The 72089-nt window shown below is 41.8% G+C and overlaps 1 protein-coding gene and 2 long non-coding RNA genes across 3 annotated transcripts; 2 read left to right on the plus strand and 1 right to left on the minus strand.

Annotated features, from left to right (window-relative positions):
- Positions 1-26714: 26714 nt before the first annotated feature.
- On the minus strand, positions 26715-44045 carry LOC144672015 (NACHT, LRR and PYD domains-containing protein 3-like). Its single transcript, XM_078533955.1, has 11 exons — positions 43818-44045; positions 40463-40559; positions 38820-38986; positions 38020-38191; positions 37849-37914; positions 34062-35799; positions 28818-28904; positions 28528-28698; positions 28236-28406; positions 27929-28096; positions 26715-27757 (listed from the first exon to the last, which is right to left on the minus strand). The coding sequence occupies exons 2-11, from the start codon at positions 40533-40535 to the stop codon at positions 27670-27672; spliced, it is 2901 nt and encodes a 966-aa protein (XP_078390081.1). The 5' UTR covers positions 40536-40559; positions 43818-44045; the 3' UTR covers positions 26715-27669.
- LOC144672023 (uncharacterized) lies at positions 37739-38414 on the plus strand. The gene is made up of 2 exons (XR_013574058.1): positions 37739-37941; positions 38042-38414. It is a non-coding gene; the product is annotated as an uncharacterized LOC144672023 (long non-coding RNA).
- A 115-nt stretch (positions 44046-44160) lies between the features above and the next one.
- LOC144672024 (uncharacterized) lies at positions 44161-55353 on the plus strand. The gene is made up of 3 exons (XR_013574059.1): positions 44161-45128; positions 45258-45420; positions 54937-55353. It is a non-coding gene; the product is annotated as an uncharacterized LOC144672024 (long non-coding RNA).
- The last annotated feature ends 16736 nt before the right edge of the window (positions 55354-72089 follow it).

Raw genomic sequence — 72089 nt, forward strand, 5'->3', positions numbered from 1 at the left:
CTAGTTGATTATATTTACTGGACAAAAGTTAAAAGACAGCTGCTCCAAATGCACAACAACAGTTGCAGAACTAGGATCAGTGCTGATACCTTGGTTCTGCTCTACTTTGGTAGACTTTGCAAGGCCAGAGTTGGTCAATTAGTTTTGCCCCTTGTTTGCTTCTACATTCTGTCCCACTGGAAATTGTCAGATATTGGTTAATCAATTCAATGTCACGGTGAGTTTACTTCAACGCTTTTGATCCTATGTATCTGCAAGGACTATCTAATTCGCACCTCTTTAAAAAGCTAAACGTGTCATCTTTATTAAAAATCCCTCTCTGCACCTGGGCCAGAAAACAGAAGGTTCCAGCTTGTGGCAATGCACGAATGGAAATCGTATTTAATCTCGGGTGATAACAAATTTTAAATACACATTTCACGCAGATGGGGAAACGATATTTAACTGACAGATTTCCTTCATCTAAATGTACGTTTAATTCTCCCCGACTCATCCACATTGACCTAATCCAGGGGAGGTACAGCATGAGTTAGAGACACAACATAAAGCTCGTGTTATACTCTCCCATCAAGAATGTCCAAGAACATGTGCAGCACGGTATAGATGGAAAAGCCTGCACACTGCTCCATCAAATTAACTCGAATGGAAACGCAGCAAAATTGGATACAACATCAGGCTCATTCTGCAGATTTCCATCAATGACTCTCATGGCAGCTGCAAACCTTTATAGACACAGAAATGCACATATGCCGCGCCATCTAACACTCGTATATTTGGAGTAAATTTCTCCTACACACTCTCATCAAGGAAACATGCGCAGGAATCATACGACACTAGTTCCAAGAAGTTTAAGGTTTATATATAAAGGCCCCTCTAAATCGCAAAAGTCGACAGAGCAACAGTAACATAAAAAGTAAAATCGCCCTGTGCACATGGACACTTGGTTGAGGAAGTTTACTACCAATACTACAGCCGACAGCTGGGTAAGCAGGGGCCGGAGCGGGGGTGAGTGGGCGAGAGATAGAGGATAGAGGGAGAGTGAGAGTGAGAGAGACAGTGCACTAGTGTCACAGAGTACAAAGCCACGATAGGACAGGCAGTTTTGAAACAGAGAGAAGTGTTACAGAGACAAAAGCGGAAAATGACGAAAAAACTCTGCAGGTCCAACAGCATTGGGGGAAAGAGGAAAACAGTTAGCGTTTCGAGTGCGTATGAGTCGTTTTCAGAGCTAAATAAAAGTAAAGATGTGATTACATTTATACTGTTTAAGTAGGGTGGGGAAGGCGAAACTGGATACAAGGCCAATGGTCGGTGGAGGCAAAGGAGAGATTGCCAGAGATGCCATTGGAAAAAGGACAAATCGGTGTTCATGACAGTGGTACTGCGTAGAGAGGTGGCATTAATGTCAGAAAGCAGAATGTGATAATAGCAGGACAAGGGTAAGCAGTCTGGAAAGAATAACTTGAACAAGTGACGGATGGCACTTGTGGGGTAGGGTCGGGGGACGGGACAGTGGTGGGTAAAAAGGTACAAGGTGGGGATAAAACAGTGAATAAAAATGAAAATAAATAAAAATAAAAATAAGTGGATCAAATGTTTTTTTAAAATAAAAATGAAAATGAATGTTGAAACAAGCGTATTAAAAAGTGGATCCAAATGGAGGAGAGAGTTCATGGTCTGAAGCTGTTGAACTCAATTTTATGTCCAGAAGGCTTTCAAGTGCTTAATCCGAAAATGAGGTGTTGTTCCTGCAGTTTGCGTTGGGCTTCACTGGAACATTGCAGTGGGCCAAGGACGGACACGTGGGCATGACGGCAGGATGGGGTGTTGAAATGGCAGGTGACAGAAAGGTCTGGCTCATGCTTGCTGGCAGATCGAAGGGGTTCCGCAAAGTGGTCACCCAGTTTGTGTTTGGTCTCTCCAATATACAGGAGGCAACATTGGGAGCAGCGAAGGCAGTAGACAAAATTTAAAAGGCGAAGGTTAAGCTCTGCTTTACCTGAAAGGAGAGTATGCGCCCTTGGACATTGAGGAAGGAGGAGGTAATGGGGCATGTTGCACCTTTTGTGATAGCTGGGTACGGTGCCGTGGCAGACGGCTGAGGTATTGGGGGTGAAGGTCGAGTGGACCAGGGTATCCTGGAGGGAATGGTCCCTACGGAATGCAGACAAGCGGGGTGGTGGGGGGATGAGTGGTGCAGGGAAGATGTGTTTGGTGGTGACATCAGGCTGAATTTGCGGAAATGGTGGAGGGTGATCATTTGAATGCAGAGGCTGGTGGGGTGAAAGTGAGGAAAACGGGGATCCTATCATGGTTCTGGGAGGGAGGGGAAGGTGTGAGTGCAGAGGCGGCGGAGATGATTCAGACATGGTTGAGGGCACTGTCAGCCACATTGTATGGGAACACTCGTATAAGGAAAGAGGTAGACAGTTCAGAGGCGCTGTTTTGGGAAGTGGCTTCCTTGGAACAGATGCGACGGAGGCGAAGGAACTGAGATAACGAGATGGAACCCTTACAGGAAGCGGGGTGTTAGGAGCTATAACCCGAGGAGTTGTTACAGAGTCCGTCTTCACAATGATACGCAGGCAGGACTAGTTGTTACAAGGTCGTCTCATACTGTATCAGTAGCCTTACGTGAGAGTGAGTCAAACATAATGAGCCAGTGTTTAGTTCTGGCGCTGGATTGTCAAGTCTTATAATCATCTAATGTATTTTACAATTGGAAGACAGGAATATTTAATCACATGTTTCAACTGTTCCCTGAATTTCGTCTAAGTCAAGACATAATTGCAAATGTTTGTGCAACAACTCAGCAGCTGGAGAAAACCAACGGACAAACTATCCAAATCCCACATTCTGTTCCATATAGTAATACTTATAAAGATTGACCGTAACAGGATAACATTCGCAGAGATATAAAGTCAAGACATTTGATTTCCTTCAGCTTTTCATTTTTGGGTCAATTCGATGCCTTCTTCTGTTGTGAAAATGGAGTCTCCTGAGGGCTCTGTTGCTCCCAGAAATGTGATGGTTAAAATTTTGCGCAGCAGAATCAGTAAAACTGGGACCCCAGAGCGAGAACGTAGTGAAGGAATTCGATTGTTACCCAAGCCAGTGAATTTGGGAATATTGGATGTTATCTCACAAAATCAGGGGAGAGGAGATTCAGAAGTAAATAGTAACCCGTCAGCATAAAGTACCAGAAAATGTTATCTAAGCAATTGAACACTGTCATTATTCCTAGAAACACAGTAGCAGTTTACTCAGTGCAGTATTTAGCTTTCATGATCTGAATCAATGCATACGCAAAATATGCAACACCTGCCCCTTCACTTCCTCTCTCCTCACCGTCCAAGTGTCCAAGCAATCCTTTCAAATGAAGCAGCATTTCACTTGCATTTCCCCAACTTAGTCTGCTCCATTCCTTGCTCCCAATGCGGTTTCGTCTACATTGAAGAGACCAAACGCAGACTGGGCGACCGCTTTGCAGAACACCTTCGGTCTGTCCGCAAGAATGACCCAGACCTCCCTGTCGCTTGTCATTTTAACACTCCACCCTGCTCTTTTGCCCACATGTCTACCATTGGCTTGCTGCATTGTTCCAGTGAAGCTCAACGCAAACTGGAGGAACAGCACCTCATCTTCCGACTAGGCACTTTACAGCCTTCCGGACTGAATATTGAGTTCAACAACTTTAGATCTTGAACTCCCTCCTCCATCCCCACCCCCTTTCCGTTTCTTCACCCTCCCTTTTGTTTTTTCCAATAATTTATATAGATTTTTTCTTTTCCCACCTATTTCCATTATTTTTAAATCTATACCTTTTATGCCCTTTTAGTCTTATTTCACCCCACCCCCATTAGAGCTATCTGTACCTTGCATGTCCTGCTATCCATTCTTAATTAGCATATTCTTTTAGATAATATCACCACCTTCAACACCGCCCACCCCCCAACATTCACACACACACACACACACACACACACACACCTTAAACCAGTTTATATTTTTACTCTCCTATTTTTAATTAGTTCTGTTGAAGCGTCATGAGGACTCGAAACGTCAACTTTGCTCTTCTCCACCGATGCTGCCAGACCTGCTGAGTTTTTCCAGGCATTTCTGTTTTTGTTTTACTTATAATAACGGACTGGAGTTCATCCCGGAATATCTGTGTGGCTGAAACTGCTGCGATAGATATGGAAGGGCCTACCTGGAGCAGCAGCAAGAGAGTCTATTCAGTCTATTATTCAGCGTGTAATTTATACTTTGGATGGTCGGTAATTGATTCACATTGATTCTGATTCTTAGAGATGAAATTTGCAAGGAGTCAAATCCTGTTGATAAGTCTTTCATTTAGTGGTCGTTCGGTAAACTGTGTAGTTTGATTTATGGAGCTCTATCTGAATCACAAAACTGCACATAATTCAGGGAGGAGGGTTTCTGGTCATTTTCATGCAGAATACAATTGCACTCCACTGGAAAACGCATGTTCCACAAAGAAAGTGGTGACTGGAATTAACGTTGTCAGTTCGCAGTGTTTCAGAAAGAGTTCCCACAGATATTCGTTCTATCATGCACGTACAATTACAGTACCTGTGAGGATATTGTGGAGGACGGCAGGTTTAAATTAGTAAAATGGTGGAGGGATATCAGGGAAACGGAAGCAGCCTAAATGTATACACATCACGACATAAACAACAAGAAAAAAAAATGCGAGTTTATTGATGGCAATGGATTAAATAGTGCTCTCCAACAGGAGCCCAAAAATATAGTTCTGACAAAGAAATAAAGCATCCAATTTTTCACCATAAATGTTAAAGTTCCTTATTTTTAAGAGAGGAGAAGGGAGAGACTTGGCAGGAAGTAACCAGGGTGAGAGAGACGGTTGTGGGATTAATAGGCATCAGGGTTTGAAACAATTACGATAAAACATTTTCATTTTATGATAGTGCTCATGGAGTTGTGGTAAATATTGTAATGTACATCATAGATTTGGCGCTCATCGAACTCCAGTCAGGTAACTAGGGATTTAGCAGAGCACATTACAAGGAGCAGGTTAATATAGTGTAATTTAGTGCCAGACTACTGAGGCAGAGACGGTGCCCAGCACTCAGACAACTTGAGTTCAGATAACAGCTTGATCATGTTAATACTGCCTTAAAGACAGCATAGAATTAGAATGGCTGCAGTGCAGAAAGAGGCCATTCAGTCAGACACATCCGTGTTAGCCCTTAGCTGGTGCAACTCACCTCGGCCAAATTCCGCACAGTTGCCATGCAGCGCTTCAGATAGTTGTCCAATTACTTTTGAAAGCCAAGGTTTAATATGCTTCAATTTGCCGCATAAAAAATATGTCTCTTCAGCATGCTTTGGGAATGGGAACACTTTCTTCCAGTCCACTCTTCGGAACTGACATTATTTTGAAAATCTATATCAAACCTGCTCTTAAATTCTGTTCTACGAGCAGAGCAGTCCCAGATCATATTCTCTATCCACACAACTGAAGTTCCACATGCCTGGAAACATTCTGGTGAATATTTTCTGCAGCCTACCATAAGCTTTCACACCCTTCTTAAACCGTGTTATGCAGAACTTGGCGAACCATTCCAGTTGAGGACGCAGCAGTCTTTCATTTTTATTGGCTCTTCATAACGTTTTGCTCTTTAACTTTTGTACTCTGCGCCATTATTTGTAAAGTCCAGAATCCCGTATGCTTTATTAACAGTTTTATCAACCTGCTTTGTCAATTTAAATAATTTGCGAACGCATACCTCCCAAACCTGAACTTCCCAAACGTCTCCAATGTACCAAAACAAAATAACAAAGTAAAATATTAATTTTGTGAAAATTTTACCGTAACAGTCAAACAAAAATCAATATAAACTAACCATGAATTAACAGGCAAATTGTATTCGTTAGAAGCTATAAATTCCACTTAAAATAGGCAACAGCGCAAAGATAAATCCCACAGGTTTGCTTGCCGTTTTTCCAGCATATATCGCACCATGTGCATTCCCAAACTCCTTCACAACTCCATCCTCCTCCAGCAGATTTCGTCCTGCAGGACTTGGTCATCAAGTCACCTTTAACAACAGCCTTATTACATCTGAGGTCCACGTTATGATTATCACCAAAACAGATGTATTTCTGAAGACCCTCCATTGCTTGGTACCCACAGACTTGATGGTATTGTTGGCCCCGAATCACCTTCAGCTGGCCAGTCAATACCACTCAAATAAAACGTATGGTCGGCTAAGGTGGAAAACAGATTCAGAGACTCTGAGTCATTCGGACAGTGATATTTGGGGACAATAATGTTAACAGGTGCTGTCGGCCCAGACAGTAGAAATGGACTGTTTTAGTGGTAACCACTGAACCTATTAGGAGGAACGAGATTTGTGGAATGTTTATGACCAAGAATTCGCCAGAGGGTGACTTGCTACGAGAAGTCCATTCGATTGCTCTCAGAAAAGTGAGTGAAGGAACTATGTTTAAAATAACACTGGAAGATTAATCTTGGTGGGGCAGGGAGAATAGATCATGTTAAAGCCAGGACAAAGTTGAGACTTTAAAGACAAGATGAGGGGTCCAGTTGTTCCAAAAAGTTAATGAGGAACAGAGTTTCTGTAGTTTAGTTATTCGTCAGCTACTAAGTAATCTTCAGACAATGTCAATATTAATATGTTTGCCGCGGTAAAATATCGAGTTAATCGTGTTTACCACTATTTAGGGAAGCAAATTACTGCTAAATTCACTTCTTGGCTTCTAAGTAAATATCGTAAGTTATTTGGTCATCAATTTGACCAAAAGATGAAAGCATACACTTACCCTGTCAAAATGATCGATAGTATTCACAAAACTCTATCCAATTACAATGCATGTATGTGTATACACGTGTTTGCGTGTATTGTTATGCAAATGTTAGCATTTCAGTGCAATAGTGAGAAAGTGCTGCATTGCGGCAGGTGTTCGCTTTTCGGATGAGAAAATAATCGGAGGAACTGGATGGCCCCTCATGTCGACATAAACATTTCATAGCACTATTACGAAGTTGAGCCAGAGGAGATAAATCAATGTCCTGACAAATATTTATCTCCCAATCAACATCACAAAAAATAAGATTAGTCGGTCATTATGAAAAACATTGTTTGTAGGAGATTGCTATGCGTCAACTGATGCTGCATTTCCGATGGCAACTACGTTTAAAAATCACTTCATTAGCAGTATTTAAGGGAGAGAGCGGCGTAAGGGAAAAGTCGCTGGATAAGTCACACAGAGAGTCAGGCTACTGCTCTGGGGACGTCATTGCGAATACCATCATAGCAGCTGGCGGAATTTGAATTCACTTAATGAATTTGACAAATAAAGTTCGTCCTAACAATGCTATCATCGATTGCCTTAAAAGCTTATATGGCTCACGGATGTATTTTAGACTCATAGAGTCATAGAGGTCTACAGCACAGGAAAAGGCCCTTCGGCCCATCGAGTCTACGCCGGTCAAACAAGAACCTAACTATCCTAATCGCATTTTCCAGGACTAGGCCCATAGCGTTGTATGCCATGGCATCGCAAGTGCACATCCATATACTTCTTAAATGTTATGAGGGTTTCTGCCTCTCCCACGCTTTCGGGCAGTGAGTTCCAGATTCTCACGACCATCTGGGTGAAAAAATTATTCCTCACATCCCCGCTAATTCTTTGCCCCTTACCATAAACTTGTGTCCCCTGGTTACTGGTCCCTCCACCAGCGGTAAAAATTCCTTCCTGTCTACCCTACCTATGCCCCTCATAATTTTATACTCCTCAATCATGTACCCCCTCAATCTCCTCTGCTCCAAGGAAAATAACCCCAGTCTATCCAATCTCTCCTCATAACTAAAACTTCCAGCCCAGGCAACATCCTGTAAATCTCCTTTGCACTCTCTCTACTGCAATCACATCATTCCTATCATGTGGATCTCAGAACAGCAGGCAACACTCTAGCTGTGGCCTCTTCAGCGTCTTCTACTGGTCCAGCATAACCTCCCTGCCCTTATATTCTATGCCTTGGCTAATAAAGGCAGGTACCCCAGATGCTTTCTTAACCAACTTATCTACCTGTCCCGCTACATTAAGGGACCGGTGGATATGCACACCGAGGGGCCTCTGATCTTTGATACTTCTTAGGGTCCTAACATTCATCATGTATTCCTGTGCCTTGTTTGCCCTGCCCAAGTGCAACACCTCAAGCTTATCTGGATTAAATTCCATTTGCCACTGATCAGCTCATCTGCCCAGCCAGTCTATATCCTCCTCTACTCAAAGCTACCCTTCTCATTATTTACCACCCCACCTACTTTTTTGTCATCCGCAAACTTATTGATCAACCCTCCTACATTTAAGTCTAAGTCGTTTATATATACCACAAACAGCAAGGGACCCAACAATGATCCATGTGGAACCCCACTGGATACAGGCATCCAGTCAGAAAAACACCCTTGACCATCACATTCTGCTTCTTGCCACTCAGCCAATTCTAGATCCAATTTGTCATATGGCCTTGGGTTCCATGGGCTCTTACCTTCGTTATCAGTCTCCCATGTGGGCTTGTCAAAAGTCTTGCCTATGTCCAAGTAGACTGCATCAAATGCACTGCCCTCACTGGTCGCCTTTCCGAAAAATTCAATCAAGTTGGTCAGACATGATCTACCCTTAACAAAACCATGCTGTCTATCCTTGATTAATCCCTGCCCTCCAAATCGAGATTAATTCTTCCCCTCAGAATTGCTTCCCCACCACTGAGTTTAGACTAACTGGCCTATAGTTCCCTGGTTTATCCCTTCTTCCGTTCTTGAATAACCGTACCACATTGGCTGTCCTCCAGTTCTCTGGCACCTCTCCTGTGGCCGGAGAGGTATTGAAAGTTATTACCAGTGCCCCTGCAGTTTCCTCCCTTGCCTCACTCAACAGCCTGGGATATATTTCACCTGGGTCTGGAGATTCTTTAAGTCTGCCAGACCAATTAGAACCTCTTCCCTTTCTATGCAAATTTCTTCAATAAAATCACAGTCCTTCTGCCTGATTACGATTCCCACGTCGCCCCTCTCAGTTGTGAACACCGACACAAAGTATTCATTTAGAACCCTACCTACGCCTACCGGATCCACTATGGTCCTTAATGGGCCCTACTCTTTCAATAGTTACCCTCTTACTCTTAATGTGCTTGTAAAATAAGTTCGGATTTTCCTTTACCTGCCAATGTTTTTCCATGCCCCCTTTTCGCTCCCTTAATTTCCTTTTTTAAGTTCCCACCCCCCACCCCACCTCCGCCCCCCCCCCCCCCCCCCCCCCCCCCCCCCCACCCCCGCCACCCCCCACCCCATATATCCAATACTCCCCTAGGGCTTCCGCTGTTGTCAGCCCTTGGTATCTGCCATACGCCTCCTTTTGTGTCTTTATCCAATCAAGTATTTCACTCGACATCCAGGGTTCCGTGGATTTGTTGGTCCCACCTTTTGTCTTTACTGGAAAATGTTGGCCCTGTACTCTCCCTGTTTCCTTATTGAATGAGACCCACTGCTCTGGCGCAGATTTATCTAAGGTAAGGGCTTCCACTCCACTCTGGCCAAATCACATCTGATCTTATTAAAATCGGCCTTCCCCGCGCTATAGAAATCTGTTTTCTGGCCCATCCTTGTCCTGTTCCATAACAACCTTGAAGATTTAGAGAAGGAAATCTGCTGCCCTTACCTGGTCTATCCTATATGTGACTCCAGACCCAAAGCAATGAATTTGACTTTTAACTGCCCTCTGAAAATGACTAGCAAGCCATTCAATTCAAGGGCAACCACGGCTCGGCAACAAATGTTGGCCCTTCCAGCATCGCCCATATCCCATGAAAGAATAAATGAATAAAAGAGCTTTGAGAAATCTCATGTAATGACGGATGCTTCGAACTGCAAGTATTTCTTCACCTTTTATTCACAGTTCTCTTTTCTAGGAAAATGAGTCCTTGCCTAATCAGCTTTTACTTAAAGAAGAACTCGCAATTCGACTTCTCATGCATTCAGATCTTTCTATGTCATCCTCCAGCGCTACAAATTTCTTGCTATGGTATCGATCATCAGAAACCTGTTCAGCACTCCAAGTATAGTCTAAACAGGTTTCCAAAACATCCTTTAAATACTCGAATATAAACTAGGATAGTAGTTGTTCAAAGGGGAAAAATATGGGAAAGAGTTACTAGAGCGTGTTCAATGGATTTTACTACAACAGTGTGGTTCCATTCCAACTAGTAGGGAGACACTGCTAGACGTGATTCTTGGGAATTGAGTGGATGAAGTATCTCTAGGGGAAGCAATGGCCAAAATTTTCGGACTTTCGTAGATTAAGGATAGCGCCAGAGGACTGGAGAAGTGCAAATGTTAAACCCTTGTTCAAAGAACGGCGTAACGGTGATCCCAGCAAATTCAGAACAGTGAATTTAACATCTGTGGTGGTGTGGTGGGAAAGCTTCTAGAAATGATAATTCAGGATAAAATTAATAGTAATTTGGACCAATGTGAATTCTTAAGCACCCTGCCAGTACAGGATTGTTAAGGGAAAATCGTGATTAGTTAACTTGCTTGACTTTTTTCTTGAGTTAACAGAAAAGGTTGATGAGGATAACACTGTTGATCCGGTGTACATGGACTTCCAAATGATATTTGATAAAGCGCAGCACAAGACAATTGTGAGAAACGTTAGAGCTTATGAAATAAAAGGGACAGTGGCAATATGGTTAAGAAATTGGCTGAGAGTAACAGCACACAAAAATTGCTTTTTTTTCAGACTAGAGGGCAGCTTATATTGGTCTGAATTTTATGCTCAGGATTGTAGGCGCGGGGTGAGCAGGCATTAACACGGATGGGCTCCCCGCTGGATTCCCACCCATCCTACATGCTCAGCAATTTGCATTGGGGAGGGCTGGTCCTGGGGCCGGCCGCTGGTCCTTGCCCCAGTTGAGGCCCTTAAGTGACCAATTATTGAAAATTTAAAGGCAGCTTCCCGTCGAGCCTCAATTTTTCGGCTGGCGGGAGGAGTTCCCGGGTGCAGGGGAAGCCCAAAAATAATCAAATTTAGGCATCGGGCGAGGAGGCTGGGGGCCATGTCTCCATCAGAAGCCCGATTTTAACTCGGGCTCCCAACCCATCTAACATTCAGTAACCACTGGAGCTCCGTCATCCCACACCCCGGGTTCTCCACCGATACCCTTTTCTCTCTCTGTCCACCTTCCTAGGACACCACTACCCACCCCGCCCCGATACCATCAATATTTACATGTCCCTGGAATCTCAGGACGTAGGTCTCCCGTATTGCATGCAGTCCCAGTCCTGCCCACTGCAGCTTCTGGCACTGCAGTGACTAGAGCGGTGGGGGGAAACTCCGCCAATTAACACTCACTGGTGCTTGAAATGGCTGTGGCGCAGGCAGTGTCGGCGCGGAGGTGTTTACCGCCCACTCTTCAGATGGCGGGATGGGAAAACCTGCCATCCCAAAAATCATGGCCAAAGGAGTCGCCCGGTGATCGGTGTTAGGACTTGCTCTCCTCCTGTTATATACAAATCAACTAGATCTTGGTGTAACAATACACGTTTTGAAAATATTGGCATGATGCAAAACATGAAAGCACTGTGAATTATCAGGTCGATAGTGTAAAATTTCAAAGGCATATTGATAGTTTAGTAGATTGGGCGGACCAGTGGATCATGATATGTAATGCAGTGAACTGTGAAGTTATTCATTTTAGTCGAAACACGATGGGGAGCCGAAACAAATTAAAAGCATATATGTGCATAAAACATTTAAGGCAGCAAGATAGGTTGAAAGGGCTGTTAAAATCAAACCACATTATAGAATTTTTCTTCTAAATACAAACATAGAATACGAAAACAATTATTTATTTTGAACTTATATAAAACTCTGGTTCGGATTCAACTGCAATATTGCATCCAGCTCGGAGCTCCACACTTTAGGGAGGATGTGAAGGCGTTGGAGAGGGTGCAGAAAAATATCACGAGATTTTTTTTCCAGGGATGAGGAACTTCAATTACCCAGATAGATTGGACAACTTAACAATGTTTTCCTTGGAGAATAGAAAGCTGGGAGGAAAATGATAGATGTATTCAAATCACGAGGATATAGGCAAAATCTGTTCTCATTGGTGGAATGATGAAAAACCAGAGGCCGCAGATTTAAGGTGATTGGCAAAAGAAGCAATGGTGACATGAGGAAAAAGTTTTTTTTTTTCGACAGAGCCATTGTTTAGATCGTGGGAGGCACTGTCTGCGAGTGTGGTGGAGCCAGGTTCAATCGAAGCATTGAAGACGAAATTGGGCTACTATCCAAAGGCAAAATAAAGAAGATGAATGACAACGGAGAGAAGAGGGAGTGGCGCTATGTGTATTCCTCTTTCAGAGAGCCAGCATAGAAACCACGGCCGAATAACCTCCATTTTACTACAATAATTCTATGGTAATCCGAATTTGTTTCGTTTCTTTTTGCCCTTCTGCCCTCTGTTTCTGCTTCAAAATAATGTCACAATTGTTTTGGGTTAGCAAGGATTTTCATTCTGAAATCCTCGCTTATTACTTGTTATATTTTCGGTTTCTAGACGTTTTTATTTTTAAATATTTGAGTAAAGATTCTTTTTTCTATCGCCAGCGTTAAGCTAAATGGAATATACTCACTGGGTGTTTCAAAACTCCTCGTTTAAATATAGGTAATGTATTATGTAATATATGAGGTTTCCGCAGGCCCACTGATACCATTCCCTTATATAATTATTGTTATATGTGTTTAATTGTGCCGTTGCTTTATCCGAGAATGGATGAAAAAATGAAACGATGCAGTACACCCCGTTCAATTTTTTGTGGGCTGAACTCGTTTCTCAGCTATTTCCTATTTTCTATCATGCACGCCCTGATGGCACTTCTGCACGTTGCTTCGAATTTCCTTTCCACTGTGTGCACCTCCTAGGTACAATGATGGTCCAAAGTTTCCTCTATTTAATTGTGGCTAGTGCGTCCTATCACTTTCCAGATTTATTTATTGTCATTTGTGTTTCTGTAAAGCAATTTATTAATATAGATATCTATATATCGGTTAATTTAGTATTCCTCTGTGTTTCTCGTGTGCTTGCTACATTCCAACAATTCCCTTTTATCACCCTTTCCTTTGTTCTCAAGATTTTTTGTGTGTCTTTTTCTTTAGCTTCAATGGAATCTTTATCTTTTCATGGACACGTGGGGCTGAGTAATACGCTCCCAGATCGGGAGTGTTCCCCCTTCCGGGGACGTAAAATCAGGCGTGATGATATTTCATGACGTTCGCGACGTCGTCACGCCAGTTTCGTACAATACAACAAGCGGGCGGGCTTAAAAATCGGGACCACGCCCGCGTTATTTAAACTTAATTTAAGCGTATATTTAAGTCTGTGAACGACCTAATTTAATGCTGTAATACGATGTGTCTGTAATAATACACGAACAGAGTCTGATTTACACCATGTGAGGCTTCCCGTTTTTTGAAGCCGTAGCTGGTTTAGAGCGGGTTTAGAAGTTTCAGCTGAGCCCTAAGTCTCTTCTTAACAGGTAACTGCCGCGAGTGCTAAATTCAAGGAGCTAATGGCTTCCAGTTCAAACCTATATAAATTAGATTATTTTTCTACACCTGCTTAGTGCTCTGATGAGTTTTCCAATTATTCGTTGTCGATCATCCAGGGTTATAAAGTAGCTGAGAGAAATGGGCAGTGCGGGCTCACTTCTCCTGAAATATGTTTACAAATGTATTCGTTAGCAATTTCAGTTTATTTAATGGCATGCCGCCAACACTCTGCAAGCAAAGTGCATGGCAGTCTGAATTCAGTGTTCCTCTCTCATCTGCGCATTCTGCCATCCCCGCACTCTGCAACTGGATCAAAGCTTTAAAAGCATACAGACATTGTCACTGACAGTGAAGCCTTTGCTGCTTTAGTAGCTCCAACCGATCTGAGTTTCCTCGCTCATTCGCGAGCGGGCCCTGTGTGGAGTACTCTGTCGCAGGTTTACACACGTGGAGGCCTCACTCACCCTTCTCGCCCACATGAGGTCATGAAGCTACTTCTGGCTTTGAGACCAGATACTCCTGGCAAGTCCAATACTGCTGACCTCCTCATCTGCCTCCACCCAGACAGTACATATGTAACTCAGCTCCCTCCTCTTCCCAATGGATGACACCAGCTGCTCATGTCGGTTGGACATTGCACATAGGAGGGGTCTGAGGGAGCCCTCATTATATCGAGGGGCTGGTTCTCGCCAACCCCTTCTCTATCTCCAACGGTACACACATCTCTAGACAAATCTTATTTTATTCGTTCATCGGCTGTGGGCGTCCACTGGCTAGGGCAGCATTTATTGTCTATCAAGGGTTTATTGGCCTTGTTCAGAAGGCAGTTAAGAGTCAACTACATTGCTGTGGGCTTGGACTCACATGTAGGCCTAGATTTATTCCTAAAGGACACTATTAAACCAGCTGTTTCTTTTTACGACAATCGGTAATCATTTTGTGGTTATCATCAGACTTTTAATTCCAGATGTTTTTTTCATTCAAATTCTACCACCTGCTGTCTGGGATATGAACCCGGATCCCCAGAGCATTAAGATAAATGCAAAATACTGAGTAAGCTGGAAATCTGAGCAAAAACAAAAATAGCTGGAAAAACTCAGCAGGTCTGACAGCATCTGTGGCAAGGAAGACAGAGTTAACGTTTCGAGACCTTATGACCCTTCAGCAGTTTTTGTCCGCAGAGCATTATCCTAGGTCTCTGGAATACTAGCCCAGTGTCAATACCACTATGCCGCCTCCTCCTCAACGACCTAGGAAATTTTTCAGGTAAAAGCTGAATGCCACCTCTGCTCAGCGGTAAAGTTTGGAGACATTAGGCCTCAAATAAATGAACACTCCCCTTAAAAGCCTGGAAATAGCTGGACTCGGAATGATCCTCCAAACCGTGAACAATGGCGACATTTGCTGCGTCCCCTGTCACTGCCCCATGCCAGCGGGTCCTTTAAATCACTGACTGCGGCCTCGGCCCGGGTCAAGGCCAATAACCTCGGACGCCGGGAATTCCGTCCTCCAATACTGATTGGGCGGAATGTCCACTGCCGTAGGTCTCAACCCAGCCCTCCGTTCGCATTTGGCTCAATTAACATTTTATATGGCGAGTGTAAACGGCGGGTCCGTAAGTCGAAAGGCTGCCCACTTCCCGATGCTGGTTCCCCCCCTCCTCCCCCCCCTCCGCCCCCTTCTTCCTGTTTTAGACAATGAAACCTCTGCCTCGCGCCCTACGGCCCGTGGTGAAGATCATCGCAGTTTCTAACAAATGGTACCGAATGACATAAAAAGTGGAGCTAAAGTGTGACACAACCGACAACAGCCAATGGTGCAACATTCAGCAAATTTTGTGCCGCGTCAGCAATAACATTGAGTTTCGTGTATTTCCACTCCTTGGAGTGTTTAATCGTTTTATTTAATATTAAGCCTCAAGTATGACAAATACATCCCGAAAAGATTTGAAATGTGTTTAATTATTTTAGCGGCCATTAGCCTTGTGGACATCTACGAAGGGCATTAATTACTCTCTCTTTAATATCATACAAACTTGTGCTTAATTTCCTGCTAGAAAACCTTGTAACTTTGAGAAAAGCAAGTTGTAGATTCTGACGTTAATGTTTTCTGTTGGACTTCGGATTCTGTTTCGTCATCGTGCACTAACTGTCTGAGTCATCAGCAACTTATAAACCTTGCCCATTATTCTACGGGTACACTAAACGCATGTGTTCCGTCTTGTGAATATCCGATGGAGAACTTTGCGTGAGTTACGCCCAAATCATCAAATACAAATCATGTTTTTTTTTCTGAATAATAATGCGATTGCAGCCAAGAATTTAATATATTGTTGAAGCTAAAGAATTATGAACGAGTAGTTTTCATCTACAGGAACTTAACCTTATCCGAAATCTAAGCACTATCATTGGGCAATCGTCTTTGAGGGTACAATAGTATTGCAAAACTGGTGTGTGCCGCCAATCTTGGTATCTCATTCAATTTTTGCCAGAAAATGCGAAACAATATATTTATCTATTTCGACTGAAATTTATTCCACTGCAGTTAATTCTGCCGATTAAGCCTCTGCATCAGGTGAACTTCCAACCTTCGCTGACTCTGAAACTGGAAGCACTTTACAATCCACAAATGATTTTCTTTTTTTCCCTCTTAAACTCATAATAAAGGAAATACGGTGTTTGCACGATAGGCGGAATTGTCCAGGCGGAAGTTGACAACGACTCTGGTTTCAGGATATTCAAATTTGGCTAAACCTAACTCGATTGATAATCAACTATTCAACTTGCATTTACAACCGCTTTACTCTAATTTTCCTTACAAATATTTCTGGAGATTTGCTTGATTTATTATTTTTTTTAATGGGATGAAATCAGAATCAAGAAAAGAAGGAAACCAGAGCCTTTGCATAGATGGCCCGTGATATGTTGCAATAGACCTGAAGATTGGGAAGTGCATGTAACAGAGAGTCAAAGTAATTTGCCCCACTGCCCAAAGTCACACCATACTTGTTTGCATTGATATAGCGCTTTTCACGGCGTACAAAACAGATCAAGAGGTACGTATGCAGTTCAGTCACTGTGGTGATAGCATGAACTGTGCAAGTTAGGTTGCGCACACCCACATCCATCAAAGAGGCAAGAAGATAAATGACCAGTTGGGACATGACTGGGCAAGACTGAGACACACGAAATGATCAGTATCACGTCGATCAGCTATTCTATACTGGGCCCAATGTAGATTTCTTAATGAACAGCGGGCTTCGCTATAGCTTTCGCCTAAGCCATTTTGTCTCTTTTGTAACCCCATCAGTGAGCTATTTCATCCTCAATGATCTATTTTAAGTCTGTTTTTCCCCCTCTCTCGCTCTCTATCTTTCTCCCTCCCTCTCCTTAGGGCACTTGGTGATTAGAAATACCACCCAAAGACGATTAACAATTACCTGCAGATGCAGCAAACAATGGGGGGAAAATATTGAGCTGATTTTGGACCCATACAAACAGGCAATGTAAAAGGGATAATCTGAGGTAACACAGCCCCTGCCCTCCGCCTGAGTTCTGGGTGCAAAATTCTCGCACTGGGTGGAAGGCAACAGGAGAATGAACTGAGGAAACCCACAGTCATTATTGGTATTAAATGACACAAGGAGCAGAAATGTCGCAGTGTGCCTGTAAAATTCCAATCTTGATGTAGCCACAAGGAGAGAGAGGCTCAGTCTGAGTTAGTTTCTGAACTAAAACTAATCCCAATGTTACAAAAAGAGACCTAGATTGTATTCCTTAAATTTTGCACAATTCTTAAAACCAGTGTCCACGGAGATTTCAGCACCTTCTTCAGCGCTTCTCTGAATTTCCTCTGGGTCGCTGCATAAATACACGTGTTTGGGCAGCAACTTAAAAACTTCAACATAGTTCCAATTTCGGTGGCGATATATCCAGGGTTTGTGCGATCGCCTCGGTAATAAGTGCTGTTTATCAGCCCAGTGGCTGCAAAACTAACAAAGGATGTCAGCCACAGCAGTATGAAACTGCCCGATATGCTGAAGAGTAAAATGATGGATTTCCTTCGGCTCTCCATCTCTGGATCGTTCTGATTCTGGACGCTTGTGCCGCGCAGTCCACTGCGTGCTCTGCTGGCTACCCAGATACGTTTGATTGTCATAGAATTCAACATGCCGATTAATGTGAAAGGAAGCCAGACGACACAGGCTGTGTGAAACCAGGTATAGGCTACACCTGGAAGTGAGGAAAAGAAAGCTACACCTGACCGGCAGCCCCACCGCACCTTGTCAATTATTTCCTGCGGCTCATATGCAAACAGAATAGGAATGTTCTTTAACAAGATCAGAACAGCGAATATTGTGATGACCGCAGCCGCAGTTCTCTTGGTACAATGCCTTCTTTTAAACTTTTGGCAGCAGATAATTACAAATCTGTCAAATGTGAAAGTGACTGTGAACCAAACGGATAAATCAATGGTGACAGCAGCTATATATAGAATAAACTTGCATATGGGAGTGCGGGTCAAGAAAGAAAATGGAAAATTATAACTGAAAATATGATACAACATTACATTGTTGATCATGACCAGTAGATCTGCCGTTGCCTTAGCCATCATGTAGACAGAGATACAATTGGAAAGGCCGCAGTTTCCTTCGGAAAGTATTATAATCGTCATCAAGTTGGCTATAAGGGAGAGAGACCAGAGGAATAATCGTCAACTTTGTTATTAAAAGTTATATTACTTTACCTTATTCGCCTGGTAACAAGTGGGTTAGGAATGCTCACCAGGAACACCAATGGCCGCGAGAATCGGGTAGTATATTAATTTAATCGTCAGAATAACTGGCTCTCCCATCTTCTGATAATAGATGAGTTCTACCGGAGCTTGAAAGATTCCTGCTGGCGCTCGACAGAGGCAGTCGAAAGTAACTTGTATTTATAGATGTTTTAATCCTCCAGGCAGTCAATCGTGTTTAATCATAATTAGTGATGGTTGTAAATGCTGAACAAATAGAATCGCGTAAGCTCATTTGTATGATTCCTCGGAATACGATAAAATGTTAACATTGTTATTGAACAGTTTAAAGGCACACGATCACAACAATGTTTACAAGTAGCGTGATTAATCCCCTTGTGCTAATGCTGAACATTTTCCGACAGGAGCGATGAAGGCAGATTTCCATTGCTTAATCATACGAATTCCCTCATTCCAAGTGCCCCAACTCTTCCAGGTTAGTAAGTGGGTGCAACATGGGTGAATACCGCAGTCCTACAATAAAAGAGCTGACTGATAACTTTTGATTAAGCGATATGGTAACTTGGACTCGAGTTACCATATCTGTCTCCTACCAAGTGCCACTGACACATAAGTAGGAGTTACCATATCCCTCCACTACGATGGTAATTATACTTATATTTGATCTGATCGTGTTCTTCTTGTCGTAATTTCATTTCTACGTTTACACTAGGGACGAATATACTATTTACAGTCCACTGGTGTGTAAACGGACACTGAAGATGACCACATTGCTCAGGTAATAGCAATATCGTGCACTAACATTAGATGTTACTACGCTTCTTAGGTACGAGCAAAACAAGTGCACTTGCTATAGATGTGGCAATATTCCTCGGGTAATGCCCGTGCCTTACAGATACACCAGACAGCACAGTGCTTCTCTGGTGCTAGCGAAATCCTGCAGATACACTAGAGGTGGAAGTGGTTCTCCAGCATTAATTATCTGGTATTAGTTGTGCGGCTGCACATAATCTAAACGAGGTAATGATCGTCCGCTGGTGTTAGTACCACAACAATTACGCTAGGGATGACAGTGTTTCTTTGATAATAGAGACTCCCTACATTTACACTGAAGGTGATATTGCTCTTCTGGTGCTAGTGCTACTATATGCTTCCACTAGAGTGCTCCCTTGATATAATGGTAACTTCAACTCATTCATGTCCCATCCAACTTACATCAGAGTTGATAGTGCTCCATCAGCATTGTAGCAATACTACTGTTAGATTGATAATCCCCATTCTGCTCCAATATTAGCGGTATCTGACAACTACACTTGTGATTCTGCTTCCCTGGTGCTAGACGTGTGCTTGACTTTTACCACAAGTAAAGGTGTCCCTCACTTACTAAATGCATGCTGTAATTTACTAGAGATGAACGTGTCCAATTGGTAATAGTAAGACCACTGCATTAACATGATTGCTGATCGTACTCGTCCAGTATTAGTGGGCCCTTACAAATACATAAGTTGTGATCCTATGTCTACTATGTTGTCAATGCAATACTCTATATTTAACCACATTCTTCTGGTTCTCGTCTGTGGCTTTCATGCCCATATACTAGAAGGGACCATGGACCTTTGCTACGAGATCTCGCCACAGTTACAACAATGGTGATGATGCTCTCACAGCTGTTTATTTTCCAGTTTAATGAGGGAATCTTCCTGCATGGATGGATACCCAGCTTCTGTACTTCTGGCAATCACTACGCTCGTACATTAAGGTAGACTTACTGCTGAAATATTGGCTCGTAAACTGTTTTGGTGATAAACGTACTACTGGAAAATCGATGCTGAACTAATCTTGCAGTTGTGGTGATAAGCCTCTGGTGAGAAATCTTGTGATCCTTTTCTACACACTGATTCAAATACCAGAAAAGAGGTTTATTGTAACTTGCATCAGTAACAGATGCACTACATTTTAACGACTCAATAGGTAATTCCCCAAAACTACATTACGCAATGCAGCAAATAATAAAGTCAATATATGTCTGACAAATGTGATTGAATTTATTGATAATAAAGCAAGGATAGTTCCTTAAAGGTGTGCAGTAGAAGGTGTATTCTTAGATGTTTGGGTGTTTTCTTTATTCATTGGTTGTGGGCATCACTGGCTAGGCAAGCATTGAGGTGGACATTGCCATCCCGAATACCATCGGGATTGCTATCCCTAATTGCTTTTGTTCAGAGGACATTTAAGAGTAATTGTTGTCACATGTAGATCAGACCAGGTAAAGACAGCAGATTTCCTTCCCTAAAGGGCATTAGTGAACCAGATGGGGCTTTTATTTTTTCAAGAATCGACAATGGTTTGATGGTCACCAGATTTTTTATTGAACTCAATTCCACCATCCGCCGTGGAGCATTACCCTGAGCCTCTGGGTTACTAGTCCAGCGATAATACCATTACGCCATTGCATCCCCCTTGACAATGTGCCGCAGGGGAGACTTCCTAAAGAGATTTAAACCCGTGGAGTTAATGGAAGCTGTAAGATTAGATAAGGTATTGACTCAACGACAGGCAACATATGTACAGGTGGACGGATGCCTATAAACGACATAGACTATGTTGTGAGAAACAGCAATCTAAACCTTTCAGATTATAAAAAAAAAGCATTTCTAAATAAGTAAGCAACATTTGCAACCGCACGTATTGGGGAAAAAGAGCTTGCTTTGAGGGCCGTGTTCTTTGTTGACAGAGTGCCAATTCGAGTATTTGCTTCAAATGGAATCTCTCAGGTTCTTTTTATATTAACGAGTAAAATCTGATTTAGAACTTTAAAACAAAAGGAACTGCAAGCTGCTTAATATGACTAGTTAACAGACGCTGCCTGGTAATGGCAGTTATCAGTCAATCAACTGAGAATGATTGCCGGAATAAGCCTGGTATTGTGCCTTGAATGCAAAATGTGGGTGCCACTGCAATGCATTTCAACCCCGAACCACCAGATTTTCAGCAAGTGTATGGCGATGGCGTAACATTGGCGTTGCTGGATTCCGGCCTTCAGACACTGAGGGGCATCAGCGAAGCGTAGAATTCCTTGGTGTATTTTTTAGGAGGCATTCACACCATTTAGTTAAATTAGAACTAGATGTTACTCAATAGGTTCAGCGTGGTTTGACTGAGAATCAGACAGTTATAGGGAGCGAGCATGTAGTGATGGAGGAGCCTCCGTCCTTGGCTCTGACCACACTGACCGCACTATCTGTGTGATGAAAATAAATAGGGCAGTGTGGATGAACAAAATGGCCATAACACCATGCTTCAGAAAGACATTCATGTGAGAAGAGTGAAAAGGAATACGGAGTGATAATAGATATTGGAGTCACTGCGTCAGTATTGTCCTTTGATGCTGTGGTGGGCAGTTCCAAAGTCGCCAGCAACAGACTGAAGGATATCTGCTCGCAGCTAGAGATAAGCCCGGATTGGACGCGGGAGGCTTCAGTTGCCGTGATCACTGTTAGTTCCACCAAGCTAAGTAGAATTAGGAATAAATTTCCTTTGAAAGAGTTTTAGCAGTTAGAGTCCAAAATAAAACATATATCTCGAAGATAATTTGACTTGATACCCGAGCCACACGTCAACATGCATAGGATCAAACAAATTAGATAACAACGTGATCCTCAAAGGAGAGATTTTAATTAATGGGACACTGGCAACAGTATACAGGGAGGGAAGAGGGAGCTATTGCGTTTGGATACTCTCCCATAAAACGTCTAGGATCAATGTCCTGCCGAGTTCCATAAATTAGAACTTTCAGCGAGGTTTTAATGCAAAACAGGAGGGGAAGGTTCAATTAAGGGAAATTTAGGAATCTAAAGAGGAAAGCCGAGGCAACAGAGCAGTGCATCGATTTGGGTAAAGACAGGCAGACTCGGATGAAAAGGATAGAAAGTTTAGTAGTAATAATGCATCAGCGAATGATGTACAGATTAAAAAGAGCAGAAAAATAAAGGCAAAATGCTGCGGAGGCTGGAAACCTGAAACAAAAACAAAAAAGTGCTGACAGCATCGGTGGAGAGAAAGACAGAGTTAACGTTTCGAGTCCGCATGACTGAAGAAGTCCGTTCTGAAGAGGAGTCATAGGGACTCGAAACATTAGCTCTGTATTTCTCTCCACAGATGCAGAAAACATAAAGACGGTTGCAAAAGGAGAGCTTAACAAGTGGCATGGGGATAAAATGATCTACTCACTAAAACATAGTCATTTTGGGAAACTAATGTTCCAGGTGTGCATTATTTTGAGATGATGGTGAGAATGGAAAAAGAGGAGGAGGAGCCCCGAGAGTAAATAATGATATTAGGGCAGTGAGAACGGAATAACAGCTCAGAACAGAAAGTAGCGTCATTGGAATGGAGACTGCAATTAACAAAGATCAGAAAAAGTTGGTTGGAGTCGTTTGACCGGTTCACAATCAGTGTTTAAACTGTTGGGCAGAGCATTAAGTAAAATAAAAATAAATAATTGGAGCTTGTGAACAAAGGCAATTTGAAATGTATGAGGGGATGTTACTATTCATGTCAAATGGACCAAGCAAGTTGGCAAAGATGTTGCATCTTCTGTATGGTACATCATATTACCATTGTTTTTAATGTGTTATGTGTGGACGCCAATCAAGCAGGGGTTTGGCTGGGATGGTGTTGTGATTCTTATGTGGTGTTGGAACTGCACTCATTCAGACGAATGGAGAGAGTTCCATTAAACTCCAGACCGATTCCCTGCAGATGATGGATAGGCTCTGTGAAGTCATTTTTATTACAGAATCACACAGTGCAGAAGATGCCCTTCGGCCCATCGAGTCTGCACCGACATGAGATCAACTTGATCTACCTACCTAGTCCCATTTACCAGCACTTCGCCCATTGCCTTCAATGTTATGACGTGCCAAGTGCTCATCCAGGTACTTTTTAAAGGTTGTGAGGCAACCCGCCTCCACCAACCTCCAAGGCAGCGCATTCCAGACCGTCACCGCCTTCTGGGTAAAACAGATTTTTCCTCACATACCCCCTATAACCCCTGCCCTTCACCTTGAACGTGTGTACCCTCGTGACTGACCTTCCAACTAAGGGGAACAGCTGCTCCCTATCCACCCTGTCCATGCCCCTCATAATCTTCTACACCTCGATCAGGTCGCCCCACAGTCTTCTCTGCTCCAACAAAAACAACCCAAGTCTATCCAACCTCTCTTCATAAATTAAATATTTCATCCCAGGCAACATTCTGCTGAATCTCCTCTGCACGCCCTCCAATGCAATCACATCCTTCCTATAATGTGGCGAACAGAACTGCACACAGTACTCCAGGTCTGGCCTCATCAAGGTTCTATACAACTCCAACATCACCTCCCTGCTTTTGTAATCAATGCCTCGATTGATAAAGGCAAGTGTCCCATATGCCTTTTACACCACCCCACAAACATGCCCCTCCGCCTTCAGAGATATATCGACACAGATGCCAAGGTCCATTTGTTCCTTAGAACTTGCTAGGGTCATGCCGCTCATTGAATACATCCTTGTCAAATTACTCTTTCCATAGTGTATCGCCTCACACTTTTCAGGGTTAAATTCATCTGCCACTTATCTGTCTATTCGACCAACCCCTCTATATCTTCCTGTAGCCCAAGAAAATCGACCTCACTGTTAACCATCCGGCCAATCTTTATGTCATCGTCGAACTTATTAATATTTCCCCCCACATAGTCATCTGTGTCGTTTATATAAATGACGAATAATAGGGGGCCCAGCACAGATCCATGTGGTACGCCACTTGACAGTGGCTTCCAGTCACTAAAGCATCCTCCTGTCATCATCAAATGTCTCCTAAAACTAAGCGAATTTTGAATCCACCTTATCAAATGACCCTGTATCCTATGTGTATTTGCCTTATTTATAAGTCACCCATGCCACCTTGTCAAAGTCTTTGCTGAAATCGATTTAAACTGCACCAACTGCACGACCCTTATCTACACACCTGGTCAACTCCTCAAAACATTCAATCAAATGTGTTAGGCATGACCTCCCTCTGACAAAGCCATGCTGACTATCCATGATCAAACCTTGCCTCTCCAAGTGGAGATAGATTCTCTCCTTCAGAATTTTCTCCAATAGTTCCCCTAACACTGACGTGAGACTCACTGGTCTGTAGTTTCCTGGTTTATCTCTACAACCCTCCTTAAATAGCGGAATCACATTCGCTTTTCCCCAGTCCTCTGGCACCTCCCCCGTGGCCATAGAGGAATTAAAAATGTGATTCAGAGCCCCTGCGATCTCTTCCCTTGCCTCCCCCAGCAGCCTGGGACACAAGTCATCCAGACCTCGAAATACGTCCACTTTTAAGCTGCCGACAACTTCACAATTGGTTGTGGAATTCCTTAGCTCTGTCTATCACTTAGATAACAACAAAAAAACTATTGAGGATGCTGGAAATCCAAAACAAAAACAGAATTATCTGGAAAAACTCAGCAGGTCTGGCAGCATCGGTGGAGAAGAAAAGAGTCGACGTTTCGATGTCCTCTGGGTCATCCAAGTCTTCCATGAGTGTTGGGTTCCTCAGTGCCTGATTGGCTGTCATTGATGCATTTCTTAAAATAGCAGGGGCTTATTGGGGTTATACAGGTCTCACTCACTGAGCTTTATGCATAAATGAGAGTGACCATGGAAAGCCATATCAGCAACACTCCCTAATCCTATCCACATACAGAAATCAGGGCCAGGACTTTCAGGATGACTTGTTTCCCTTCCCGCCAGCTGAGGAGTTGGCGGAGAACACATCCCCGCCGACATTTAACTCTCTACCAAGTTCTCTAGTCCCTTCGGCGCCATAAGATGCACTGGACAGTACTAGGAAAGCAAACAGTCCCAAGAATCTAAATTCCGGGATTCCAGCACCAAATAAGTTTTGGGGGTCTCAGGGCTGGATGGAGCAGTGAGGCCCACAGGGACGGACTGTTGGTGGAAAGGCCAGGGAGTGAGAGAACACCTGCAGGGGCCGGTCCATTTTATTTTGAGGATGGGGTGTTGGGTGGCAATCAATGTTAAAAGGACACGCCTGATGGAGGCTCCACCCCCTCTCCAGCCAAGAACCGAGCAGGGTTACTTTTCTGGCTACTCCCCACCAACCCTGAGTCTGCCAGCCTGAAAATTGAGGTTGAGCAGGAATCAGCTTTAAGTGGTCAATAATTGGCAACTGAAGGATTTCAACTGAGGCAAGAGTGAGCGGGTCAGCTTCAGCTTTGCCTGTCCTGGCGTAAAATTGTGGAGAAGTTGAGGCTGGTGCGATACCAGTGGGAAGGCCATCTGACAAATTTATGCTCAACACGGTCTACAAACCTGCCGACGGACAAAATGTAAAATTCTGCCCCATGTCTTCTCTCCAAATATCAGATTATGGACATTTCCATTGGTGAGACAAATCCTTTGTACTCATAAACGTTGCTATTCCTCATAATTTATTATAACAATTAGATTTTGCATCAGTACCTGTTGAACTTTAAAACTGTCATTTGATTGATGAGGCATTTTTACCTGGATATCTCCATTATGCAAGATTAAAAATCACTTCTTACATTTACAGTACACTTATCTCAATAAAACGCTTCTTTCAGAATATTCCTTGAAATCAACAACAGCAATTGAAATTTGGGGAGAAAAACATCTTGGCAAGCAGTAGAAAACAGATGGAGTCTCACTGGCCGCTTGCTATGCCCACTGTCCCATATTTAGTTTCCTTGAAGTTAGTGAAAGTGTATGTTGCCCTGGACGTGTAATGGACGGCAGATGAGATATTAACCATTTTGCAACACTGTAAATTGTTTCAAAAGGTGATATCCACAATGTTGGCAAGGCAACAAAACCTGTATTAGTGAGTTGTTTACTTCTGTGGTTAATGCATGCCCTGAAATAATTCAATTCTCACAAGAACCTTGTCCTTAAAGAAATATCTCCACTGCTCCAGCTTATCAGATGAGTACAAATACATGCATTTAAGCGCTGACCCTTTGCCAAGATCATTGCTCACAATTGTAATGCTCTCATTAACACTTATTAACAGAGTTGCACCACGTCCTTTTTCTTCCCACCATTCCAACATATCAAATACCCTTGAATATTCAGTTCCCACCTATGCTCCTATTGAAATGGCTCTCTCTGACTTGTGCTCATGGGAGCTGCTTTTGATCCACTCAGCTTTATCTGGTAAAGGGAATAATTAAAAACCCCTGGCTGAAACTCTCTGAAAATATTCTCAAATTTTAAGTTGCTAAGAAGTTCTGAGATGCACGTTAGGATAATGCACACAATAATAATTTTCACCAGTTTCTTTATTTAATCCAGAAGGCAGCGATGCAGAGGTGGAGTTTAACAAAGTAGGAAACCGTTCCAAGTGTATATCATTATACAAAGCCACATAACTTGAAGTTAACTTCAAGTCCATTGATTAGTCCCTCCATTTCCTCAGGATGTTTCACGGGTCATCAACTCTTTGCACAATCTCATGATAGACAATAATTCCATTCTAAAATTCAATCCACAGTAAGTATGCAACGTTCAATTTCCTTGTTAACGCCAGTACTTGTTCCCATGTTGCTGCCAGAAACACAGGACGTTCAGGGTCCTTAAACAGTGCAAAAGCTCATGATCACCTACACGGAATTGCAGGATTCCCACCTGGCACTTTGCACAGTCCTCCTCGCAGTTTGCTGACTCATTCTGTGTGAACCAGTTTCATGAACCTCCACAACAGGATACCCTCCCTGGGTGATCCCAGACATTGGATGTTGACCACTATTAGATGGTGGAATCCATCCCAGCTGGATATATCCCATTCCCATGCTGAATTCACTAAGGTTCACTTGTCAGAAGGATCACTGGCCACTGATATTGACTATAAACAATGGTTAATGCTGTCCCAAAACCCAGAAATAGTGAGTGCAATTGTCTGCGTCCTGCTGCAGGTTAGCCTAAGCCCCATCCTGGACCCTTCCTGTTTGGGCATTTCCTCAGTGCTCCAGTTAGGGAACACTCAGCCCTGGATATCCTGCAGAAGCAGTGCTGTGGGACCAGGCAGCTGAGACTAATGACCCTGATGCTGGGTCTCTGGCATCAAAATGGGGAATGACGCTTGCCCAGCTCGAGCTGGAAACTGGTAAATGGTCAATAGGATGTAAACCTGGAGCGTGGCTGATTCAAGGGAAGGGACAGAAAATCAGCCAAAAATGTTCATATAATCACAACAGTAATGTTTATAAATTGAAATATTCACACTTCCACACTCAGTCCTGGTCTGGAATTCTGCAGTAATTTTAGGTGTCTCTTTTTGCTTGGACTGAACCGATTTCGCCCCAGCCTGAAACAGATGAAAGATTAAACAATGAATAAACAGATTGAACAACAGCGTAAATAACAGGGAGACTGTGGTTAATTTTCAATACAATTTATACAAATACTGCCCAGAAAAAGTGACAAACCTTATTTTTTTCTGTTATTTATTACATTTAACATTAACACAAGCACTCACCAGATCCACTTTAGACTCCTGCAGGTCTGTATTAGATTGCAGAAAGCAGGGACAGATCGATCTGTGAAAGCATTTGATCCCAGGTTTAGATCTGTCAATATTCGGTTTGCACTGAGAGCGGAAGTGAGATCCTCGGCACAAGAATCTGTAATTCCAACATCCCACAACCTGAAGAGAGAGAAGCAACAAGGGTCAGCGTAAGTCTCCAGTATTTATCAATATTGATCACTATTCTGAATCATTATGGGAACAAAATTGCCAAGCATCCAGTTATTATAAACACAATCTCGCACAACTTGGAACTTACAACAGTTTCTGTATCTTACAGTCTGGATTCCTCAGAGCTGCAGACAGTAGTTTTACTCCCGAATCTCCCAGTTTATTACCACCCAGGATCAGGTCCGTCAGTGATCGGTTTGTTCCGAGAGTGGAGGCGAGATCTTCAGTACAAGAATTGGTGAGCGAGTTATTCTTCAGCCTGGGGATCCGGAAAGGAAATAACAAGAAACAGGGTAAATGTTCAGTGTTTACTTGTTACTGATGTTAATAGTGTCTTGCATCCAGTTATTATAATCACAATATCACTGTTTGGTCCTTACACCAATGTCTGTATTTTACAGTCCGGGTTCTTCAGGGCCGCTGATAGTAGTTTAACTCCCGAATCTCCCAGTTTATTATTACTCAAGGACAGAATTGCCAGTGATTGGTTAGTACCGAGAGCAGAGGCAAGATCCTCAGCACAAGCATCTGTGAGAGCATTACTCTTCAGCCTGGAAATCAGGGAGAGAGAAAAATAACAGGAGTCAGAATAAAACCCCAGTGTATATTATTACTTCTATGAATAATAATCTAGTATTGTTAGCACAATCTCTCTCAGTCTGATACTTACTCCAGCTTCTGTATTTTACAGTCCGGGTTCCTCAGAGCTTCAGACAGTAGTTTCACTCCCATATCTCCCAGTTTATTTCTCCCCAGTCTAAACATAAATAGACAGACAGTGAGAAACATGCTGAAACAAACTCAAGATCAGATTCTTTTTTTTCCATTAGATGCGAGAGGAAACACTGGAAAAAAATACCTGAGAAATTTAATGAACAGATATCTCTGACATTAGGAATGAATCTCACTCTGTGAAACTCCTGATATCTTCAGAGACTGTCATCAAAAATTGAGCAAGGGTGTAATGGGACAGCAGGGAGATGATTAGCTGGTATACATTCACGGACTGTCATTAAAAATTAAGCAAAGATATAAAGGGAAAACAAGGAGCTAACTAGTTGCTGAGCATTACAATGTTTTTGTATGTGTGTATGTATGTCTATATAGCCAAACAACATAACCTAATTGATATTTTCGTAAATAATCTAATTAAATTCAGATAATTGAAAATAAAAAAAATAGATTAGAAATGGCTGGGCAGGCTGAGTGACGGGACCATAGACAGTGAGCCCACTTCAGATTCCCAAACCTGCATGAAATATCTGCCTTCAGTTACTCTGGTTCAGAGTCAGAGAGGTCTGAAACATAAGGGAGGGGAGGAATTTCTGTTGAGAAGCTGGAGGTTGAAAAGGAGATCCCTTAGACACTAGTCCTGTTTAACAGGTGCAATATACCAGGTAGGAGGACAGCTACAACGTAGGCCACCGTGTCTCAGATGTTGTAGAGGAAGGAAAGAGCAGGACAAACATGTGGCTGTAGTAGAGGATTCTATCATTAGGGAACACATAGCACCCTCTGCAGCCACGAATAAAAATCTTATAGGTTGTGTTACCTGCCAGCTGTCAGGGTAAGGGATATCTCATGGCGGAAGGGGTGGAATTTGAAAAGGGAGGGGGTAATCCAGCTGTAGTGGTCCATGTCAGAACAAACAACATAAAGAGGAACCGGGAAGCGATTCCAATATCAAGTATTAGAAACAAACCTAAAGAGCAGGACCGAGAGGGTAGTAGGTTCCTCTTTTGTTTGAATCTTGTGAAATAAACAGTCAGATCAGGAGAATACACATGGCTAAACAGCTTGTGTGGCAAGGAAAGTTTCCCTTCCATTAGACAATGCCACGAGAACTGCAACAGGAAGGAGATGTACTGAAGGGATAGAATCCACTTGAAATGGGATGGGATCTCATGTTCTAGCGGGGAGGGTTACCAGGGAGATGACAAAAAGTTTAAACTAGTAAGACAGGGGGAAGGATATACATAAAATGAAATCAGCATAAATGTAGATAAAACAGGAAAAGGGAGAACAGAAAAGAATAAACTGAGCGCATTGATGGAAAGGAGGTAAATAGAAATTATGGAACATGATTGTGGAACGATGATTGAAAATAAAGTAAGAGGAACCGCTATTAAAATGAGCTGAACAGTCTGTGCAGCAATGCACAGGGACCACACTAAAACAAGTGAACAGGAGGCAATAATACATTGAGGAATGAAAAATAGTTGGGACTACTGAGACACTGCTACAGAAAAATCAGGGGTTAAATTAAACATTGCAGGGTATAACTTCCTTCGCAAAAATAGAGGAGGAAGTGGTGACAAAATAGCTGTACTTAATATGGAAAACAGAATGGCAGCAGAAAAAAAAAGTGTTGTAATTGATAATAAAGGATCAAACACACTAATACGGGTAGCCTACAGATCACAATAGTGGAAGAGGGATGGAGTAAAATTACGAAATTAAATTAGGAAAATTAGCATAAATGCTGAATAATAATCAATTAGTTATTTCAACTTCCCTGATATTAACTGGCCAGAATAGATATGTAAAGGGGATAAAGAAATTGAGCTCTGACAATGTGTACAGGGCTTCTTTCTAACCCAATGTGTGAGAAGCCCAAACTAGGGTGGATTCATAGCTGGACCTATTAATAGGGAATGAACCAGGGCAGATACAAGTAGAAGTTGGGAAACTTCTAAGCAAGTGACCATAACACTATTACAGGCTTCAAAATATTGCTTGAGGAGGACATAAGTGTGACAAAGACCAGGGTAATAGATCTGAGAAAAACTGGTTTTAAGGGGCTGTGAGTAGAACTTGGGAAATAAAAGGTACAAATCATTGGCAATGCAAAACAACAATGGAAAACATTCAACACATTGTTCTACAGAATTGAGGAAAAAAAATTCCACTGAAAACAAGAATAAGCAAAACACTAATAAATTACTATGGATAAATAAAGAAGAAGAAGAATGAGGATAAGGAAAGAGGCATATATTAAGTACATGAACGCAGGGAAGAGCATGATAAGGGAGAATATGAAGAAATTAGGAGAGATTGAAAAAAAAAGGTGAGTAAAGACGACAAATAATAAAGGAACAGAAAATGGTAAAAGTATTTTACTGGGTGCATAAATAAAACAAAAAGGGAAGTCACAAAAGTAATAGGCCCAGTAATTTGTGCACAGGCAATGATACAGAAATGACAGAAATATTAAGCAATTAATTTATTTCATTATTTACCAGAATTAAAAGGACAGGTGAAGATGACATCGAATGATGAGATAATTGCATTGAAAATAAACAGGTGAAAAAATAAATAAACTAATCAAACCTGGAAAGGTTAAAATCCCTGGTCCGAACAGATTTCATCCACACATTTTAAAAGGGAAGAGACAGCAGAGGCATAACTACAAACTCTAAATAATTCTTTAGAAGATAGGTGTGGTAAGGTATGATGCCAAAAGACTAGCAATTAGCTAATGTTATGCTTAAGAAGGGAGTTAGAACATATCCAAGTAGCGAGACCAGTGAGCTTAACATTGGTGATGGAAAAATAATAGAATCCCCACTAAATGAGAGAACAGAAAACATATCATCATTCGGAAAGCAAAAACATAATAACTAACATTAAGCATGGATTTCAAGGGAATGTCCTGCTTGACCAAACTTGGGTGAATTTTTGAAGGGATAACAGAGAGAGTAGATGCAGCAAATCTCATTAGCCTGGATTTTAAGGAGTATTTTTGAGAAGTTGACACAGAACAATCTAACAAAAGTCAGAGAATATGCAGTCAGTGGACAATAAACGGAATGGATTGCTTCAAAACTGAAAGTGGACACTACAGGTGAAGCATAATTATTCAGATTCACAGGAGGTAGGAAATGGTACTCCACAAGGAGAAATGCAGGGATCACTGTTGTTCACAATTTATATTAACGATTTAGAGCTCGGAATCAAAACTGTCAGTACTGCAGAGGACTGCAGCAAATTACAAGAAAGATATCAACAAACTTGCAGAATACCCATGAGTGGCAAATTAACTTTAACATAAAACCATGTGAGGTATTATTTTGGCAACAAAAATAAGGAGATTGCACGTTACTTAGAAAACAAGAATCTATATAGGGTAGAGAAGTAAAGCATCAACACAGGTTAATAAAGCCATAAAATAAGCCAACCAAGCATGAGAGTTTATTTCCAGAAGGACAGAATTGAAAATAAAGAAATTATGCTAAACTTGTATAGAGCTTTGGTTAGATAACACCAGGAATGCTATGTCCAACTCTGGTCGCCATATTATTTTATGCAAATGGGTCTATTTTCCTGGAATTAAATGACAAAGCATTGATTTCCTTTACTGTGCGCGCTGTAAGATTTCAGAAACATAAGTAAAGAAGTCTTGCTATAATTGTACAGAGCTATGCACCTGGAGTAAGTGTACAGTTTTGGTCTGCTTACCCAAGGAAAGATATATTTGCTACAGAGGGAGTGCAACAAAGGTTCAGCAGACTGATTCCTGGGATGGCTGGATTGTCCTATAAGGAGGTCATGGAGATTGGCTCTAGATTCTCTAGATTAGAAGAATGAGTAGTGATCTCATTAAAGCATAGAAAATTCTTCCAGGGGTCAACAAGGTTAGGTGTAGATAGGATGCTTCCCCTGGCTTGCTTGAAGGGGGGGTGGGGGGGAGGGTTGCGTCTGGAAACAGGGGACACAGTTTTAGAACAATGGCAGGCCATGTAGGGCTAAGATGAGGAGGAATTTCTTCACTCAAAGGGTGGTGAATCCTTGGAATTTTCTACGTCAGAGGGCTGTGGAGGCTCAGTCATTGAGTATGTTCAACACAGAGTTCAAAAGATTTCTAGTTACTATCAAGAGATATGGGAATGGTGCGGGAAAATGGCATTGATCTGAAGATCAGCCATTATCTAGCTGAATGGCAGAGCAGGTTCGAGGGGCCGAATGGCCTACTCCTGCTGCTATTTCTAGGTTCATTATATTAATCTCTATATTACTGCTGGGCGAGTTATATTGCAAAACAGCACTAACTGTTTCTGTAAGATCTGTCCCCCAGGATTTTATGAAAATGGGATAGTTAGTTTTATTCCAGTACAAGTTAAAAATGTCCGTGTACTCCAACTGATAGGGGAGGGGGGGGCTTTCATCTTCCCTATTAAACTAGCTCTACATTTATTTCAAGGATCACTGGCCCAACAGTTTTTTTGAGGAATTTACAGAATTTCCCTTCCCAAGCGAGTGTCCATACATGGGAAATTCCTCGGTTCACTTCCTGCTGTGTGCAAGGCCCCATCGCTGGCTGGTGTGTGCCTGTATTCCAGGGATAAAACCCACAACATGGTCAAATTGATCCTTGTTAACCAGCATGTGTACGCCGCCAAATGTCATATCCTACTTAATGTTCAGGATCTGAATAATTCCAAACATTTAAAGCAGAAAGAATTTCAATTTGCCCAGCATTCTCAATCCAGGAAGCTCGCCCCTCGATATCAAATTGTTAATTTTCTTAAACTTGGGTTTCTGTTCTGTTTCTAGTTAAAATGGTGGACATGAGATATAATTTACATGAGTTTCCTGCACTGCTAGCTTATATTTTATATTTATATTCAACTCTCCAGCCTAACTATGATCTGTAACTAGATTATCAGGCCGTGTCAGTGATCTGTTCTTACTGATCCAAGAGACTGGAAAATCTCTCCTGGTTCACAGGGATCCATTTTAGATTCTACAGTCCTGAGGGAATTGCTAGCTGATACTCTTTATTATTGGTCATGTCTGTGCTGCACCTGCTTCTCTCTGGTTTAACTGAACTGTTCATTCCCTTCCTGATGGAGGAACTACACAATCCATGACTGTACTACAATGTGCTGACAGTAAGAGACAAATAAACCGTTACCTCAACTCCCGGCATTTGTACAGTACGGGTCCCAGCCGCTGGAGTCCTTCATACTGAATGAAGCAGTTCTCTAGGTTGAGGTGTTTTATTGTATTACAGAGTCCAATAACATGAGACAGGACCACACAGTCAATTGGGGTCAGTCGCAAACCACAAAATTTAAATGTCTCCACGGATCCCACTGTTGATTGAGCCAGTACTTTATTCTGAGACTCGGATAGGTAGTGCAAAGTGTTCATATGGTTTCTTTTACCAATTTTACTCTTTGTGTTTCCAAGTTGTCCTTTAACCTTCTCCTTCACCCAGTCAATCACTCGGCTGCTCGTCTGTTGAAGAAACGGACCCAGGAACTCCTCCAGGGGCTGAGCTGACTGTGGGGAGGAGAGACCAGAAACAAAACGGAGAAATATCTCAAATCTCCCACCTTCTTTGCTATGAGCTTCACCGAGGAGCTTCCCGATGTCCTTGGGGTCTGGAGTCAGGAATTGTGCGAGTGCAGCGACAAACTCCTGGATGGTGAGGTGTGGGAATGTGTACGCCACACTCTGGGCAGAATCATCTCTTTCCAGAAGTTCCTTCAGGAAGCCAGACAGGAACTGAGAAGGTTGCGTACCGTACTTAATCAAATCTTCATTTGTGAATACAGTCTTTTTCTCAGAGATTCCTGTGAAGGCCATCTCACCTATCTTCAGAAACACATCACGGGGGTTTTCAATCTCTTGGCCATGGTTTTTCAGAATGTTATAAATATACTGAGAATACAGCTGGGTGATGGTCTTTGGAACTTGCTGCTCTTTCCCATCTCCTTGTGTAAAAAAAGGACCCAGTGACAGGCCAAGAATCCAGCAGTAGGAAGGGTTGTAGCTCATAGTGTACAGGATCTCGTTTTCCTCCACATGTTTGAAAACAGCTGCTGCCACTGTCTGATCTTGAAAAATCTTGTTGAAATATTCCTTCCTTTTTTCACCAACAAATCCCAGGATTTCAGCCCAGACATTGATCTCAGCCTTTTCCAGCAACTGTAATGCAGTGGGGCGGCTGGTCACTAGCACTGAACATCCTGGAAGCAGCTTGTTCTGTATTAAACTGTACACAATGTCAGACACTTCGCATTGGAATTCAGGGTCTGTGCACATGGACTTGGGTTCTATATTTCTTTGATTGTCAGCAAAATTGACACTGTTCTTGAATTTATCCAAGCCATCAAATATAAATAGCAATCCTTCTGCGTTTTTCCAGAGCTCTCCCAAAACATTGAACAAGTAAGGATAGAAAGTAAGTATCAGATTCCTCAAGTTTATTTTACAGTTGATAGCATTCAAATCCCGGAATTCAAAACTGAAAACAAATTGAAAATGTGGGTATATTTTCCCAGTGGCCCAGTCATATACAATCTTTTGCACCATTGTTGTTTTCCCAATCCCTTGGACTCCGCTCACTGCTGCTGATCTCCTAGGTTTGCCTTCTGTCTCAGTTGAACTGCTCTGGAACAGTTGCTCAGGTTGGATTTTTTCCATTTCTTTTCGGAGATGTTTCTCTCTCCACACGTCGTGCTCTCTGCTTCTTGCCAGCAGTTCATGTTCTACAAGCTGAATATCACGAGGAATGGAAATGACCGATAGCTCGGCATAATGATCAACTAATTGGAAAAACTTAACTGTTTCCTTGATTAGGATAGAGTTAACTCTGAGTGTTTCAGTTTGTTCCCGCAGCATGTCTTTGTGTTTCTGTTGAACATCTTAAATTAGAACAGACAGTTCTGAACGTTAGTTACACAGTCATAAAAACAAATTCTCAATACCATTGTTGCAAGATTTAATTCACAGTTTCAGTAGAAATCTGTGTAGAAATTAAAACCCAGTTACTGGAAACCTTGCTTGAAAGTGAACAATGTTCAATAATAGTTTAAAATCCTCACTTGTTTCTAATATGCTTCACCCTATTTCTGAGTAAATATCAAGTGTGATATAGACAGGCTGTGAATCGTGAGGAGTTTCACTGTTATTCTATGGGATCAAGGATGGGTTATCTTTGGTAATGTGTAAAATGAGAAAGAAACTGAGAGAGAATTGAGCCAATGAGTGAGTGAGACTGCAAATGGACAGAGGTCCCACTTAGCATTTGATCAGATCATTAACTAAGCTTCCAATCCCATATAATCTCCATCACAAAGGGTACCTGCATCCACCATCTCCATTTCACCCATCTCAGCTCTTCACGCAGCTGATTTGCTATGGTAACCATCTTTTAACCATTTGTTGCCTCTACACTCGACTACTCCAATGCTCTCTTGGCCAGCCTTCCATCTTGCACCCTCCATAAACTTGAGCTAATCAAAACATCTGCTGCTCATATCCAAACTCGCACCAAATTCTGTTACCCAAATAGCCCTGTGATCACCGACCTTCACTGGTGGCTTGCCTTCATCTGTCAGTACTCCGAGTTCTAGATTACACCTCTAAACCCACAATGCTGTGAGGGAGTTCCAGTATTTTGACCCAGTGACGGTGAAGGAACAGCGATATATTTCCAAGTCAAAATGGTAGTGACTTGGAGGGAAGTTTCAGGTGCTGGTGTTCCAATCTGTCTGCTGCACTTGTCCTTCTAGGTGGTAGTTGTCGAGGGTTTGGAAGGTGTTCTCTAAGGAGCCTTCTTGGTGAATTCCTGCAGTGCATCTTGTAGATGGTACACACTGCTGCTACTGTGCATCGGTGGTGGGGAGAGTGAATGTTTGTGGATGAGGTGCCAATCAAGCAGGCTGCTTTGTCCTGGATGCTGTCGAATTTCTTGAGTGTTGTGGCAGCTGCACTCATCCAGGCAAGTGGGGAGTATTCCATCACACTCCTGACTTGTGCCTTGTAGATGGTGGATAGGCTTTGGGGAGTCAGGAGGTGAGATACTTGTCCCAGATTCCTAGCCTCTGACCTGCTCTTGTAGCCACAGTATTTAACCCCCAGAATGTTGTTAGTGGGGAATTCAATGATGGTAATGCCACTGAACATCAAGGGGAGATGGTTAGATTCTCTCTTGTTGAAGATGGTAATTGCCTGGCACTTGTGTGGTGCGAATGTTACTTGCCAATTGTCAGCCCAAGCCTGGATATTGTCCAGGTCTTGCTGCATTTGGACATGGACTGCTTCAGTATCTGAGGAGTCACGAATAGTGCTGAACATTGTGCAACCATCAGTGAACATCCCCACTTCTGACCTTATGATGGAAGGAAGGTGTGTTTGGGGTTCCACAGTATTATCAGGATGCTGCCATGTGTGTAAGAGGTTTCACAGTGTATCAGGAACCTGCCAGGTGTGCATGGAGTTTCATAGTGAATCAGGATCCTTCCAGATATGTACGGAGTTTTACAGTGTATCAGGATCTTGCCAGATGTACATGGGGTTTTATGGTGTTACCAGGATCCTGCCAGGTCTGTACAGGGTTTTGCAGTGTCGTCGGGATGCTGCCAGGTGCGTATTGGGTTTTATGGTGTTATCAGGATGCTGCCAGCTGTAAGTGATTCTTCACAGGTGAAAATAGACAGCTGCTCAATATGCTGAAATAATACATCATCCAGATATTTACAGAATGTGTCAGAAATGACATGAATTTTGAGTTGATTTTACGATGAATAGTTGAGGTTTGAAAACAAAACCATATTATGTTTATTTGTGTTTTCCCAGATTCTGAACATCGGTTGACAAATTTTGACTATTTCTAAGCAAACAAATACAGTCAAACAGTCCAATTCTCACAAGTGGAATAAACAGTTTGAAATCTCTATTTCGTCCCTTACCTTCCAGCTGACTGGGTACTTCGGATAAATCTTGTGCTGTGTCCATGTAATCAAATGAATCAGAACCTATTGAAAGCAATTAAATTTCACAAGGTCAGATCTGTGTAATAAAACCGTACAATCTGCAGTGTTTGAATCTGAAATTGAATGCATTGTGTAATATTCCCGTACCACGTTCTTGTATTTCTTTCAGTATTTCATCCAATTTTGGTAACCCATCGCATATTTTCACCAAGGATTCCCACATCACTCTTCGGGCCTGAGAGCCTTTCTCCATCACTAGACTCAGCAGCAGTTTGGAACTGTCCGCCCTGCTTCTCTTCTCTGTGAGCTCAGTAACTTTCTGTAAAGAACAGCAATGAATAATTGAGGAGCAGACTGAAAGATTAAACACTGGGAATGAGAAGGAAAGAAGCTGCTCAGTGATGGAATTTCCCCTTTGTTTTGAGCAGGTAAAGCAGTCACTGGGCTGGGTATTGGTCCATTCCAAACAGACTGAACACTCTGTCCATAACTTGATTCAGTCATTAAAAGCAAAGAAATGTGAATAAACTAACTTTTAAGTTTGTTCTTTATCCTTCAGTGTTCAACATGACATTAGATGAATGACATGATCCATTTGTTTCTCACACTTATTTCCTGCTGTCACACTTTGTAACTTACTCAGATTTAAAACAGCAGCAAATCAGAACACAGGTGGGCAGTGAAGGGACGTTTCTGGAGTAAGGGAAGCAGCGAGAAAACTGAAGAGGAGGTATTGCTGGGCCTGTTCTTGGGAATGAGGTGAGCCAAGTGGATCAAGTGTCTGTAGGGGACAGTGATCACTGAATCATAAGGTTTAGGTTGGCTATGGAAAAGGAAAGAGAACAAATGAGAGTAAGAATAATTAACTGGGGGAAAGCCAACTTTAGTGGGATAAGAATGGATCTGACCCAAATAAACCAACCTTATTCCTCATCCCTCCTACTTACCTGATTCTCCTGCTCACTGAAATGATCACTGTCTTTTAACATGAGACTGAGTTGCTCCAGCCCTTCTTCAATCGCCTGTTCTAGTCTGTCCTGGTAGAATTTAATCAACCGGAACAGGCGGTAATCGTCACACTTTTTCAAGAGCTCGGTGATGGCAGAGTTTGGATCTGTGAATACAAATAGCCACAGTCTCAAATGCCATCTGAAAACCCGAATATAACATGTGCGTTACACTCCAACGATCTCTGCAGTCAATCCTGAAAAAAAGTGTGCAAGCTTTTCGAACATGTTTTACCTTTATTGAAACCTCCCGAGTCTGCAAATATTCACTAATTCAACCTTGAAATATAAATCAATTATCTGCAATACACAGAAATGTGCTGTTTCCTGACCCATTCCGGAACTATACATATATTGAATCTATTTTAATTGGAGGCAATATCCTTAAGTTCTGGTACTGTCACGTAATCCTTCCTTCATATTGGAATCCACAACTAGTTTTTCACTCTCCTCAAAATATTAGAATCAGGATCATTTCACTCAGTCTCATACACACCTAAGATCACACCACTCAGAAGGACAAGTACAGGTGTGTGGGAACATCATCACCTCCTATTTACATTCTCACACCATCCAAACTTGCAACACATAGTGTTGCTTTATCGCTGTTGTGTCTAAATCATGAATCTTCCTACCTAAATTTCACACCCACGAGTTTTACGAATTCCGCTTTCTAATCTCAGAACCAGGTATTTCCCACTACTCCATTTTCTTTCTGCAAAACCGTTGTTGTGGTTGATTCAGATCGTAGTCACTCCTTCCCTCCTCACTGAACTCACTCTAGTGCCCCAAGAAAGTGAACCCTTTCATCCTGTTCCAGCACAGCAGTGCTTACTGGCCTATCTCATATTGCCCTCCTATGCAGCCCAGTACACTGTGGGTGTATCCACGCCTCATGGACTTCAGTGGTTCAAGAAAGCAGCTCATCACCACCTTCTCAAAGGCAATTAAGGATTGGCAACAAATGCTAGTTTTGCCAGTGACTCTCACATCCCATCAACAAATAAAAAAAAATTCAAAGATCACTACCTTGATGCCTAGTTATCCAGTCTAGAGTATAAATTTTTATATTCCCTTCAGAAGCAGATTTCCAACAGTGTTACTGGTTTCAACCATGATGATTTTATTTTCTCCTTTCCAGAGTTTGGTTCACCCGTTCCAGAATGGTTTTACTTCTGTTGTCGGAAAGGTAACATTATTGGGACTTACTAAGCACTGCAGAAAACTATGCCCATTTGCCGGATTACAGAATCTCCCACTTTATGGCTCACCATTTTCTGGGCTCTACCAGCCTCACTCCCTCCCCGCTTGGTTGGCTCCTGATTCTTCATGTCACACTGGAGACCAGGCTCTGAGTCACTGCCTCAATACAGTCCCCGATACTAGCTATCTACTGGGCAGTTCTAGTACTCACAGGCTCCCTCCACCTGTGACTGCGACGTCCCTCCGAATAGTCACTTGTTTCTCTTTTTCTACACATCCCCTCTCCTATTCCCTGTTCCTGTCTGAGCTGCAGGTTCATTCTTGAGATTGGATCCTTTGTCAGGAATTAAATTATATTGTAAAGTATTTTATTACCCTACCTATGTCCATTTTCATTTTTTTTGGTGGTGTTGGATCTTCTCCGCTGTTTGAACCTTCTTGAACTTCAGCCATGGTGTTGACAGGTGTTCCTAGATTCTGTATAAACGTAATATTAAAAGGAGGGTTACATGAAAATATTAAAATGGAAAGACATAGCTTTACTGACCATTATATCAATCCCTCCTTCCCCCAGTGAATACAACGGTTGTTAGTTCTCAGAGCTTTCCCCGAGTGTTACAATCAACATTTCACATCAGGTGTCACACAGAGAGCTGCCTCGTGAAATCCAGTGAGTCTAGCTGAGCTCCACAACATTGTTTCAGGCAGGCTTGCATCAGCCGAGACTGAACACTGGAAGCTTCCACTGGTAAGATGCAGGGTAAAGCCAGTCTTAGTCCCTCACTATCAACATCCTGGGGAGGGTTACCTATGAACAGCAACTGAACTGAAAGAGCCATATAAATATTGTGGCTATAAGAAGTCAGAGGCTAGGAATCCTGTGGTGAGTAACTCACCGCCTGACTCCCCAAAGCCTGTTCACAATCTACAAGGCACAAGTCAGGAGTGTGATGGAACACTGTCCTCTTGCCTGGATGAGTGCAGCTCCTACAACACTCAAGAAGTTCGAAACCATCCAGGACAAAGCAGCCTGCTTGATTGGCACCACATCCACAAACATTCACTCCCCCGCACCACCGACACAGCAGAAGTGTGTACCATCTACAAGATGCACTGCAGGTATTCACCAAGGCTCCTTCGACAGCATCTTCCAAACCCACAATCACTACCACCTAGAAGGACAAGTGCAGCAGATAGATGGGAACACCTGCACCTGGAAGTTCCCACCAAGTCACTCACCATCCTGACTTGGAAATATATTGCCGTTCCTTCACTGTCACTGGGTCAAAATACTGGAACTCCCTAACAGCACTGTGGGTGTACCTACAGCACATGAACTGCAGCGTTTCAAGAACGCAGCTTCTGAAGGGCAACTAGGGATGGGCAATAAATGCTGGCCCAGTCAGTGAAGCTCACATCTCATGAATTAATAACAAAAGAAAAAATCCTGAGGTAAAGAATATTCTGCAGGGAAACGTGCAATGGGTGATGAATTAAATGATTCTTCACTCGATTTTACACAGTCTGGTGATACTGCATTATTTTATTCATATATTTGTGTTTCATATTTTAAGTTCATTTAGTGTTGATATTGTAGTATTTTATGAATATGGTATCCCCAATAACATAATATATAGCTGCGTGTAATTTTTCTGGTCTCTACTAGCGGTGACATGTCCATGTGTTCACGGAGATGTGACCTGGTTGGGGCTTCCATTTGAATATATTTATCATATCTCTTATGGTCTCTGTATCTGACTAATTAGTGGAGTCGGAGGTGAGAACATTTACCGCTGTTCCTCATTAATGTTACGCTATAAATCAGGAAACTTTAAACAATGAGATGATGCACAGCCATGATTACACACACACATATGTACTCACAGTATATAGTATATCTCCATATACGTATCAATGTTGTCATATCTATACACACACAAATATATATACATATTTATTTATGCATTTTCTATATAGATAAGTTGTAGAATTGATAGTTTTGTGTGTCCCCTGTCCTTGCATCTAATCAAACACTTGGTCAACGTTCTTTCCTTTCCCGCTGTGCAAATCTAAAAATTACTTGGTCACTGATCAGTCATTTCTCTAAGCTATAGGGCTGAGGTATGATGGTGATCGTGATGTTACAGAGCTGGAATGGGGAAATCATTATGATGGGACAGGATATTATGTTGGACGCACAGCCTGGCATGAAATGGAATGCTGAGGTTGTGAACAGTATGGCCCAAGGTGAGACATTGGTTAGGACACAGGTGGAATCACTGGAGAGGGAACAGAACATGAGGCACCTGGGCTGAATTTTACAAGGTGAGTCCGGACCCAGACATTGGGGCAAAAAGCAAGTCCCGAGCCAACATTTGCTGGCAGCAGCACCTGCTCAGCAATTTTACCACAAGTGGCCTCCTAATTGGCCAACCGTGGGCCTGCGATCCAATTGCGGGCTCTCAACTGTGGGTTCTCCATGTTACTGGTCTGGCAGCTTGGGAGTCTCAGCAGCACCACCGGGAGAGGTGGCTGCTATTGTGGAATGCAGGAGACCTCAGGCCTACAGCAGGTAACAGAAAAAAATAATGAAAAATAATTCACAAAGCCAATTTCTTCAGTCTTAGAACCATAGAAAAGTTACAGCAGAGAAAGAGGCCACTCTGCACCAGCCAAAAAAAAAAGTAACAAAAAAATCTGCCTATTTTAACCCCACCTTCCAGCATCTGGTCCATAGCCTTGCAGGTTACAGCATATCAGGCGCAGATCCAGGTGTCTTTTAAATGAGTTCAGGGTTTCTGCCTCCACCACTAAACCAGGCAGTGAATCCCAAATACCCACCACCCTCTGCGTTGTGGTTTTTCCTTATGGACCCCTCTAACTCTTCCACCAGCAGCTTAAATCTGTGCCCCCGGTTAACTGACCTCTCTGCTCGGGGAAACGGAGCATTCCTGTCTACTCTACCTAGGTCCCTCATAATCTCGTCCACATCAGGTCACCCCATCCCGTCTCCGCAGTTCCAAGGAAAACAAACCCAGACTATCCAATCTCTCCTCATAGATGTAATTTTCACAATGCATAATTATAGTTATTAAGCCTATAACCCTCAACTCCCTTGTGGATCAAAAATCTGGCCAACTTAGCCTTGAAAATATTTAATGTGGTTCCAAGGTAGGGTTGGATTTGCAGCAGGAGCAGTTCAGAGAAGGTTTATTAGGGTGACTCCTGGGAGAAAAGGGGTTTGCCCGACGAGGAATGATTGAACAAGAGTCATATGGGCTCGAAACGTTCGCCCTGTTTCCCTCTCCGCAGATGCTGCCAGACCTGAGGTTTTTTTTCCCCATATTTTCTGCTTTTATATTAGATCAGCTATGCTTTTATTGAATGGCGGAACAAGATCCAAGGGGCCGAATGGCCTTCCCTCTTGCTTTTCCTGGCGTGCAGACCCTGTCCCTCCAGCGCGAGCTCCGCATAAATTAATGTCACCCGTCTGCCATTGGCTGGAAGCAGCTGATTGGCGGCCCCATCTCCCAATCGGGTCAGGCTCTTCGGAAAGGCCCGCCCCTCCATTTGTAAGACTCGTGGCGGTTTGGAATCACGCGGCCCGACCGTTAAACCGCCTATGAACGGGCCAGGCCGCGAGCGGTTCCTGGCCTGGAAGCGGTCTCATCTCCCGGAACCGCGATCAACCGAAAGCAGGCCAATACTTCCCAGTTAGGCCTCTGCCAAACTCACCCGCAACCCGCGCACAGTTCGCTGCCGAACTTCGGTCGGAAAACGGTGCTCAACGCCGGCCCGAAACGTTAACTCTGTCTTTCTCTTCACCGATGCTGCCGGACCTGCTGCGTACTGCAGCTGTTTTCGTTGTCTCTTATTTCGCTCAAACAACCGTTTGCAAAACAGGCAGGTTCCGCCACAGTATGGCTTCCCTCAACGCGCTGATTCCCGCGCAGGCGCAATGAGGCTCACTGGCACCCCTCACGCAAGCGCAGCGAGGTTCCCAATCTCGCGCAGGCCCGATGAGACTAGTTTGACCCTGCCGCGACGGCGCAGTGCTGCTGTTTGCTGTCGCTAATCCGGGGATTTTCAGATTTCTCCGGAGTGGCGCGGGGCCTGTTTGTGCGGGATTTGATAGTGTCCTGGTTGCTGGGTTACAAGGGACGGGTCTCTGTTACTGAGTGAGCACGGCTCTGACAGAGCGACTGGCAGCCCCAATATTATAGATACAACTGGGAAGAAGTTCACAGTCAAACAGGATAAACCAACCCCCCTTCGCACCCACCCCCACGGAATGGACTGAATCAGGTCAGAATACAGGGGATGAACTGAACTGGGTTATGATACAGGGAATGGACTGAACCGGGTCAGAATAAAGGGGATGATCTGGGACAGAAAGTAAAGGGAATGGACTAACCAGGTTAAAATAAAGGGGATGGTCTGGGACAGAAAGTGAAGGGAATGGACTAACCAGGTCAGAATTAAGGGGATAGTCTGGGATAGAAGGTGAAGGGAATGGAATAACCAGGTCAGAATAAAGCGGATGGTCTGGGACAGAAAGTGAAGGGAATGGACAAACCAGGTCAAAATAAAGGGGATGGTCTGGGACAGAAAGTGAAGGGAATGCACTAACCAGGTCAGAATAAAGGGGATGGTCTGGGATAGAAAGTAAAGGGAAAGGACTGAGCTGGTTCAGAATACAAGGGATAGTCTGGGATAGAAAGTAAACAAATGGACTGAACCGGGTCAGAATATAAGGGATGGTCACCTGATTAAAGTTTAGGTAGATTACTTTGCAGTTTCAGAAAAAAATTCATATTTCAGCCAACCTAATTGAAAATGTGGAAGTCTCAGGCAACCAGACTTTCACTTTGATGGAAAAACTCCAGAATACACCCACAGCCCTGGAGCAGAGTGTTTGTGAATGAGTAACCTGGGGAGGATGGAGCCAGTGAGATCAGACACTATGACCTGAGGAGGATGGGCACTTGTATGTCTCTGAACTCTGCGGAATTGTCCTAAACCCAGCTGAAGGGACCAGGATCTATGGTAAGCGACAAAACCAAACTGAAATACTTGACCTTAAACTTATAATTTTATTAAGCAGAAGTAAAGTGTTCATTACGTTTTAATTTCAACCATCAGTATTGTTTTCGTTTTGTGTTTTGTCATAATAAGATCTCATGGTGAAAGAAAAGGGGTTAAAAATGGTCCACAGCCGGCAGTAATCCGTGATTGTAGACTGAGGAACAACAGCAGGTGAACCAATGCAGGATTGTGAGAGCCCCAATCAGAGAGAACCTTTCATATTCAGAGTTTCCATATATCGACTGGGGAGAAGGTAAGTCCCATTTGCTTTAATAAATACTGACCCTGTAGACAGTACACAAAGGTTACAAGGCAAGGTAGCAATGGTGAGAATGTGACTTGGAGAGACTGACCACCAAACACAATTATTCAGCATGAGGCCTTGTAATGAAATGCAGATCAATTTTTTTCTGTCAAAACCACGGCCACAATTGGATCTTGTGTGCATTTTGGAATAAAGGGAATTGATTTAAGAGATGACTCCAATCTGAGCCGTAGCCCAGAAGAGGGACAAGTATCTAATCATTAGGTGAGGCCAAACTCTCACTGACTCCATCAGATCTGAATATTGAAATATCTCAGATAAGGTGACAAGTCTTGTGGAAGAACGCACTGACTTACTAATGAACACGATGCAGAGATTGATTGCTATGATTGGTCAACAACTCTATTCTCGTATTATGCAGCTACCAGGATGTTGAAAGGAAAACTGGATGGATCTTAGCCTTTGTCCATCTGCCAATTTCCCGTTCCTCTGCCTTCTCTCTACGGTGTAAATTATAAGGCCTTGCAACCTCCCCTCAGAGCTGAGGCTTGTTGGCCCTTTCTACCTCAATGTTTTCTAGCAGAGACCAAAATACTCCAGCTGTGGCCATGTCACTATTGTATTCAATATTGTTATTCAATACTGTTCACTGGGTATGAGTGATGCTGGCAAGTCCACTTTTATAGCCCACCTGTGGACACTTTGAAAAGATGATAGGTTTACTTCTTGAACTGCTGCCCTTCCTGTAGTCACGTTACTCCCGCAGTAGTGTTAGAGATGTTATCATGGAGTAGTAACCAATGAAAGTTTTTTTTTATCTCCTTAGAGACCGTTAATGTTTAAAAAGCAATCTGTGACACCCAGTGATTAACTGAAAGAATTATGCCACATTTCACGCTTTTAAACAAAACAAATTACTGTATATAAAAAAAATAAAGCTAGCACCACTAACAACACTATAGCTTGTAAATAAAAACTATAGCCATAAATCCTGTTCTCCTTTTACTTATATCCTCACCAACCCTGCCCAAGAGTTCCCTTATGCTTTACAGAAACTTGACAGTTTGTTCACTTCTCCTCTGGTACCAACCCAAAGGTATGCTACAGCTCTGGGGAATTCACTTTAACTTCTCAGTGTTCCAGCTTTTATCTGAGGTAGGAGAGTTCATGTGGATCCTTCCATTAACATTTGGCTAAGTGACCCTCCAGCTTCCCTTCAAAACGGCACAGCTGTCGGCGCCAGAACAGAAGTTTGAATCTTCACTGTCTGCTCACACGGTGACTTAAAAACAGGAACACCCCAGTTCCTAATGGCTTGTATGCACCTTGTCCTAGCTTTGCACATACCCAGAGTGTATTTCTCCAGCCTGCCCCCACTGCTTCTGGTTCTGCAGATGACTGCTGGCTGGTTCTGTGAGCAAACACAGGCACACAAATTGTAGAAGGGTTCCTCCCTAACCCCCACAGCCCATCTCCAAGGAAATTTGGCATACTCTAGGATGCTCCAAACAGAAATGTAAGCTAAGTATATATTACCTTCAAAACAGCCCTTTGATTTTATGAACCACATACATAATTTCTATTGCCAGCGGATATAATTGTCATCTTTCCAGACTTGTTTGCCAAGATGATTTTAGCTTCTTTGATCTAGGAGCTGCCTGAATAAGTTAAATGCTTTATTTAAATCTGACTCTATAAAGTGCTTAAAGATGGGTCATATATTGTTTAAGGTTTTCCTCTGACCTTATTGAATAAACACAGGTTACCTTTTTAACTTTGTGGTTTGCACTAATCCCCAAACTGAAAGCTCTTTTCTAGTACATGTGAATTATGAAGTGAAATATTTAGAACACCAACTCCAGGAAAATCAAGAACAAAAATTAACGAAAATTATTAGCAGGAAATAGGTTTTGAAGTAGTGATAGAGAAAGTCAGTTGATATAAAACAAAAGAGAAACAAAACAAAAAAAAGTTTCCAAAATTAGTATTACCAAAGTCGACATGGCAAAACACTTTGTAAGCAACGGGTTTTTATAATCTGGAATGTGCTCCCTGAAAGGGTAGTGAAAACAAATTGTTTAAAAATGAATTAGATTGATACTTAAAGGGACAAAATAATCAGGACAAATGGGAAAAAGCAGGCAAGTGTGACTAATTGGATAGCTCTATCGAAGACTTAAAACACAGGCATAATGGGCTGAATGGTCTTCTGTGTTGTATTAGTCTATGATTATATCTAAATCTGCAAATCAGTCCAATCATACTTGGCAGATGTGATCTAGTATCTAGATATTGGGCTTTCACAGGATGCTGAGTGAAATGATTTTGATAAGATTTCAAGCGATAGAAAAATAATTGTGGATGCTAGTAATTATAAAGGATTCCAGAGCAGTGCAAGGACAGCATCCTTTAATTTAAGACTTTCCACTTGGTAAAATATCCCCACGTGCTTCACAGGATTATTATCAAACAAAGTTTGACACCGAGCCACTTGCAGTAGAATGTAAGGGCGTTCCAAGTTCTTGTGGTGCACTGGAAAGCGTCCCTGCTTCTGAGCCAGAAGCTCTGGATTTGGGTCCAACCCCAGGAATTAAATGGCCAAGGAAGGTGGGGTCATAACGTGGCCAAATAGATTCTGTATTAACCTGCAAACCCTTCCAACACATCTGAATGGCAGGTAGCAGGAATGAGAGATTCCTGGTCAGCCATGTGATGGAAAGAACATGGGGGCCCTACCATCAATATTTATAGCTCTGGGCTATAACAGGTGTGTATCAGTGTCTTGCCACAGAAACCTGGACTCCCTGAGTTAACTGTAACACACCACCGCCAGGATTCCTATGTATGCAGTGTAATGGAGAGAGGGAAAAGGCATAATTTCTGTTGGATGTTGCTGGCCAGAAAGCAGTGGGGATGTGAAATAAGAAAACTGGGAGGAACTGATTGTGGGGGATGAAGTTTTGTGAAGAAACAAAACATGTCCTTTATTTTCACTGCTGGTGGAAGTGCAAATATCCGTGAAATAGAGCATGACGTGCGACCATAGTTAAAGATCACTGTAGAGAAGATTTTCTAGTTGGTCAACATAGCCACAGTGGATAAGTCATTAGGCCCAAAGATAATGCATCTCCGGTTGTTAAACACAGTTAAGGAGGAGATCATTGGGACAATGACCACAATTCATCAATTCTCATTTTACATCAGAAGAATGAAGATGGCCTGAAGGAGTCCAAACAGTAGCATAGTGGTAATGTTACTAGATGAGTAATCCAGAGGCCTGGGCTAATGTGAGAGGAAGTCAAATCCCACAATGGCAGAAGCTTCTATGTAATTTCAATTAATAATAAATCTGGAATAAAAAGCTCGTATCTGTCGTGGTGGCCATGGAACGACTGGGTTGTCATAAATATCTAGCTGGTACAGGAAATCTGGCATCCTTTTCTGGTCAGGCATACATGTGAATCACTCTGAACTGCCTTCTGAAGTAGCCTGGCCAGTAGAACCTGAAAAGTCTTCCCCACCAACATCTTGGGGCTTGTGCCTAAATTGGAAGATCTGCCCCAGAGACTGTTGAAGCAGCAACCTGATATCGCCATACTCACCTAATAATACCTAGTAGCCAATGTCTTAGGCAGCACCATCACCATCTCCGGAACAGCACAAAGACAGACGCACCGGAGGTGCTGACAAAGTCAGGAGGGAATGGCCCTGGGAGTCCTCAACATTGACTGCAGGATCCCATAAATTCTCATGGCATCAGATCAACGTGGGTGACTGTAGGTGTATCTCCACCACCTGGACTACAGCAGTTGAAGAAGGTGGCTCACCACCACTTTCTCAAAGGCAACTAAGGTTGGGCAACAAATGTTGAACTTGCAGGGATGCTCACAGCCCATGAATGACTGAAAGAAATAGTGTGTGTTGCTGGCACTAATGCTGTTGCTAATGTATGGGTACAGATTGTTTGCAATAAATCCCCAATTGTGAATTATCTAATAATTTATTTGCTTCATGCTAAATTCAACTATCAGGCAAGACTGAACACTTCAACTGGTAAATTCAAAAGATTATTAACAATTAAAGAAGCAGAAGTTAAAAACATAGAAGACAAAGTTTCAATTAACAGTAAAAAGCGAAAGCTTAACACCTCTTCACTGCCAATTACCATTAATATCCCACCTAGTCCAATCTTACCCTTTCAATCATAGAACCATAGAAAAGTCATGGCACAGAAATAAACCATTCAGCCCCTCATGTCTGCGCCGGCCGAGAAAGAAAATGTAAGAAAGACTAGGGACCTTAAAGCACTGGAGAAGTGCGACTAGCGGTGCCTTTCCAAGATCCTGCAAATCACTTCTCCCAAGCCAACTTGCCCAGCATCAAGATGCTTATCACACAATATCAGCTCCATTGGGCCAGGCACGGGGTTCACAAGCCTAACACCAATCACCCAAAGCAACTGCTCTACTTGGAACTCTGTGGCAGGAGGAAACTCCCTGGAGGACGGCAGAAACACTTACAGAAACAAAAACAGAAAATGCTGAAAAAACTCAGCAGGTCTAGTAGCATCTGTGGAAAGAGAATCAGAGTTAACGTTTTGAGTTAACTCTGATTCTCTTTGCACAGATGCTGCTAGACCTGCTGAGTTTTTCCAGCGTTGTCTGCATTTGTTTCAGATTTCCAGCATCCGCAGTATTTTTCTTCTCTCTCAGAAACACTGTAGAGATGTCCTCCATGTATTGCTGGGTATGTTAAACGTATCCACTGACACATGGGGGTCCCTGGTTTGTGAAGGACCAAAATGGGGAAGGCATCAAATATATTGAGAGACCATGAATTGGGAACTTGCAGAGGCAAAGTCGAGATGGCGGAGGAAGTTAGCAAGCACGCAACAACTCACCAACCCAGCCACCAGCACCACCTGCCTGGCAGGTGAAAAAAATTATTAAAAGGAGAGAGATTGGTGGATTTACGGCAGATTGGAGGCAATTTCAGCAAAAAGAGAAATACATCGCTGTTCATGTAAAGAGGAGTTGCAATAAAAAGAAATCAGAATCAGATGAGTTAAGGGTTCCATGGAAGATGATGTAAGACTTAAAGGACCTTTGAGAGATAAGGTGTAGCAAGGGCATGATGGAGGTGATGAGAATGTGTAGTTCAAGTTTAATATATTGTGTGGTAGTTTTAGCTGTCGGTCAATGATGAATAGGGCTGAACACTCATCAAGATCGAAGTTTTGTGTTTCTGAAGTTTGTGGAGGATGGTAGGTCATTGGAATAGCCGAGACCGGAAGTGACAAAATTGGATAAGGCCTTCAGTGGCAGAGGGGTGGCAAATTTGTACCGGTGTAACAGGTAACCGGAGGAGGTCTCGATATAGAGCTTAAAACAAATCTAATTGTCAAATAGCCCGTCAAGAATTCACACAGTTAGCCGCAGTCTGAGTAGTTTGGCAATTTCCTGAAATTAGTACTTGGAGAAAAATTAATTTAATATGGGACAGCCACCAAGGGCTTTTCTTTTTAAGACAAATCCTGCTTGACTTTCACATTGATTCTTTGGTAAATTAACAAGATGGATGATGAATGTAGTATGATAAATTCACGAGAACATTTAATAACATACTAAAAATAGGCTTAGATGGAAAACAAAAACACGTGGGATTAATACAATCGTAATAAATTAAGCACATAATTCTCTATGTTAATATGAGACATTGATATGTTGAACAAATGTTTCACTGACTGGAGAAAATGATGTCGTGGAGTTCCACAGAGTTCAGGAATCAATGCATTGTTTTTCTTTTCATGTTAGTTATACATACATGAATTGGAAACTGGCTATGGCCTTACTTCTGTGATGTAAGCTTCTGTGATTCTAAAGCAGTGCAATATATGGTTGGAATATGTGAGGCTGTGTCTGTGCGGGTGTCCGCACACCCCCTTACCTTGTGTTGTGTTGAGCTGCTCCAGCTTGACCTGACTGAGGGGACATTGAGTACTGCTGCACTGACCTAGAACCCCCGCTCCCCCCATTCACACACTCTGCCAGCATTTTGTGGAGCTAAACATGCATTACCCCTTCCCCTCCTTCCATTCCCAAACTGCTCCATATCAGAAAACCGCAAGAGCTCTCATTTCCCTGTGTTATCTCATATGTTAACTTTAACTTTGCTTGTGTCATTCTTCTAATGCATTCCCTGTGTTCCGCTATTAATTCAATTATTAATTGATTAAATAATTGAGATTACCGAATATTTCACCGCACTCCTGAACTCCACTCTGAGCTTGGACTGAGTGACTCCATAAATAAATGTGTTTATGCATCAATTTCAACCCCGAAACATTAATTCAATTGCTGTAATGATTTATAATATAGTTGTTATCTGTGGATTCCATTCCTCTGTTGTTATAGTATGAAAATTCTACATGTGTTAACTAGAGAAACATGAAGCTGCTAGGTATGGCGAAGAGTAAAATTATTGATGCCCTTCTGCTGTGAAGAATTATTCTGTAATCTTGGTGCGAGAACCATTGGTTCCTGGGCCAATCTGACGAGCCCCCCACCACCCCCCTCCTGATTAGCATCAATCATGGACGCAGAACGGTCGTAATCCATCAATGTGACGTTATGACCCTTGTTTGCAGATATTAACATAAAATTTCAACCGAACGTTACTATGTCGGACTGTTATAACAGGGGAACAGTTAATTCTAACAAACAAAGCCCGTCGGCCTTTATCCTCCACCGAAAGAAATATTTGGATCAACTTTGAGCGCCTCATGTTAGAATCACTGAAACCTATTTATTATGAATCTATACATTTAATTTAGCCTTTAGCTTTGTGCTTAATTTCTGCGCCTATGAAATCCACAGTCTCAGGCATTCCATGTAAAGGTCTGTCGCCTCAGTCAATTCTAAATCTTTTGTCATTGTATCGATTTTTTTTAGTTCTTGCTTCATCAAATAATAGGTGTTGGCTGCTTCTGCCCATCTAGTTCTCCTTAAATTATGCCACGTGAGACTGTCTCGTCAAAAAAAGAAAATATAGTTTCAACATCCAATCTGGTGAAATTGAGAGAATTAGGGTTAGGATAATTAATTGCTAGATTTATCTTGGAGGACGTTATATCCTTACCTAAACCGAGCAATGCAAATAATGTATTTGATAGTTTGAACACTGCCTGAAACACTGGGGACATGGTAAGGGAAATTCCGGACTCCGCATACATCAATATTTTACTAGAAAGACATAAAGTCGCCGCTTTTCAATAGTGTACGGGATGTTTGTGCGGCATAATATTGGAACATTCATGTACGCGCAGAATTGACATATTGTGCGTGAAACAACCAACAACTGGCATGCTTGATGCAGATACTTTGAGCAGCGGTTGCAAGACATGACCAGTCTCGAATATAAAACTACTACATGCAATTATTAACTGATTATGACAAGTAAAGAATTCTAAACGTGTAGATCGGTGTCACGCCATAGAATAGGTCGGGGAAAATATTTGACACTATTTAGCGTTAATCATAATTACTCTATCTCCAGGAACAGAGGTATGGAAAGAGAAGCGTGAGACAGGTTGTCCTAAAATTTAATCTCGTTATGCTGCAGCACTTTGTCTTCCTATGGTAGTAAAACTCAAATTTAGCCAACTCGTGTTAAGCTTGCTAGTATCAATCCATGCAAAGCACGTCTGGGCTTTTGGGCCATATTGACGCTGCAATGCAGTCAGTTCAAGAATGAAGTAAAGAACGGATTTTATTTATTATGTCACTTATACTAAATCTTTGATTTAAGGGAGCTTAAATCATTTGATAATTCTTTAGAAAATTAGCCAGATCTGCACAGGAAACGTCTAAGCATAAATAATTTTTATTGAATATGATGCATGCAAATACAATAACTGATTTACTTCTGATTCACTTCTGGGTATGTTTCGAGAGCGACGCTGTAATAAAGCAAACCAAATACAATTTCTCTGTGCACAGCTTTATGTTAGATTTGATGTAATAATGTAAAATTGTGCAGATTGTCAATATAGGGAATAAGAAAAATGTGTAAAACTGGATTTAAAAATAAAAGAAAATTCATTGGACGAAACTGAGCTCTGCAGTGGGACAGCATTTGGTGGCATTGCAACGTTAATGTACACATACGATTGTTCTAGCTTGTAATTGAGCGTTTGAGGTATATTAAAATTTTAATAAACTAATGACACTTCACATCAATGTCCAAGAATTTTATTCAAAACATTTAATGAACAGTTGTTTTTTACTTCAATTATGAGAAAATTAATATTCATTGTGATTAAGCGCCCCCTATCCCCTCACTCTTTAACATTCTACTTGATAATGGGTTTCTCCGAATGTCACACTGTACGTAGTTGCAGGACCCTGTGGCTACCAGCCTTTGCGAATCCAGCTTCTTAGGGAACTCATGGTGACCTACAAGAACGCCTGTTAACAGCTATATTCTCCTTAAACTTTTTTCACCTGCTACCTGTTGCGATTGCCGGGCACCGATGTATAATCAACGGCATCATCGACAACCGACGTTGGAAATGGACAGCAAAGGAATGAATATGTTAAAGATTACAGAGCCATGCCCAATTCAATCATATATGATTTAAATTTTCTAATTTTGCTTGTGTGTACACTGTTCTTTAGTTCCTTTGATCTCCTCAATGACGAAGGAACATTTAAAGTGTTACCGCAACATTGCCGAATCCTCTATTTCTCATTGAATGGCTACTCTCTCCTACATCCCATATTTTTAAGCAAATACTCGCCATACCTCCTCCATACTCTCCTCTCTTCTATTTATTGTATTAATTAAATAATTAATGTCTTCCTTTTAGTTCAATTGTTCCCTACTAGCAAGTAAACAATCGCAGTGTTTCTTTGACACCGCTGCCTGGTCCATATATAAATAAGCAGCTGCTCAACTCCTTTGTAGACTCCTTCAAAAATAACCCTTATTGCGTTCCCCTATTCGTTTCCACTTTCACTTGTCCTATTTGCATCACCCTGACCTCTATTTTGAAACAAATTGTTTCTCCCTTTATTCACCTTAATTCCATTTTAGTTCACAATAACATGGATCAATAATCGGTTCTATTTTTTATAATTAAACAGTTATGGTCTCTCCTACAAACAGCTTTATTCCACTTCATTGAAAAATGATATTCTTCAATTTAATTACCCGTGCCTCATTATCTATGTTTTCTTGCCTATTCACATTGTGTTAAAAACTGGGCTCACAGTGAATGTGAGGTAGTGAGATGACTCTGCGCCAGTGGTTCACCAATTATGGCTATACATGAGACATCACTGAGGGAGACGCGGGAGAAAACATCTAATGCTTGACAGAAGGTCCACTTAAAACTTACATACATGTTTAATTATTATATAATGTCTTAGCTTGCATTGTGCATATGCTTAAAAATGTTCAGAAGCGTCCCAGTGTGTCTTACTCTTCCTATTGCATTTTTCCCAGATGCATGCTCACGTGGCATGGCCCAGTAAAGGTCTTAGCAGTTTTGACAATGATTTGGACTAAAATACGGGTCTGGAGTGGAATGGTCTTCAAGGAGGAGTGACAGCCGCACAACCCAGAGAAGAGGTGTCGGGAGGAATTACTGAGGTTCAACCACATGACTAAAGTCATGTCTGCCAATCTTACGTCAAATATTAAAGTATATACTCTATTGCCGTGGTTGCACAGTGGTATTTTTGTAACGAATCTGAAATATCAATGTTCTGTGGTTCTTGAAATGCAACCCCTGTTGCATGTCAGTTTTATATTATTACTTAAATGATTTAAGAATGAAAGTAAGTGGATATTTCAATCCACTCTTTAACTCCTCTCTAAACTTGCTCTGTGTTAGTGCATAAATAAAGCTGTTGGTGCACGAACTCAGAAGCCGTAGCATGAATCCAATTTGCTGAGTGACATACACTGGGCCAGTAAGATGTTTGTCTGCATAAGTATAATTTTTAACTTGCCAATTTAAAGAATGTGCAACATTTGTAACCCACAAGAGAATAAAACAAGCAGACAGAGCAAAGAGTAATATAATGGATTTCCTTCGGATCTCCACTTCTGGATCAATACTATCCTGCCCATTTGCTTGACCGCGGAGCCGTCTGCGAAGTCGATTGGCTGTTATAATGTTTCTGATAGTCAGAGTATTGAACACCAAAATCAATGCAATTGGTAGCAACGGTGTTATAATAGTGTCAATCCATTCATATGCTGTCCATAAGGATGAAGTATAATAGCCTGGCCTTTGGATGCAATCCCATGCCACATTTCCAATAATAACTGCAGGAACAAATAGAAAGTACCAGGGAATTGACCTCAGACAGCCAATGACACTCACAGTTACTATAACCACTATTGCAGTTCTTTCGGTGCAATACCTTGGTTTTAGGTTCTGGCAACAAATGGCTACAAACCGATCAAATGTGAAAGCGACTGTGAACCAGACAGAGCAATCCAGGGCTGCAACTAACAAGACGACTGTCAGCGCGCACACAGGAGTGAATGACAAGAAAGTTACTGGGAAATAAATGTTATTAATTCGGTTCAGTATGATATTAACGATGACGAGCAATAAGTCTGCTGATGACATTGCCACCAAGTAGCGAGTGATGCATTTGGACAGGCCGCAATTTCCTCGAACAAGGATGACAATCGCTATTAAGTTAACTGCAAGAGAATCATGAAACATAAGTTTTAGTTTATGGAGTTAAAACAAAAGCATCAGCTTGCTGGAGTAAGGAGGTAATCAATGAAAACATGAAATATACTGAAATGAACTATTCTTGTAGAGGAGTACCATCGTTGAATTATTCAAGAACCCAAGTTTGATCTTTAAAATCTCATTTGGTCAGGTTGGGAAATTGAATAAAATTGAATTCAGCAAACCTGCCAAAGCGAAGACCGAAAGGAGAAACAGATACCTATCCATTTCTAATGAAGGATGATTAATGTTTGAGTAGCACCCTCTTCTCTCCTGATCTCATTCAGTTTCACAAACTCAGATTTTTCCACCGTTCCTCACAGCTGAGACGCCTGAACCGCAGGATTTGCTTATTAAGCTTCTCTCTTTAGCTTCCCATTGCAGGGGCACAGTTGACTGTAATATGATGGCTAACCTCGGGAGGCATAGCAAGCAATAAGCCACAATTAAACTTCGAATCATAGTTGTAACGAGTAGTGAAATAAAACAATTAAATCAATAATGGATCAGCAGACTACAATAAAGTGAATACGATACACAGATTGATTACTTTTAGCGAAATTTCAGTGGGGCAATAAAAGAAGAGAGAATATACAATAGAGATTAGGAACGTTAATTCAGTGGACTGAATCAGCATCCTGGTACAAGGCCGGATGTGATGGCTTTTTTGAAGGAGGGGTGAGAGTGAGGACTATCAGGCCCAGTGGATTTGGCTGCTTTGCCATTGACCAGGGTCTCTAGTGACACTTTCTCAAGTATGATATTTATAACGAGGTATGGGCACAAGTTCGGCAGAAGGGAGGATAGAAATTGAGATAAGGAAAGGTGCATATGGGATGCATTGAGGAATTAGGTACACATGATCATTTATAACTGGTGCAGCAGTGAAACAATCATGTTATTGCACAAGTGCTCACGTGGCAATTTCGAATTTTAGATTTAGTTTTAGAATAATTCCTGTAACCAAATGAAGCCCATGCAATTATCAGGGCAGTGGGAGTGCGAATACGAAATAGGTTGTAAGAGAGAAAGAAGATAGCTGTAGTAAGCGGTAGCTGCTTCCGAGCCAGAGACAAGTACACAGCGACGTCTCCCATTGGGCGATGGTGTAAAGTGGAAGTTAGCGAACCTGCCTTCCGGAATACGCAGCGCCTGATGTTTAATAACATTGATGGCAACGAAGAGAATGTTAGGTGCTGCAAACAGTTAACTGGACATCCAATACAGCACGTTTTGTACCACATCCAGGGTCGAAATTTTAAAACTCACGTTCTAGAATTGCACAATAATAATGCGTCAAGTAATTATTCTGAGAGGATTATACCAAGCACTCACAATGGCTTCATTAATTATCGTCGCTTATTGCGGTGGTGCTGAACTGTTGGCTTTCATCTCAAAGTTAACAATGAAAGTATGAATCCATGTGGTGAAGTGTAGGATGACATAATGTAATATTGTTCTATTTTATAATTCAGTGCTTTCAAACGACAATCAGTCAAGGCCACAATAAATGACTGAAAGTCTACTGGATCACCAGGAATCAAAATGATATAATAAATCATAACAATCACAAGAAATTAAGGTACAATATTACTTCGAAAATATAAATTTTACATAAATTATATTAAGCATGAAATCAACGTGAAATTGTATTAAAATAGATATTTTTTAAAACCCTTAAACCCGTTGTACATTTCTATGATCGGTTTCGAACATGTGTTCGGGAAGTTGATCACAGCATTTAGCAAAGCGCAGAACACTGAGGCTTTGCTTACATTGGGAATAAATGCAGCTTAGATGGTTAATAATCATACCAGCTTCGACAAATGGAAAAATAAAAACATTATTGTTCATCCAGTAGCAGGAACATATGAGTTTGCAATACACAGAGCATGGTTAGTATTTTGGAGTTCAGCAACAAATAAAAGGAGTAAGAGTTAAATCTGTGTTAGCACGATTAACATCGGATCTAATGCCTTACCAATAACACCAATAGCTGCAAGAGCAGGGTAGTAAATGCGTTCGATCTGAAAGATTACTGGATACTCCATTTTCTGCGAGAAAATCTGCTGCTGTGGACGTGGTGATTGTGACTGACCAAATATCAAAGTACACATTTCTTCAAAGCACTACTATTTATATTGGACGAAATTCTCCTGTGAGCCAATTAACCTCGATGCAGAACAAGTACTATTAATTACAGCAATCTGGGCATGCAACCAAACAGTTTCACTGGTGGAATATATTTCTAAAGAATATTGCAACACACATTATCATAATTATGTTTTGAATTTTCACCCGAAGGGAGAACAGAAACCTATACTAATGGTAATGCAGTTATAGATTTAGTTATATTATTAAATAAACATACACACCGCCTGGTTTATTTTATTTATTGAAGACTTAACTATGCGAACTTGCTTTGAAAATTAATTCGAATATTTCCCTCAGAGTTACGTACGACTCCGTGATGGACAGATATCGCTTTCCTTCATTATGTCCGACAATTCCATGAAACTCCATTCCTAATGCCATTGTGTGTGCAACGTCACCACAAGGACAATAAAGTTGAATGAGAAGTGTCATCGCCCAGAGCAGCAAGAGACAGGCAATGATCGTGGCCATGCAATCGCCATGCACATCCTAAATTCCAGTTTAAAATAAATTCAATCCTTGACATAACCGAACCTCAAGTTGTTCTGGATTCTTGGGCATGACACTATTATACAAAATAATGGCACAGTTATCTTAGGCAGTATAAAACCTTCGGCCCATCTCGATCCACCAGATCCTCTGCAGCTCATCTAAAGGCTGTATTCTGTTCATGCCGTCCAACCCAGATATCGATAGTGTGCCCTTGAGTCCATCTATCCCACTTATTCCCTTTATTCCGCCCCTTCCCACTATCCAATATATTCCCCCCAAGCCTGTCGAGCCCACCTTTTTATAAATTACGCATGTGATGTGGACGTCCCTGGCAAGTCTAGAATTTTTTTGCCCATACTTAGTTCCCATTAACGGAATGGCTTGCTAAACAATTGCATAGCAGAGTTCAAAGTCAACTGCACTGCGGTGAGCCTGGAGTTCCATTAGGCCATGCCATTGTAGGCCAGGCGATTTCCTTCCATAAACGGCTTTGGGTTTTATGACATAGGAAGAGTTTCTCCATATCTACTATGTTCAGACGCCTCATGATTTTGAACATCTGTCAAATTTCCTCTCATCCTTTTTCTTGAAGGAAAAGAGTCCCAACTTTTTCTATCTTACTTCATAACTTAAGTTCCTATCCATTCTCCTAAATCCCTTCTGCACACTCTCTAATGCCTTCACATCATTCTTAAAATGTGGTGTCCAGAACTGTACATAATACTCCAGCTGAGGCCTAAAAAATGCAGTTGTCCTACACAAATTTAACGTAGCCGCCTTGATCTTATGCTCTATGCCCTTATCACTAAAGCCTAGGATACGGAATCCATTATTATCTACTAGTCACATGTCTACTTTTACTGATACTAACTTTTATACCACTTTCAGTTGTTGACAGACTTTTTAATTCACTTGTTGCCATGCTTGGATTTGAATTCATGTTTCCAGATTAGTCGAATCAAAGATTCCACTATCAAAACTCTTAATCTACCATTCCCAGAATCCGGATTTGCACTCAGTCACATTTCAATTTTGAAAGTGACAGTTTTAGGTGCACGTAACAACATCTTTGCTAAACAGAAGGTCTCAGGAACAAAGTCGCACGGTACTATTTCAAGAAGAGCGGAGGGATTCTCCACAGTATTCTGACAAATATTTATCATTCATTCGACATTACTAATAGCAGAAGGAAGCAAAGGTCATTTCTGTCAATGCTGTTAGTGTCAATTTTTGTGTAAATTGGCCGTCGTGCTTCCCCATATCCAACAGTGAATGCATTTTATTAATGGTGGATTAAAAATTCTCCATCTCTACCACCCAACCATATATCATAATGTTCTCACCGTTCTATCGATCTCGATTTCCTCCCTCATTATCTACATTGGGGACCTTTTAATTCTCTGTGATTCCAATCTCACACTTAACTTTCGGTGCTCTCTGATTTCCTGTTCTCCTTTCCTCCCTTAACTGTTGCCACCATGTAAACTGCATAATCCGTTGAGGCTCACTTCCTTCACATGTCCATCACACGTGGTCTCCATATGCCCAGTATATCAAAATAGATTTGGCTATCTCTGATCAGTTTCCTGTGCACACTTCACACACATGCCCGCTCCTCATTTCAGAACCAATTACTTCTGCATCCGCCTGGGAGAAACAGCCTCACCGACCTTTGCCGAAACCAGCGCAGACCACAGGGTCACGCGTGATCACAGAGTTGTTACATGGCAGCAGGATTCCATTCGGCCTATTGTGTCTGCACCGGATCGCCGAATGAGCATTTCACCTCATACCATTCTCCCGCCTTCTTCCTGTAAGCCTGCAGATTGTTTGTTTGCAAATTATTATTGAATTCCCTCTTGAATGTTTCGATTTAACCTCCCTCCACCACACTCTTCAGGAGTGCATTTTAGCCCCTTACCATTCGTTGTGCAAAAACTGTTTTTTTCATTTCGCCTTTGCGACTTCTACAATTGCTTTAAATCTCTGCCAAATATCACGGATGGGAAGAGTTTTTCCACAGCGACTCTGTTCAGACACCTCGTGATTTTGAACATCGCTGTCAAATCCTCTCTCATCCTTCTTTTTCTCGAAGGAAAACAGTCCCAACTTGTTCCAATCTTACGTCATAACTAAAATTCCTAACCATTCTCGTAAATCTTCTGCACGCACTCCAATACCTTCACATCTTTCTTAAAATGTGGCGCCCGGAACTGTGCGTGATATCCCAGCTGAGGCCAAACAAATTCAGCTGTATTATACAAATTGAACGTAACCGCCTTGCTCTTATACTCTATGCCCCTTTTAATGAACCCTAGGATACTGAATGCATTATTACCTGCTCTCTGAACCCGCCCTGCCACCTTGAATGAAGTATGAACGTACATACCCAGATTCCACTGCTCCTGCATACCCTTTAGAGCCGTACCCTTAATTCCATACTGTCTCTCCAAATTCATCCGACCAGAATGTAGCACAGCACATTTACTCGCATCGAACTTCACATGCCACCTATCCGCCCATTCCAACAATTGCCCATGCCCTGTTGAAGTTCTACACTGTCCTCCTCACAGGTTACGATGCGTCCAAGTTTTTTTATCGACTGCACATTTTGATATTATTCCCTACGCACTAAGCTTCACACTCAGGAAGGGCAGTGGCGAAAAAAATAGTCCTGAGGAACTCCATTACTAACCGTCCTCCAGCCTGGAAAACAAAAGAGGAATTGTGGAGGCGGGTGGCTATCTTTTGAAAGCGAAAGGACGTAAAGAGTAACAGACAGAGAAAGAGGAAAGTAGAGTCCCGGTGAAAAGAAACCAGCCACGTTCTGAACGAGAAAAACCAGTTTTCTGTTCGGCAGTAAGAAGAAAAATAGAATTCCAAACATGTTTGGGAGCGTAATATCTGAGTGAGCTAAAAGCCTTTAAGCTTTTGCAAATAGTTCAGGCATGCAAAAGCGCTGAGAATCTGTAGCAGAAGGAAATATCATGAACCAGATATGGTTCGTTAGTTATTTCAAAATTATCTATGGAAAGCTATGACGTCGTTACTGATGTGTCCTGAGTGGGGTAGCCGTGCGGCTAATCAGTCTTAAGCATATTTGGGGACTTCAGAAGGAATATGACTGTTAGGGAAAGCGACTCGAGGGAAAAATAAACGATTGAATTGCAAATTGGGAGAACGCACATGCTGGAGGGCAAGTTAGTGAACATTTTAACTGTACATGGTGCCTCATGTGGAAAGAGAATGTTGGGGCTTGTGGTTCTATGAGACGTTTCTTCGTTGTATCGATTATTTAAAGCGATAATCGAGTTTAAATTGAGGCATCAATTTATCTCTGTTCATGTTCAATTTACGTTTGCTCTGTGTTTAAATAAAACTTTAGGAAAAAATGTCTGGTAACCTCCTGATTTAGGTGTTGTCAGTTATCTGACTATTTTAGTTTGCCAAATAACATGGGGATCCCGATTCTGGATGCACTGCATCTGTAAGCTTACAGGATAATACGGAATACTGGTCCGTGTGTCATGGAGAGTAGGCCCCCACAAAGAGCGGTGCATGGGCTACAGATTTTCAGCATTTACATAAAGGAATTGATCTGAGACCATGAAGTATTATTTCAATATTTGCAAATAAAGTCAGGTTGGAAGCGTTAGTGAATACAGTGGATTGCGAGAAATTGGGGGGAAGTTTACAAAAAAAAAGGGGAAACTTGCAGAATGGACGGGTAATAAACCGATGATCTTCAGACTGGACTGTTGAAGGGTCATGAGGACTCGAAATGTCAACTCTTTTCTTCTCCGCCGATGCTGCCAGACCTGCTGAGTTTTTCCAGGTAATTCTGTTTTTGTTTTGGATTTCCAGCATCCGCAGTTTTTTGTTTTTATCTCTATGGACAGTTATGAGGTCGTACATTGTGGTAGAAGTAACAACGACGACACATCACTCTCCTAGTAAAGTACGTGTGTAAATGTTGAGGAACTGGCTTGCTGGAGCATGCAACAGCGGCGGTTTACCACAGTAGCGACAAATATTAATATACTCAGAAGGAACCAACTTTTACTTCTAGAGGATTAAAAATGTAAAGCCGGGAAGTTACGGTGAACTTTTGTACAGCTTCTGTTTACATGGAGTACTTTTGAACAGATTTTATTTAAAGGAGGCAAAGGCGATGGAGGAGTTTGCAAGAAATTATTTTGTCGAAGAATATCAGAACTAAGGGGTCACAATGATCAGGAAAGACTGAACAAGCTGACGCTCTTTTTTTAACACGAAAGTTGAGGACTGAGTCGCGACCTGGAAATTATGAAATGGACGATCGTGTTGACACAGAGAACATGGTTTCACTTCAGGTGAGACCGTAACTAAGGGCCATAACAATAACATAGTAAGTTTAAAAAAAAGTCAAAATTGATATCAGGAGAAAAGTATTTACCCAATGAGTGTTTGAAATGTAGCGCATGTTACTTCAAAGCGTTGATGATGTGAACAGCACTTAAGAGGAAGTGAGATAAAAGTAAGGTGGGAAATGAATAGAAAGATATGTTAATGCTGTCAGGTGACGAAAGCAGGAATGCTCGCGTAGATCATTAGAATGGGCATAGACCTGTTGGGGCATAATGGCTTGGTTTTGTGCTACAAACATTTCAAACATCATGGCAACCTGTGTAGGACAGTGGCATGATGCTGGTCTCGGTCCTGTGAAATGGTTCAGAGACGATTGAGAAAACGCAATAAATCTTAACAACAAAAAGTTGCTTTTATACAGGGCCTTAAAAATAGTTCCGAGAATCACACGGTGGCGCATATGCGCGCTAGCAAAGACAATTTGAAACCAGGCCCCGTAAAATGAAAGTAAAACTACTTCTGAAAGCTTGGAAAAGGAGCGAGGTTTTCACCATGGCCTTAAAGAAAGAGCGTTTGAGAGATGGAGTACTTAAGGGAGCCAATTCCACAGCTAAGGATCGAGGCCACTGAAAACGTTCAGTTAATAAAATCGGTAAGCTTCAGAGGCTAAAATTGGAGGCAAACGAAAGTCGCAGAGATCGAGGAGGTTTCAGCGATTGGCAAGGATGAGAGAGCTCCAGGACTTTCAAATAACAAAGAAACAAAAGGGTCGATGCTTTGCTGAACAGGGAGGCAATGTAGCTCACCAAGCACAGAATAATGGGTTGAATAGAGCGACTAAATATGGGCAACAGGGAACGATTGAGAAAACACAATAAATCTTAACAACAAAAATTTCCATTTAGACAGGATCTTTAAAAAAGTTAAGAAAATCCCAAGGTGGTTCACATGGGCGCAAGCAAAGTCAATTTGAAACCAAGCCCTGTAAGATGATATTAAAACTACGTCTGAAAGCTTGGAAAAGGAGGAAGGTTTTAACCAAGCCTTAAAGAAGGAGCATTTGAGAGGTGGAATAGTTTACGGAGGGACTGCCAGAGCTTAGGTTCTAGGGCACTGAAAATGTTGAGTTAATGAAATCGGTAAGCTTCAGGGGCTGAAATTGCAGGCGACCCAGTACAGTTCGAGGAGGTTTTAGCGAATTGGTAAGGATGAGGCAGTGTGAGGATTTTCGAATAAGAAAAAAAAAATCGGTCGTTGATTTGCTCTTCGCTGGATGGGTGGGATGGGTGGGTTTGATGGGTGAGGGTGCGTGTGCGTGTGGGACATGCTATGTCGCTCATCAATCACAGGAATAACGGGTGAACAGAGCGATTATCAAATGGGCAACAGGGAATTGGGTGCACTCAAGTTTATGGAGATTAAACGATGAGAGACCATCACGGGAACGTTGGAATTCTCGGGTGGAGAGGTTAGAAAGACATGGATGAAGCTTTCAGCGGCGGATAGGCTGAGGTGGGGCAGAGTTGATGCTAGGGAGGTGGAAAAAAGACCATCTCGTTGATGTTGAGATATATGGTTGGAAGTTCATCTTGGGTCCAGATATGTGCCTTATGTTCCAAGGTTCCAACTTAGAAAGTTGCCAGGGATATCCGATAATGAAACGAGCAATTAATTTACTCAGAGCGTAGTTGCAATGTGGCATATGCTACTATAGTAAGGGACTGAGAGAAAATGGCTTAGGCGTTTTTTAGAGCAAAGGGAAATATCATATAATCGTAGTCAGACGACAAGCCTAGAAAGAAAACAGTCAATAGAAACTATGTTGAAAGCCTATGCTGATGTAAGTGCAATGGGAGAAGATTGGTCAGATGCATAAGCACTAGCAGATAAAGTTTGCGCCGAATGACCTGCTTCTGTGATGTAAATGCTATGAAATCCTCTAAAGTGCAGCTTAGTTCTCTTTACCTACATACGACGAAGCTCTTATTTTGAAAGTTGCAAACGAGTTGCACACCATAAAGCTAAACTGCATATTTAATGAAGAGTTAAGATTTAATGCAGCAAACTCGTGGCCCTTTCCAGAAAGGCAACAAAAAGTCAAAACTCTCAATCCAAACTATCCTTGACCTGAAACATTAACTCTGCTTTTCTACCCACGTATACTAGCTAGATCTGCTGAGTATGTCCGGCAGCTTCTGTTATTAAACAAATGCAGTATTTTGTTAAATAAAACAAAAAAAAACACAATGGCTAGCCTTCTCTGAGTTCTATTTTCAGGTTTACCAGTTATTCCTGGAGCAATTCAGTCGACAGAAGTCTCGGGCTAAAAATAAAATCAATGGTTTGGAAATTCTGGCATCTGCATCTGTGTTCCGCTATCAATTCGTTTCTTAATTGATTGAATAATTGAGGTGACCGGATATTTCACCACACTCTTGAACTGCTCTCTGAACTTGGACTGATTGACTGCATAAATAAATGTGCAGCAATTTAAACTCCGAAGCATAAATCCAACTTCTGCAAAGGTGTATAAAGAATCGATGTAATCTGTGGGTTCCATTCCTGCAAGGTTATAATATAAAAATTCTACAACATGTGTTAACCAGAGCAGTATGAAGCTGCTAGACATGGCAAAGAGTAAAATTATCGACTTCCTCCTGCCCTCCATTTCTGGATCGCTGTGTTTCTCTCCCTTGTTATGATCTCTCATAACGGATTCGACTCGTCATTAAAATGTGCCTGATTGTTAGAGCATTGAGTAATAAAATCAAAACGAATGGAAGCCATGGTGTTAAAAGCATATCGGCCCACTCGAATATCACCCATACGGGGTCAGTACAATAACTTGGTTTGATATGACAGAACCAAGGGACATTGTCGGTTATCTCTGCAAGTTCAAAAGTTAGATAGAAAGGAATGTTTTTTAAACAGAAAAAAATGCAAATTGTTACAAGAATCACAGCCGCCATTTTCTCGGTGCAATATTTCCTGTTCAGCTTCTGGCAGCAAATGGCCACAAATCGATCACAGGAGAAGGCAACAGTGAACCAGACGGAACAGTTTGTAGCGGCACCACTCAAGACGTCTATAGCACTACACACAGGGGTGATGTTCAGAAAAGAATCTGGGGAATAATAATAACTGACCCGCCATAGTATTACATCAGCGACAATGACCAATAGATCTGCCGTTGCCATGGCCACAAGGTAGTGAGTGGTGCAGCTGGATAGTCCACACTGTCCCCGTGTCAGGTTCATAATCGCCACTAAGTTAACTGTAAAAAACAAGGGAAGGGAGAATAGTTGGAATTTAAGAATCAATCATCTTGCGTATCTGCGCCCAGACAGTAAAAAAGGTTTCTTCAGTCTTACCCTTGTCTTTACCGCTTAATTCTTTGAAAATGTAAATCGGATCAGCCCTCAAACATCTGAGATACACAAAACACAATCCTCCTTTGTGTAAAGTCTGGTAATTTAGCATGTATAATAAAATAGTGACCGGATGCCTGTATAACGGTGACCAGTAGATCGACAATTGACAATGATAGTCAAAGAACAAAACAACAGGCCAGCTCTCACAGAGATTTACATAATGTACATTCTTTTTTGTCACTTACCAGGAGCACCAAAGACTGCGAGGGTTACATAATATATTTTCACCGTGCGGTAAAGAGTTTCACGCATTTTCTGTGAGAAAAGCCTATCCCTATTTGGAGCAGGAAATCTCCCTGAATTAAATGCTTTAGTGATACATTCTCAGAGCCGTTAATTTATACAATAGGGATCACTATAGCGACATTGATGTTGCAACATGTTTCCATCTTTTTTAGTTTGAATAAACAGCTTACAACACCGAAGTCCTTATGAGAAAAAAGCAAGTCACTGCGACTGCTTGACATCTAAAATGAATAAGGTAACGTTGTAAATAGAAATCCGACATAATCTGTAGAGATGAGAAGAGAGATATGGTGAGCGGTCACCGAGCTGATACGTTAACTGTGCTTCTTTCTTCAATGATGCTGTTAAGACAGCCTAGCTAAGTACCTTCTGTAATTGGATATTTGTGTACTGGGATTGTCTTCTAAATTGCCAAGACCGATCCCATTAAGTGATGGAAGAAAGTTAGAATCGGTGTTCCCCCAGCGGCAGCGTTGTTCACTCCAACGTCTCGGGATCCCGTACATTTCTTCACTCTTCAGCAGTCATGTGAAAATTAAACTGAAAACAGAAATCCAAGAGTAGACTCCCCCCACTCCGCCCCTTTTGTTTCGTATGTGGTTTCTACAGTTAACTGTAATATTAAGTTTTACAATTCATGTGGGAAATGTGTTTCCTATTAATACAGTAACACAATCTAATACAGATCTTGAAACTGATGGATCATCGCAAACAAGTACATGTCGAAAAGCGAATAGCACATCACAAAGGTATGCAATGCCACAAAATTGTATGTCACCCACTAATGTTCTACAATAAAATAATTCAATAGTTCCGAATGACACAGCACCTCAGACCAACTAAACTCATCAATCTAATATGACCATTCAAAATAATGCAACTGCTCAACTGAATACAGAAAATCAAACTAATATATCGCCCCCAAAGAGTATAGCACACCACATCTATACAGTAAGAAGCAATTGCTCGAATTAATGCACAACCTTAACCAAATAAAAGCCTCAAACTAATTCAGTACTAAATCTACTTCAGTCTCTAATTCTGACAAAAACCTTCAATTGAATCAAGACCTCCAAATTACAACGATAGATCAAAGTAATGCAGGTTATCAAACATAAACAGCCGTTCAAAGTAAACGAGCAAATCAAACTAAGATGGAAACGCAAACTAATACTGCATGTCAAATTACTGCAGCCACACAAACTAATGTAATATCGTGAACAATATAGTCAAACTATTGCAGCGCCTCAAAGTAATAATAACTTAAAAAAATAAATGTAACATATGAGACCCTAAAGTCCACAAAAATACAGCTACTACAAGGAAAACAGAAATTGATGTATATGAGATTGTTTGTGTGTATTACTTAACGTTGTGCAATAAGATCTGCCGTTGGTTTATTGTAAATATGTGTTAATATGTGGACTATGATAAATGAAGTTGGTAATCTGCAGGTTAAGATAGCTAGGGGGAGAAATGATTTTATGGCCATGACGAGGAGCTGACTCAAAGTAAAAGGGACTGGAAATGCCATGAAGGCCAATAATACGCAGGGTGTTCCGAAAGGACGGGGAGGGAAAGAAAAGCGGAACATTGACTGTATTTATAATGAATAATATTACAGCGCTGATGAGCGAGGAATTCGTGGAGGGGCCGAGGGCAGAATATATTTCCTTTATTTGATAAATGCCATAATTGCACTCGAAGCAGCTGATAAAATGTTCACTCGGCCGCTTCCTGGGATCAGGGAGTGATCGCATGAGGAGAGGTTAGACAGGTTTTCCGTGTATCTTTTGCAGTTCATAAGAATTAGAGGTGATTGCGATGAAGCATACAATATCCTGAGGGGACTTGACAAGCTGGATTCTTAAAAAATCTTTCCCTCGTGGGAGAAGCTAGAACTAGGGGACACCGTTTAAAAATAATGTTCTCTGATTTAAGGTGGCGATGAAATATCGTTCACTCTCTCAGATGGTCGTAGGTATCTGGAACTTTCTTCCCAGGGGAGCTGTGGAGGCAGGGTCATTTAATATTTTTGAACGTCTGAGTTAGATAGATTATTGACGGACAAGAGAAGCAAAGGGTATAACGGATAGCATGGAGAGTGGAGTTGAGGCCTCAGGAACAGCAACCATGATCTTATGTAATGGTGGAACAGGCTCGACGAGCCGAATCACCGACTTCTGCTCCTAATTCATGTAGTCATGTGTCAAAATAAAGGTGCCACGAGACTATTGGTTGCAGTCTTAGGGACAGAAAACAGTAGGATAGATAAAGAGAAACAAATTTGCAAGGAAGCTCTGAACAGTTGTAAGGTTGTAGCGTAGTCAGTTTGGGGAGCATTTACTCTAATATAGAGTTAGGTAATCGAGCCGGGCAATAGTTTCTGAAATGCGTTCAGTACAGTTTTCTCAATCAGCATGTTTTCGGGCCAACAAGGGAGGGGGCTGTGCTGAATCTGGGTCTGGGGCATGAGGTGGTAAAAGGGGATCAGGTGTCAGTCGGGGAACATTTCTGGGGCATGGACTACAGTGGTCTTCATAGCATAAGTTTTAGGTTGGATGTGTAAAAGAGTAAAAACTGACAAAGTAATATAAATCATTAATTGGGGGTGAGCCAATTTCCATCGAGTTAGAACGGATTGATCCTATGTAAATGGTAACGAAAGACTGGCATGCACATCTGTAATTAGATAGTGAGTATTATTAACGATGCTGTAGGTCAGCTACAAGACAGATACCTTCCCACGATGTTGAAAGGTCGGACAAACAATGACGAATCTTCTTGAACAGCAAAACGGTATAGATAGAAAGTTGAACAGAAAAGAATGAGTGCATATGACAGGTGTCTGGTGAAAGCACCAGGGGGACCAGGTTAAAAATAAAGTGTGTAAAATGTAAATGAAAAAGAAATACGAATAGCAAAGAGAGCAGAAAAATAAACTGGTAGCCAACATAAAATTTAAACTACGAATATTCTTTAGTTAAATAATTTTTTAAAGAGTGATTAAAGTTGCAGTAGGGATTTTTAAAAATACGGAATTACACATATAGACAGAAATAGTAACCGAGGTTTTTGCGCCTGCCTTTACAACAAGAAGGAGATGCTGCTAAAACGGTAGTGATAAATGATGTTGTTGAGATGCTGAATAGGCTGAAAACCAATCAAAAAAGGTATTAGAAGAGGTATTTGTGTTGATTATGTTGCATCATCTGAGTGTTGTTGGAGCCTCATTCATCCAAATAAGTGGAAAGGATGAAACCCCCGATTTCTCCCTTTTCTGGGATGATACAACCACGAGGCAAACCAGCCGGTCGACTAGAGTGACATAATCTGGCGGCGGCAAAAAAAAAAAGAATGAATTATTCATGAAACTATACAATTAAACATTCAGGCTTGAATAGTGGAAATGAAAGCTCCAGGTCTAGTGATATACATACACATATACTGAAGTATGTATAGATTCCCATGTCATTGTTGTCATTTCCAAAATTTCATGTTACATTCCCCATTTTATTTATGTGACCGTGTTAGAAATATATATATTCCACATAACTAATCCAAAATTGCGAACCTGTAAATAGTATCAAAAAATGTAATTTAAACCAGCACACCCTACAGTAATGATTAATTATTGTGGAAAATGCGCATAACAATTATCTAGTAGCTGAGCAGGAACACATATTACTTCATGTGAGCCAAATTACACATTACAATGTAACTTGTTCCTGGTGCTTGTGCTGTGAAAGGGATAGAGCAACGCGAATGTCCAATCAGTATCATAATATTCTCCTTTTCACATGAAATACGTCTTTAATTAAAAGTGGAGATTTTTATTCATGCTACTTCGCAATATTCATTTTCTAAATTCATTGTGTGGGTGGGCCGCGTGGCTGAAAGATCGCATAGACAGCCTAATACTCCTTCCCCGGCTTATAGGTGCTGTGCACGTTTTTAGGAGTCAGGAACTGGGTTACTCGACGCAGTATTCCCTACCACTGACCGGTTTTTGAAGTGAATGTATTTACGTGGCTATTCCAGTTAAGTCTTTTTTCCAGTGGTGACCCCCATGTTGTTGGTAGTGGGTGAAATTCAGTGATGGCAATTACGTTGAACGTCAAAGGGAGATGGTTAGATTTCCCCTTGTTGAAAATGATAATTACCTGGCACCTGCATGGCATGTTTATCACTTGCCTCTTAACAGACCAAGCTTGATACTTGTCCAGGTCATTCTACATATGGACACGGACCGTTTTAGTGCCTGGGGAGTAGCAAATGGCACTGAAAACTTCGCTATGATCAGCGAACGTCGTGATGAAGGGAAGGTGATTGATGAAGCAGCTGCAGGTGCTGAGACCTACAACACTACACTAGGGATTCCAGTAGTGATATCTTGATGCTAAGATTATGGGCCTCCAACAATTACAAACATCTTCCTTTGTGCGAGACACGACTGCAAACGCTGCAGAGTTTCCTCCATGGTTCCCTTTGACTTCAGTTTTACCAGAATAGCACACTCGGTCCATTGTTGCCTTCATATGAAGCGCAACAATGTTGAGCAGCTTATTGATGTTTTAGTACTGCTTGATAGCACTGTCAACGGCACATTCCTTCAATTTGTTGATGATCGAGAGTAGCCTGGTGAGGCGGTAGGATTCTAGACCTAGGAAAGACTTACTCAATGCGATGAGGAGGGACATTAATGATAATACGCGTAAATATGTAAATTGGTAAAATCACAGGGCTGTCGGTCTGTGGGAGGGGTGTTTACCTAAGAAATCAATGCAACGCAGAACCACTATGTGCTCCGAAAAATCAAGATCTACATTTGCCAAAATAAAAATGCAGCCAAGGGAAAGCATGAGACTTAACGGGAAAATGATGCAAAAGTGCAACAATTAGCAGAGACAATAGCGGCATGGAAAGATACAGCATAACTCAAAAGCGTGACCAAAGAGTCTGGAAGAGGTACAACTAGAATTTATGAACATACATCTCGCAGCAGATATCAATGCAACTCATTTTTCCCCCCAATTATATTAGGAAATGATGAGGAGAATGATAGGCCGCTTTAAAACTGATAATGGTTATTCGTCAATTAAAATACCGAAATAGCGGATATGCTGCAATTTGCGAAATTATTGATAGTAGAGGAAGAGGAACACTCTAAGGGAATTCATTAAGAAAGAGGGACATACCAGAGTTATTTTTTTTCCAGAAGTAACAATGATGGA

Source organism: Cetorhinus maximus, chromosome 35 (assembly GCF_964194155.1).
Source record: "Cetorhinus maximus chromosome 35, sCetMax3.hap1.1, whole genome shotgun sequence".
NCBI lineage: Eukaryota > Metazoa > Chordata > Chondrichthyes > Lamniformes > Cetorhinidae > Cetorhinus > Cetorhinus maximus.

What these genes read in the sequence shown, in the direction of transcription:
- LOC144672015 (XM_078533955.1), bottom strand. Translation starts at nt 40,535, where the DNA reads ATGGCTGAAGTTCAAGAAGGTTCAAACAGCGGAGAAGATCCAACACCA. An exon ending in GAAAGAAATACAAGAACGTG is followed by an intron (nt 37,915 to 38,019) that starts GTACGGGAATAT and finishes TGCTTTCAATAG; the next exon opens with GTTCTGATTCATTTGATTAC. An exon ending in AGGAGTCTAAAGTGGATCTG is followed by an intron (nt 27,758 to 27,928) that starts GTGAGTGCTTGT and finishes CATCTGTTTCAG; the next exon opens with GCTGGGGCGAAATCGGTTCA.